We start from the raw sequence: 72,089 nt of genomic DNA, 5'->3' as shown, positions 1-72,089 counted from the left end.
TTTTTCTCCAAAATCCTCATCGGATCCGTTAAGAGTTGTCACACACTCAGGAGGAGACAAATCCCGGCGTGTAGCAAAGCATGATGCATCTCGTGTTCTGATTTTTGAGCTGCGAGATTCCCAATGGAGCAAATCACATGTTGGGTTTTGAGCATGGTGCGAAAAAACCTGAACATGTGGCTGGACGTGGCCCCCAACAGAAGCGAAACCAGTTGGTTCTCCAGATTGAGATTTACCTCCACTCGGGAGCTGTTCAATTCCTTCATAATTGGATGACCTCCTGCATCTTCAGCGGTATGTGTGGCGCATTGTGAGACGTTTAACTGTTGCAACAAAAAAAAAAGAGAGATTTTAAAAACAAAACAGCAAGTTACGGGTGCAGGTTTCTTTTTATGGACCAAGAAGGCGAAAAGACACCTTTGCAAATTGCAATAGTTTATTTTGCATTTCCAATAAACTGAAGATGCAGTAAATGGGATCCACTTTGCTTGATTTCTTTTGTACAGGATGATGGGAGCCTTCCCCGCTAATAATGTGCAGCCATTTTTTTTTTTTTAAGCATTCAAAGATGTATTTTATTGTCTTGTTATATCTCAGCATAAGTTTACATTTCCAAACAGTGTCTTGCATTGTTTATATTATTTACCTGAATATGCAGATATATTTACAGCAATGCCTCGATTCATTTTTAATAACCCCTTAAAACTGATCTGTATGTGTGTGGGCAACATTCTTTGCAACGAACTAGATACCTGAAGTTAATCTAGTTGGACTCAATTTTTTTTTTTTTTTTAAAAAGACTGTTCAGTGCTGCTTTAAACTTCTCTAAACCATAAATCAAAATTCTGAACTGCAGCTTCCGATGATGTACGTTGAATTTCAGGCAGGTACTGTGTGTGTTCACCTGAAGTGGTGTGTTTAAGGACAGTAGTCTTGTCTCACTGCGGTTGTGAGCGCAGACAGACTTTCCTTTTTGAAACTAGTTCTTTACTTGAGATTGATTCCAGGAAATGATGTTGGGTTTCATTCGGATAACGTGTTTTTTTGGGGGGGGAGGGAGGAACCGGACGATTTGTGTTGACTCTGGATAGCTGCAGGAAGGTCATCTGAGTGACGAGTTTCTTAGTGAGGGTCTCCTAACTGGTGCTAAATTAGTTTGCGCAAGTGAAATGGCTAGTTAATGGATTTCCTTTTTGGGGTGGGGGGGGGGGGTGGGGGGGTTGCAGTGTACCCATTGCATTGACCAGGAGGGTTAACATAGCAAATTACCTCATGTAAATCCTCTTCAAATTTGATGAACTGCTGCCTGAGAGTTGGCTTTAGCCAAAGGGGGCTCCTCCGTGTTGGAAACACTTGCAATGTATCGCTTATGCTAAGTGGTTAATATTATAAAAGTCCTTGGACTCATTGCTTTACCAGTATTGAAACAGCTTAATCTATTACTTCTTAACCTTTTTGACAACCATAGAGACAAAGCTACCTTGGCACAATAGGCACTTCCAGTTTTCTGAATGCTTGAGAGAGTGAGATGTTTCCCTAATAGTTTTTATTTCCCCAGTAAAAGAACAAACTTCACCCAATCATGTATTTCCAATGTCCCAAAATATGTCTTGTGATACGAATTATGTTTGAGTAGTTGTTGTATTGCAGTTCACTTTTTTTTTCCTCCGGCACACCAGTTGTATGGAAGAAATTTGATTGTAGTCACACTATGAAGTTGGTATCCCCACTTTATTTTTAGTCGAGCACGCCATTTTTTAACATTATTTGTATTTTTGTAAAATAAAATGGAAAACAAAGTATTTGTGAGGCATCTTCCGAGAACAAATTGCCCCATGCCTGATTCCCAGTGAAATCTCTGGCTGGTTTTGACACTTATTCTTTAACGTGGAACCAATATTCTTGTAATTTATCTGCAAGTCACTGTGACAATAATTATGAATTTAAGTGTCTGCAAATCCTTAAATCTGCTTTTTCAGTGTCAAGCTGGATATATGGAAATAATTATGCTCCTGTTGCTCATGCACTACTGGCATATTTCCTGTGTGTTACAGGAGAAGTTGATTGTTCTAAAGGTAGCCCTGCTTTAGAGCAATCGGAATAGTCAAAAATCCTCTGTCTTGGATCTGAAACCTGCCTTGTGTGCAGTTGGTACACAAGTAGCTTGAAATACTGATTCATTATGTGACGAGTATGCTTAAATGCTGTTTTGACAGTGTAACTTTTAAGATTGGGTAAAAGGAACTATTCATAGGCACATCTAATTCCAGCTTTTTTTTTTCTCTTTTTGTTTGTTTTATGAAGTGAGGCATTTGGAAACCCGGAAGTTTCAGTACAGCCCACTGCTCTCTTTAAGCTCTGCTTTTTAGTTCGTGAATAAACATTAAGGGCAAAGCTAGGCATCTGTCGAAACCTCCAAGGGCAGGTTTGAATAGGGACTTGTGTAGCTGCACCTATACATTGGCAGTGATCGTGTATGAAAACATTGGACTGAATGTGAAAATCTAGCCTGTGCTCGATCAGCAAAATTGCTGAACTGACTTGTCCCCCGTTTCCGTTAGGAAGTGTTGTTCAGTTTGGGCAGGGCCGTTAACATAATGGACTTGGTTATCCGCTCCACGTGGTTCAAAGTTTTGAGTAGCAAATCACCACCGGCTACAATTTTCCCCTCCTAGTATGAAGTCATCAGGTATTGAAATGCAACCATTTAGTTTCAAAGGCTGCGAAATGTAAACTCTCCTCCCCCTTCTGCCATATGCCGGGTTCTATCAAAATATATGGTTGGGACCAGTTAGTTTATTGGCTTGCAGTGGCACAAAGGTGATCTTTGGATACGGTTGTGGTGGATTTTGGGTTTAGTTTGCTGGATATGTCTGTATAATTGTTGTGGTTGACAGTGGATTTGTGATGCAGTAGGAGCCAGGTCATGAGGGTCTGGTGGAATGCATATACTTGAAAGGAACTTAAATCTCCCAGGTACAAGCATTGAAGTTGTTTTTCTTGTATTCTGTTTACAGATCAAAAACATTCCATATGTGTATCTGCTTTCATGACCTCTGATTATCCCAGAGCAGTCAAATGAAGGATGTTTAAATTGTGTTCGCAGATGTAAACAGTCGTGACCACAAATTACTGAAAAAATGTTGTTATTTGAGGGATAAAGGCTGATCAGAGAAACTCCCCTGCTATAGTGCCCAGGGGATTTCATTTTACATGCACCTCTGGGGAAGAGGTGGGTGGGTGGGGTGGTCAACAGCACATCCGACAGTGCAGCTTTTCCTCAGTAATGTGCTGACGTGTTGGCCAAAGTCTTTGGTATGGGATTTGAGCAGTTGACCATCTGAAGTGAGTGTGACGCCTGGAGCTGTGGCTGGCACCTTGGGTAGGAATAATTATTTTGTGGCACTAGGTTATTCGCATCAGTGAAGGATGTATTTCATTCGCTTCATCGGAAAGAAATCTAGAAGTATTGTTTGTGAGGCCATTTTTTGGGAGTGCAGAAAGAATTAATGGCTGGACTCTGCGCAATCATTTTTTAAAAATTGGATGACCAATTTTATTCATTGGATATTTTACGACAAAGAAAAGCATTACTGGTTCAATTCCTTTCAACAGGCTGTAAGACTGGTACAGTTCCTGAAAAATACCTAAACATAGATGTCTGGAAGTTCTTAGATGCAGGGCAGTAATTGATATTGTGCAATGTAACTTTTGGCATGTAATATAGCTCCCCCCTCGTCTGATTTCACATGATGGCCTGGTTTTGTCTATAAGCAATGGGAATAAATTGAGTTAATTGCACCAATCCGGAGTTGAAAGTAAAAAGCCTTCCATCCACCACTGAAACTAGCTATAAATCAACATAGTAATGCTTTTGCACCAAATGATTGGAATTCAATCCGTGACTGTTTTGTGCTATGAGGGGTAGATTTGTAGCCTGTGGTTTAGGTGGGTTATTTGCCATTTGTGTGTAGGCCGCGTTCAGGTGGGGAGTGAATGTCTAAACCATTGCATGAGTCACCTGGCCGAAACCAGAAGGAATCCTCTAATGAAAGTGAGGACTATTGCGTTCCGCGGATCTACGTAAAGAGGACCATTCGCCTCATGTCCAATGTCTCCTTGTGTGGTCACTGCCAATGTATGGGTGTAGCTGCATATGTTTGTTTTTTCAACTTGCTCTGCGCTTTTGACACATTTCCAACTTTGCCAATGATGTTTGTTTTATTAACTCGCGGTGATGTGTGTGAAAGGTTGAAAAACCACTGAGAAGCTGTGCATCTTTAATTTTTATGTTTTCCCCTAGTGTAGAAGTGATGGCAGCCCAGCATTAAAGGTACTCTAACAAAGCAGGTGATCCAAGGGGAGTTGTACTGCACTCAACGCTAACTCTCTCCACAGATCTTGTCGGGCCTTCTGAGGTTCACCTGCACTTCCTGTTTTTTAGATCTGGTGAAGGCCTATAACTTCTGAGCCTGTTGTTGACCCTTTAAGATATCTGGCAGGTATCACCAAGACTCGGTCCGCTTACTTTGCACTGTCCGCATTTGTTGCTAACTGTTCGCTATCGACGTGAAAAAGCCAGACCGTTTTCACATGACATCCCGGCTCTCTAGTATGAGTTGATGGAGCCGCATACTCATTAATTTTGTCATGTGCAGCATGTAATCTGAAGTAATGTAACTTGTGACAGTGACAGCGAAATGTGACCAGCTAAGACCCAGTGTAAAGTAATATGGCATTTAATGTGATGTTGCTGTGGAGAAGCTGTAGCGGGGAGAAAAAAGTGGCATTGGCTTCCTTCTAGTATAAAGCAGTCGGTGATCTAGTGTAAGTGTCAATTTTGATGTATTGGTGATGTAGTAAAAATCCTGTTTCTAAATGTACATCAAATTGTCATGGCAAAGGGAGCATGACGGTATTGTGACAGTATTTATTTACACTCGGGCTTCTGAAACTTTAATGTTGTTCCATTCTAGCAGTGCCTCACTGTAAGAGCCTGGGGTTCAGCGAGGGAAGTTATCCATCTGAAACTTTACTATGCCACGTGTTTGGTGCAAAAGGAAAAGCAAATATCCTGTGAACAGTCCTAAAGCGATCTCATTTTTAGAACTTGCCTATGTTGCTGGCTCACCAAATGCGTTTGTGTTTTTTAATGCTGTAAACAATTGGACCTGCTGCAAGTGGTTTCCGCTACCCCCGCGACATGTTCCAACTACCCGTGGCTACCAAAGCCTCTCTGCCATGCTAATCCTGTTTACTCCCCTTCGGTAAAGAATGTTGCCTTTAACACACACCAGTTTGAGTTCTGTTGGTTTTAACTGTAATGTATTGGAAAATTTGTTTGCATTCCTGTTGAAACCTAGAATTCGTTGACTGAACCGCCATTCTTTGGACGTTGTTTTTTTTTTTTTAAACAATTTTATATTGTATTTGGCTTTAACAGCTTTCAGATGCTGTTTTTCTGTACTTTTATTTTTGTTAACTTTCTTTTAACATCAATATATTTTCAACGCTTCCCAGAGGTGAATTCAAACATAATCTTTTGGCAGTTAGCTGTCGAGCACTAACGCGACTGAATACTTATAGCACCGTTTTTACCAGGTGTTGACTGTGGTGTAGACTTGCTGTTTCTGAATCGAGCAAGGTGTGTAAATATAATTCGATGCAAACATGTCAACTGTATTTGGATTTAAATTATTTTAACAAAATTAAATTTTATTTAATGAAACCTAACTTGTTTTTGTGCCTTCGTGATAAACAATTCTCCAAGAATGTGAGCCTTGGTGTTGAGCCCCCACCTTGACCTGCTGCGGTGTGTGGGGTGTAGTTACGCAGTGCGATTAGAACATACAGTGCAGAAGGAGCCCATCGAGTCTGCACCAACCCACTTAAGCCCTCACTTCCACCCTTTCCCCGTAACCCAATAACCCCTCCTAACCTTTTTGGAGACTAAGGGCAATTTAGCATGGCCAATCCACCTAACCTGCACATCTTTGGACTGTGGGAGAAAACTGGGGCACCCGGAGGAAACCCACGCAGACACGGGGAGAATGTGCAGACTCCGCGCAGACAGTGACCCAGCAGGGAATCGAACCTGGGACCCTGGCGCTGTGAAGCCACAGTGCTATCCACTTGTGCTACCGTGCTGCTGATTCGGGAGGGAGTTCCAGGATTTTTATCCAGCAGCGAAGGAACACTAATTATATTTCCACGCCCAAATGAAGTGTGACCTAGCAAGAATTTGGACTTGGTTTTGTTCCTATCGATCTGCTGCCCTTTTGAGGCTGCAGGTTTGGAATGTGCTGTCAAAGAAACGGTGTGTACCGTTTGCAGTGTGTTGGAGGGAGTGAACGTTTGTGGCGGTAGGTAGGATGCTCATCAAGCAGGCTGCTTTGACTGGATGGTGTTGGAGCAGCACTCATCCAGTCCAGTGGAGTGAATTGCAACACACACTGCTCACATGTGCCTTGTAGATGGCGGAAAGTCAGCAGATGGGTCACCCACTGCAGAATACTGCACTTCTGATCTGCTCTTGTAGTCACTGTATTTCTGATTATGCGGCTGGTCTTGTGATGAAGATAGCCAGGCAGTTCCAAAGATTTAAGCCGTTATTGGTCACAAATGCAACTCCAGCAACTCTATTCAATTGCCAAGATTCTTTGATGTCTATTTGATAAAGCTTTGCTGATAGCGGCTGAAATAAACATGCGTTTGGATGGAGCGTGATGTCGTTTTTCATGGGAGGTTCAATGATTTTTTGCTCTCAATCCCTTGAATATTGCTTATTTAAAATTCTCATGGTCCCAAGTAATCTGGGCCAGAATTTTCCGGTTGTTGGGATTCACCTTTCCCGCTGGCATTGCACCCCCACCTGTGGATTTCCCGGTGACGTGGATTGGCTTCAATGGGAAAAGGGAATCCCTCCGCCAGCGAAAGGCATGCCACAAGAAACAGGTGGCTGGGGCACCGGAGAATCCAGCCCTGCTAAAATTGGGCTATTTTTGTGTCGACATTTCAAGGTGGCAAATTGCTGCTGAATTAGTTGAAGGAATATTCTTTTTAAAAGATTACGCGCTTATTATGAGGCATCCGGTGCGGACCTCCTTGGGATTGTGAACATTTTAACCTGAGCCTGCATGTGAAACGACAACAACCACAAGATCGCATGCTGTAAACAGCCGCACTTGTTCGACGACGAGACAAATAAGTGGGCAGAAGGGGGGGGGACGACACACCGATTGTTGCTCCAGCACCAAGATACTGCGCTGCTTCCAGATAGTGATACGCAGAGCCCAGCTCCCCTGAAGTCCTGTGAAACTTCCCTCAATATCAAAATGAGTGTCGGATGTTTTTTGTCAGAGGGAGAGACAATGGGAAGATGTGATGAAAGAACGCAAAAGGCAGTGTAATCTTGTCAGATGAACTTTGAACAGACGTTCCAGCAAACCTATCCTTTTGCAAGAATACACGGTCAAATGCATTTAGAACATAGAAATGGGAGTAGGAGTAGGCCATTTGGCCCCTTGAACCTGTTCTGCGATTCAAAACGATCACGGTTGATATTATTATGGCCTCCATTCCGGTTTTCTGCCTACCCTCCCTTGTCAATCAAAAACTCTTCTAATTTGGCCTTTCGGCATGCATTCAATGGCCGTTTGGGGAGAGAATTCCAAGATTAACAACTCCCGGAGTGAGAAATTCCTCCTCACCTCCATCTTAAATGCCCACTGTTTCTTCGTCATCTATTTTTCAGCATTTGCTCAATGTTCTGACGTTCCGCTATTGGATGTTTTTATTTGGCTGTTAAACCTTCTGTACATTTTTACTCTTAAGAGAAATCATTTTGGTCCCAGTTCACTCTGTTGTATTTCAACATTTTTTGGGGACCTAACCTGGCAGCTCATCCATCATCTTCCAAATAGGAATTGTATCTATCCACTTCCTGCTAGATTAATTTCCCTTTTGAATGTTTCACTCGACTTGAGATTAGTTGCTGCTGTCAATAATGGTATGTTCCCAAAACTGACCCAGCATTGAATTTTCCCTGTGACCCTAACTTCAAAATGGTTTGCAAAAGTATTGTAAAACTTGTTCTAAAATTTAATATACTCCACATGGACCTCAGTTTAGTTTTCTCTATAAGATAAACATGTTGTGGAGGAATTGAAAATTGTTTGTGGCTTTGTTTAATTGGCTCAACTAATTTACTGTTCCATTTCTGTGAAAAGGAGGGTTATGCCCCAATTCTGCGATTATGTTTTAAAATTACTTTAAAATGCATTTAATGTTTCTCACAATCTGGAAAAGAGGCATTTTTTTCCTTTATTTGCTGTCTTTAAAAACCCGATACCCTGAAGTATATCATGTTTATTGTTTAGCGTGGCGCAGTGGTTAGCACCGCTGTCTCAAGTCGCTGAGGACCCAGGTTCGATCCTGGCCCCGGGTCACTGTCCGTGTGGAGTTTGCACATTCTCCCCGTGGCTGCGTGGGTTCCACCCCCCTACACACACACACACAGAATCAAAAAAGATGTGCGGGGCAGTTGGATTGGCCATGCTAAAGTTGCCCCTTATTTGGAAAATTACGAAATTATTGTTTTGCATCGCTAAATGCAATGGTTACCCTCCCATAGGCAAGATAAAGTCGCCATTGTCCCAGATGACCATAGGCTGCTTTTGCCCTTTTGAGGGGGAGAGTTGACTGGTGATGATTTAACTTGAGGGTCGCCACACCTCGGTTGAGGGGCAAGGTTGAGAAGTCGAGCCGTCATGAATAACCTCAAAGCAATGTCATCTCTAACCTTTTGCAGGTCTCTTCTGGTCTCCTGCAATCCCCAATTGTCTTCATCCCCTCGGGCACTAACTTCTGGGAATTCCCTCCCTTAAACCTCTCCAACCCTCTACTCCCTCTCTCGCTATTCCTTTAAGAGGCATCTTTATGACGTGCCTCCCTAATATCTCCTCGAGTGGTTCAGTGTCAGATTTTGTTTGAACGCACTCCTGTGAAGCACCTTGGGGTGCTCCTGCCATGAACGTGGATTGCTGTTTTGTATTTTTGATGTGGTAAATGGTCTTCTGATTTATATACACCATCCTAACCTGCAAGAAAATTCCAAGTGCCTGCTTAGATGCCTCAATGTGGTAGTTTGAAAAGATTGTTGAAACCGGCCACTGTTTTGTAACATTGCTGTTATTGGTAACACGTACCTGGTGATATCTTCCTGACATTTATAAATATGCAGCCACTGAATTGGAAATATGCAATCAACTTTCAAATTAATTGAAGCAAGCTGCGAACACCTATTTTAAAGTGAATTATATCTCGAGCTATTTTGGTGGACCGTGCAGATCCGTGACATGCATTTTCTAACCTAAACCATTTCAAAAACTTGGAGAATCAGAATGGACAGTATGGCGCAAAAGTTAGCCATTCGGCCCATTATGCCTTTTGCTAGCTCTTGGGTAGAGCAATCCAATTAGCCATAATCCTTTGCCGCCCACCCACGCCAAGCCCTCTGCAGGTTTTTCCAATTCGTGCAAGCAAGGAAGCCATGCTATACGTTTGATAACCTCAGCCAGAGAACTGCATTCAATTTGGTTAGCACTGCTGCGTCACAGCTCCAGGGACCCGGGTTCAATTCCAACCTCGGGTGACTGGAGTTTGCACTTCCTGTGCCTGCGTGGGTTTCCTCCAGGTGCTACAGTTTCCTCCCACAGGTGTGCAGGTTAGGTGGATTGGCTGTGCTAAAGTGCCCCTTAGTGTCCAAAAGGTTAGATGGGGATGAGGTGGCGGCGTGGCTTAAGTAGGGTGCTCTTTCAAAGGGCCGGTGCAGACTCGGGCTGAATGTGCTCCTTCTGCACTGTAGGGATTCTATGATTATGGTTGGCAAGTACTCCAGTGGTCTGCTGTTGCCACCTACAGTGTGAACGACCAGGGAATTATCTAGCTGTTACTATCTGCCATCTAGGCATATTGGGATGATCTTATAGATCATAGAATTTACAGTGCAGAAGGAGGCCATTGGCTGAATCTCAACCTGTGTGGCCACATTAGGAACACACTTTCTGTGGCCATCCAAGTTCTGAAGTGGGACTTCAGGCCCAGAGACAGGAACGCAATCACCCATGCACCTTCGGGAATCATTACACCGTATTAGATGCAATTCAGTGGTTTTGATTAACTGAAAATCAGGTCCCCTTCATAAAGTGAGATGGTACGTACTCTCTTCAGAGACACAACATTTTAACTAGGACAATCTCAATGCCCCAGAGCCACTGGAGTACTTTTTGAAGTGTAGTCACTGTTGTACCATAAGGAAAGGCAGCAACCAATTTGAAATGAAATAAATGACTAGATCACTTGTAAAGCAGTTAAGGGCAAAATATAAGGGCGGGACGGTGACGCTCCGGGTCACTGTCCGTGTGGAGTTTGCACATTCTCCCCGTGTTTGCGTGGGTTTCGACCCCACAACCCAAAGATGTGCAGGGTAGGTGGCTTAGCCACGCTAAATTGCCCCTTAATTGGAAAAAATGAATTGGGTACTCTAAAAAAATTTTTTTTTTAAAGGGAGAAATATAGACACTGGACAGAACTTCGCCAGCTCCTCTTCAAAATAGGCGGCGGAGAAAAAGCCAACAGAATTGAACTGGCAGGCTTGTTTATATGTTTCATCTGGAAAACGGCATTCTTAACAATTCAGCACTTCCTGAATACTGCACTGGGAGTGCCAGCTGAGATTTATACATCTCTGAAATGAGATATTTGGAAAGGTTCCCAAAATCTGGGTCAAAATATGTAGGTAACAGTGACCTAGAGGTGGAAAAGTTTAGCAAGGGAATTGCAGAAAATGGTGGGTGTACAGAATTGGGAATGATGTGCTCTTGGAGGAATGGAGGATACTGTAGATTGGGATGGGCAAGGCTATGGAGGCGGGTGTCAGTGAAAATGAAGGTGATGGTAGAACAGGACTCTTGAGTATTGCAGGAGCTCCGGTTTACCGAGGCTGCCATGTGGGAGGCCAAACTGACGAGCATGGCAATAGTCAAGTCTAGAAGTAAGGGGGCAGCGCAGTGGTTAGCACTTCTGCCTCACGGAGCCGTGGACCGGGTTCAATCCCGGCCCCGGGTCACTGTCCGTGTGGAGTTTGCACATTCTCCCCGTGTATTTCTCCCTAAAGCTTTCAGTTCGATCGTTGATCACTCCACTTTGGGAAAAGTATAAAATCAATTTGCACAAAACTTGTCTCATTCATGGGAGTGATTCTGAAACTTTTTACAAGTGGCTTTCGCTCGTATCTTCAAGATGATTGCGCTTTGTAGTGATGCCAGCTCTTGTATTCGGGAGACTGGCTGAACATATCGAGTAACTCGCTGGATTAATGAAGCATTTCATGGGAATCACTGAAACTTTGCCACAATTTTAACAAGTTGAATATTTGTAAATAATTGTTCGAAATCAATTGGATTTTTTGTTCTGGGTACCCCAGTTATTAAGTGCAGAGGTGTGAGACGCAGTATAATGAATTACGCTGGAGAGGATTCGATGATATTCCAGTCAATATAATAATTGCACATGAGACGATTTACATTGTGGCAGGTAACAGTACTGGAAATGTAATAGCAATCTGACTAACCACACCCGGAGTTCAGCACTGTAGTTCAAACACTTTTGATTGTAGTTGTGAAATTTGATTACTGTGGACGTAGAATTGTTGCTCTGTCCTGTAAAAACTCTGTCCCGATGAATGAAACATTACTGCAAATTCCTGTGTAACCTCGACATTTGTCAGCCTGTGCTTTAGGTTAGACCTTGGAAACCAAATGAACATAGAACCATAGATGTTTCCAGCAGGGAAACAGGCCCTTCGGGCCCAGCTTGTCCATGCCGCCCAGTTTCTATCACTAAGCTAGTCCCAATTGCCTGCACTTGGCTCATATCCCTCTACACCCACCCTGCCCATGTAACTGTCTAACTTTTCTTTTTAATGTTTTTATTCAAGATTTTTCCATAATATTTTTCAAAACGCTACAATAGAAAATATACTGCAAAGAAGGCAAAAAAACATTGTGCCAACAAAACAACTTAACCCCCTAACCAACTAAGAATTTAATAAACAAAAACAAAGCAAAGTAGGGCATCCGCCCCTTACAAATAAAATGAAATCCCCCCTCCCCCCGGGTTGCTGCTGCTGCTGACCTCCATCTACGTTCCGCGAGAAAGTCAAGGAACGGTTGCCACCACCTGGAGAAGACCTGCAAGGACCCTCGCAAGGCAAATTTTATCTTCTCCAACCTGAGAAACCCCGCTGTCCCGCCATGTCACTGACCCAAGCCTCTACCCTTGAGAGCTTCGTGTCCTTCCACGTTAACAAGAGCCTTCTCCGGGCTACCAAGGAGGCAAAGGCCAGGACTCCGGCCCCTTAAGAGTTCTGCACTCCCGGATCGTCCGATACCCAAATATCACTATCCCCCAGCTCGCTTTCACCCGAGTGTCCAAGACCTTGGACATAGCCTTTGCAAAGCCCTTCCAAAATTCCGTAAGCACCGGGATTTCCCGGAGGTGTTGGGCCCGCTGTTGTTGAGAACTTTTAACGAGACTAAGGAAAAGGGAATCCTTCCCCCGACGATGTTGCAGGCTCTGATCTCGCTTATCCTGAAGCGTGATAAGGACCCGCTGCAATGCGGCTCCTATAGGCCGATTTCATTCCTTAATGTGGATGCCAAGATCTTGGCCACTAGGATTGAGGATTGTGTCCCGGAAGTGATTCATGAGGATCAGATGGGGTTTGTGAAGGGCAGGCAGCTGAATACGAATGCGCAGGGGCTCCTGAATGTGATCATGATGCCCTCGGAGGGGGTGGAGACGCAGAAGTGGTAGTAGCAATGGACGCGGAGAAAGCCTTTGATCGGGTGGAGTGAGAGTGTGCAAACCCAGGGCCGGGATCAAACCCGTGTCTTCGGTGCTGCAGGCAGCAGTGCCAACCACTGCGCCACCGTGCTGCCCCAGCTCTTTTCCCCCACACCCCAACATGATCTTTGAATCAGAACGCTGAGTTCAAGCCCCATGCTGCACACCTCCAGTCAGGAACAAGACTTTTCATAATAGCCTTCTGGTCGTGCAGAACTCGAGTATTGCTGAAAAAGAGTGCTGGTTAGTTGGCAAGTGAACTCAGGTAACGGCTTTGCCATGGGGAATGCACTCAACCTGCACAAACACCCTCTTGATAGTGGTACTGTGCCTCACCTCAGCATTATCAACATGCTTGAAAAGGAACGCTGGGACTCCACTTTGTACACTCTTCCTAGGCGATCTAAACTATTGCCGCCTTTTAGAATTGGTATTCTTGAGAACCTGTACTGGATGAGTGCAAAAACGAAAGCTTCAAAGCACGTCTGCGTTTTTTTTCCAGCATTGCTTTTTATAAATAACATTTAAATTACTCAACGGGTCAGTCAGAGAGAGAAACAAGTGTTGATGTTTCATGTTTGTGATTTTCATCAGAACTCGGATGTAAGGTCTTCAAGGGGCTGGTTTAGAGCAGTGGGCTAAACAGCTGGCTTGTACTGCAGAACAAGACCAGCGCGGGTTCAATTCCCGTACCGGCCTCCCCGAACAGGTGCCGGAATGTGGCGACTAGGGGCTTTTCACAGTAACTTCATTGAAGCCTACTTGTGACAAGCGATTATTATTAGCCTGAAATGCCAACTTGGTTTCTGTCTCCATAGGTGTTGCCTGTGGCACTCGAGTGTTTCCAGAATTTTCTACTTTACTCCTGAAACCCAGCATCTGCAGTATTTTGCTCCTGCAAAGGGAATTATAACTGTGGCTTCGAAGATATTTCTTGTTTTTCACGCTCAAACCCACAAATGCCTCACTGACTTCTTTATGCAGCCCAGCAATACTTTTTTTTTTTTTTAAAACATGCACTTTTGACAGCACCGCTGTACAACTACTCCAGTTCTTCTGAAGTGTGATTACCCTTGTAATGATGCTTGTACTTTCAAACGATCACAGGGTAATGGCCAGAAGATCCATAGAATCCCACAGTGCAGGAGGAGGCCATTCAACCCATCAAGTCTGCACCAACCCACCCAAAAGTGCTCTCTACCTCGGCCCACTCCCCTAAACCGTAAACCCCCTGCATTGATGATGGCCAATCCAACCAACTGTGGGAGGAAACTGGAGGACCCAGAGGAATCCCACCCCAACACTTGGAGAACATACAAACTCCACACAGTCACCCGTGGCTGAAATTATAATAATCTTTATTAGTGTTACAAGTAGGCTTACATTAACACTGCAATGAAATTACTATGAAAATCCCCGAGTCACCACACTCTGGCGCATGTTCGGGTACAGAGGGAGAATTCAGAATGTCCAATTCACCTAACGAGCACGTCTATCGGGACTTGTGGGAGGAAACCCACGCAGACACTGGGTGAACCTGCAAACTCCGCACAGACGGTGACCCAAGCCGGGAATCTAACTGCTGCTGTGAAGCAACAGTGCGAACCACTGCTACCGTGCCACCCATATGGGACCTGGGTTCCCACCGCTGCGAGGCAGCAGTGTTAAGATTGGTAGTTGATGTACTAATGTTAGCCAGGGACCCCAGAGAGAGCTTCCTTTCTCTTCAAATTAGCACCATGGGAACCTCTCACATCACCCTCTAGGGCAGTCAGGATCTCAGTTTCGTGCCTTATGCAAAAGACAGCTGTCCTGCCCCCACTCCACACTGCACTGGGAATTGTCGTTCTGTGCACAAATCACCGGAGTGGAACTTCAGTCCACCACCTGGGATTCGGATGTGTGGGTGCCATCCCTTTAAGCCAAAATAAAATACCAAACCTTGAAAGCAAGTGCAGGTAAACTGCTGCTCAGCCCTCTCCACGACCTGAACCAAAGGAATGACAGCACCTTGCCCAGATGTCTGCTGCTCCCAGAAGATGATGGTGATTAAGAGCAGTAACCTCTCCAAACAAATAAATGCATTAGTGGCGAGCCACTGCAGTCTTAAGGCACCTGATTTAAGAGTTGTCGGAATATTCCAAAGATGAAAGTGGGAAACAAATTTTTGTTCTTTGTCCCTCTTGCCCACTATCGAATGCTTTCTGTTTCTCTTTGAATATTCTCTCTAACTCGAAATTGTACATCCAATCATGGGCGAGTGAAGTGTATCAAGTGTACAGTAACCTGGGGCAGCACGGTGGTGCAGTGGTTAGCACTGCTGCCTCGTGGCGCCGAGGTCACTGTCCGTGTGGAGTTTGCACATTCTCCCTGTGTTTGTGTGCGTTTCACCCCCACAACCCAAAGATGGTCAGGCTAGGTGGATTGGCCACGCTAAATTGCCCCTTAATTGGAAAAAATTAATTGGAGACTAAATTTTTTTTTAAGTGATCTTGTTCTGTAAGTGATGAAGATATGAGCCATTTTTTTAAAAATTCATCTTGTTAACTTAAACTGAGTTTGCTTATGTTACCCCGTGAGATGCATTGTTGCCGTTAAATACGTGATTGAATCCCAGAGAAGTCTTCCTTCATATGTGGGATTAATGCACTACTTCTGAGGAGTTTTGGTTTGTGTAAATAAGGACACACAGTAGCAGCAGGTCCCAGTGACCAGCGGAGGACGATTTAAGGTATTGGGCAAAAGAACTGGATCTGACCCGTAACCAGCGAGCAGAAATTGAATAAATACTTGGAAATTAGAAACTGAGTTGGAAATGAGAAACTGAGTTAAGAACCAGTCTGGGGCTCACTGGTCGGCACAACATCGAGGGCCGAAGGGCCTGTACTGCGCTGTAATGTTCTATGTTCTAATTCTAGAAAGGAGCTTGTTATCAGGTGAGTCTCGTACCATGAGCTTTGACCCGACTTTCTCTGCACCTCATTGATATGAATGAAATGAAATGAAATGAAAAGAAAATGAAATGAAATGAAAATTGCTTATTGTCACAAGTAGGCTTCAAATGAAGTTACTGTGAAAAGCCCCTAGTCGCCACATTCCCGTGCCTGTTCGGGGAGGCTGGTACGGGAATCGAACCGTGCTGTTGGCCTGCCTTAACAAATGTGATGGAGTAGTGCACCTTTCGGCTTTCTATTAATAAATGATAAATTATATTCCAGGTGTGCAATTGGCATATCATTACAGAGATAAAACCTGACTTTATATAGCATTTAGGACTTCCCAAAGCATTTCCAAACACATAGAAACATGCCATTACACTTAAAACAGCATTGTGAATGTTGGAACGATCCAGTTCGGGACTAGTAGTATTTTGTTTAAAGTGGACAAAATTTGAAATCCCAGTTACTTGGAGAATAAAGCCACAACATTCCACAACACAATTTTAAGCAGAAAATAAATAAAACTTACTAAGCCAAGTAAAAAGGCTCCGCGATCTACGAATGCACTGCAATGCACATTAAACACAGATGTGACCAAGAACGAGCTCACTGATTTCTCAGCAAACCCCCCCAGACATCAGTTACCAACGAGTCAAAAAATCTCGTTACAATTCTGTCTCCCTCTCGAGGGATTTTAACGCTTCATTTTCTCAGATCTAGCCTCTGAATTCCCTCAAAAGCTGCTCCCATTCAGATTGCCACAACATCTGCATTCCTCCCAGTGGCTCTCTTCTCTTGGGATTGTTCCACGGGATTCACAAAGCTGCACTCCCACATCTGCAGGCACAATTCCAACTCTTTCATAAAACTTTAGCTGGAATTGTCCCTGTGTTTCTGAACTCCAGGCTCCCTGCTGGACTGGGCTATAAATGGCTCCCAGGACTTTGCCTGAGCCCTAACTGTCTCCAGCACAGAACCAGTGACCACTTGCCTCCTCAGGACTTCTAGGAGTCCCAAATGCCTGAAACTTGCTAACAGCAGCAGCCTTTCAGTATACAGCCTCCTCCACTGCTGCAGAACACTCCAATAAATTAAAAGCACAGAACCTTTGTAAACTGCACATACCTCCATGATAACATAACCTGCTCTAGTCTATCCTCAAACTGACCTCCAAGCCAATTATCCCTCCTTTACCATTTCTCCAGCTTGGAAAGCCCATCTGCTGTTTTATGGATCTTGCCTTTCTAGCTATTAACCCCTCAAGTCAACATGGCTCCAGTGTAATAGACTCCAAGCTGTTTTAGTTGCATTTGTCTCATTTTCTACAGTTAAACTTCCCAGAACAAAATATTACCTCTAAGATATTAATATGAACCCTAAATTGGATATATTTAAGATGCAAATTTTTAATGTCTGTATTTTGCATGTTCATTTACGATGAGCTGCAAGTAATCGCCCCGAGCAACATGTGCAATTTCTGCAGGTGAAGCATCCACAAAGTATCTCTGATCAAACTACTTGCTGTAAGAGCACAAGCTCTCGCTTTTGTCTTCATTATTGCTGCTTGTGTCGGCTTGTCTTCACCATTGATGTCTGTGCCCTCGGTAGCCGACTAATAATTTGAATTTTCCTCCCTAAATCTCTACCTCACTTTCTTTCCTGCTTCCAGGCGATCTTTAAAATCTTCTACTTTAACCAAGCTTTTCATCAGCTGTCCTCCCATCTCCTCTGGTGACTCGGTATAAAATTCTGTATGGTAGCACTCCTATTTTTAAAAAATAATCTTTATTGTCACAAGTAGGCTTACATTAGCACTGCAATGAAGTTACTGTGAAAAGCCCCTAGTCGACACATTCCGACACAGAGGGAAAATTCAGAATGTCCAATTCATCTAACAAAATTGCCCTTAGTGTTGGGTGGAGGTGTTGACTTTGGGTAGGGTGCTCTTTCCGAGAGCCGGGGCAGACTCAATGGGCCGAATGGCCTCCTGCACTGTAAATTCAATGATAATCTATGATTAATCTAGGACAAAGGTTCGGCACAACATCATGGGCCGAAGGGCCTGTTCTGTGCTGTATTTGTCTATGTTCTAGCACATCTTTCGGGACTTGTGGGAGGAAACCGGAGCACCCGGAGGAAACCCACGCAGGCACGGGGACAACGTGCAGACTCCACACAGACAGTGACCCAAGCCGGGAGTTGAACCTGGGACCCTGGCGCTGTGAAACAACAGTGCTAACCACTGTGCTACCGTGCCGCCCATTCGGTGGCTGTGAGGAAATCCATTTTTTATCCATGCTTTTATTATTTTCAGCCTGGATTGTTTCAATACCCCCCTGGCTTCCTTGCACCCAACATAGACCTAAACCTCAGGCAAACCTATGCTGCAGTATATCCTAACTAACTCCACTCTTCCCCTCCACCCTCCCCCGCAAATGCTCGGTGAACAACATCGACTCCCGGTTCAGCAATGTCTCAAAGCCGAGGCCATTGACCTGAAGCAAAGCTGCCCCTGCCCCTATCTTGAGGAAGGTGCTTGATCTGGGGCTGAGGGCAGGTCTGAGAGCTCCAGTTCCACGGCACGCTTTTGGAAATTATTGGGTATCAGGCATGCAGAGGTAGAGCGCGTACACACAATTGTGTCCAACAGAAAGGGGGACTTGACATGTTCCAACAACAGGAAGCATGCCAGCGTGAAAACGCCGACCGAGAGAGCAGACGGACGGTTTTGAAAATATTGCCTTTTTATTTTAAATATAGCAGTTGGAAAACTGGCTTTGGGAAATGACAAAAATTCAGGTCACACAAACCCCAAATGAGAATTATACGGGAAGAGGCTATTTTATTGCTGCCAATGGATTTGGCACTTTAAATACTTTTTTTTTTCTTTAAAGAGCATAATCCAGAGTGGGTGAAGAGTGAGGAGACCAGTCCATTAATAGATAAACTAACAGCATCCATAATAAAGGGTTTCAATAATTCCAGCAAATCAAAAATATTACTCTACTTAATAACATTCAAAATGGGCAACAGTAAAATCCGAGGTAAGTGTGTGTTTAGTGAAGAAGTTACAGGATCTGCAGGGTATACACATTCTTCACATACCATTTCTCTGTTATGCCCTTAAAAGCAAATCCTATGCACAGTGATTTCAGTCTGCCTGCTGGCAAATATTTCTGCATTGAGTCACCATGTCAGGACTCATCCTCTGTTTAGGTTGCACATGGTATAAAACTTGGATTTGGCTGCAGAAATCGGGATAAACGTTTTTGTCTTTCGCATTGTTGGGAGCTTCCAGCGTCCAGGGATTTGGGCACAGGTAGGAAATTCTCACATTTCTATGGGGCCTTACACGGCCTTCGGGCTCTCCAAGCACTCTGCGCTTTGAGCAATACGTTTTGAAGTACAGTCGTGTTGCAGGAAATGCAACAAAATGCACAGCAAGCTCCCATGGACAGCAACATTGTAACGGCTGGATCATCTGCTTTTTCTAGTCCTGATTGAGTGATCAACATTGGAGAGGGTGTAGCTCGACGGGGGACCAGTCCATATCGAGCTTGGGGCAAGGCAAGGAGGCAGGCCTCCCCAAACTATTGCAGTAGGGACAGGGATTGAACCCACAAGGAAACCAGGGATAAAGCTCTCCTTGAAAATAGTGTCATGGGAGCTTCAGCTAAGGGGCAGGTTGTGATTTGTTTCACCGTCTTGGCTGAAAGACAAACAAAAACATATCTGACTGAATTTGGATCTGGTTCAGTTTTCAGACGGACCTCCTGCTCGTTCAATTTCCTTGGGTTCAGAGAATCGTCAAAGGAGGCCATTAGGCCCATCAAATCTGCACCGGCCCTTGGAAACAGCACCCTAATTAAGCCCACGCCTCCACCCTATCCCAGTAACCCCACCTCACCTTTTTAAAAAATATATTTTTATTCAAATTTTTACATATTTTCAGCAACCCCCCCCCCCCCACTTACAGAAAAAAGAATAACAAAGAACACATAAATAAACATCTTACAACTACATCACAAATTCCCCCAATGTACAAACCCCCCATTGAAACACAGTAGTAAACACAAAGTACATCCTCTCTCCCCCCCCCCCCCCCCGGGTTGCTGCTGCTGCTGACCACCTCCTAACGCTCCGCTAGAAAGTCTAGCAATGGTTGCCACTGCCTGCAGAACCCTTGCACAGACCCTCTCAAGGCAAATTTTACCCTCTCCAATTTAATAAATTCTGCCATGTCGCTGACCCAGGCTTCCACGCTTGGGGGGGCCTCGCATCTTTCCACTAGCAGAATCCTCCGCCGGGCTACCAGGGACGCAAAGGCCAGAATACCGGCCTCTTTCGCCTCCTGCACTCCCGGCTCGGCCGATACCCCAAATAGTGCTAACCCCCAGCTCGGCTTAACCCGGATGTTCACCACCTTAGACACCGTCCTCGCAATGCCCCTCCAGAACCCACCCCACCTCGCCTTTCGGACACTAAGGGACAATTTATCGTGGCCAATCCACCTAACCTGCACATCTTTGGGCTGTTGGGGGAAACCGGAGCACCCGGAGGAAGCACACGGAAACAAAATGCAAACTCCACATAGACAGTCACCCAAGGCCAGAATTGAACCCGGGATGGTGGAGCTGTGGTGCTAACCACCGTGCCACTGTTACCTTGTGGAGCTGTGCCCCAGCAAAGGATTCAACTTTTATAACCAGTTCCTACTTTCGGAGATGTTAACCTCCCATGCGGTCTTGCCCTGGTTGCTGATTGTAAAAAAACAAAAACCTGAAAATGTTGTCTCGGAAAGATTCATCGTTCTGCTGTTAATCTATGGTATTTAAGAGTCTCTCACTTTTTGCAACATGCCATTCAGATTCCGATCCTCACAGCTCAATTTTAATTTAGTTGGTGTCTGAAAGTTCCCTTCATTTTGAGCAGACTAATTAAATGTAGATGTAACTTGATTGCAGTGTTAATGTAGGCCTTCTTGTGACAATAAAGAGTATTATTAAAAATGCGCTCGGTGAATTCTTCAGCTACAAATACTGACTTGAATATTGCTGGAAAGGGAGAGAGAGACTTGCCTTCACCTTACACTTATCAGGACAAACACAAGAATGCCAAACTTCAAACTATCACAACAATTTATATTACAGGAGAAAAAGGGTGCTGATTGGTTGGTGAGTCGACTCTGATTGGATGTGGGGTTGTCATGGAGAAAGCACCAAGAAACTACGGGCTCCCAAGCTCGCGAGTAATTAAAAAACAGCACAATGTTTGAACCTCGGTACTGACCTGCTTCCAGCATTTGATTCTCTGCCTTGCAACATAAAAGTTTTTAATTGACTGCCAAGAGATTTATTTTTATCCCTCCATCGAGATCTACGTTTTACTTTGGATTTTTTATTTCTGATATTCAAAGAGTTTTGAATAGCTTTTGTGTATTTGCTTTGTTTGATGTGGAGATGCAGGCGTTGGACTGGGGTGGGCACAGTAAGACGTCTTACAACACCAGGTCAAAGTCTAACAGGTTTGTTTCGAATCACGAGCTTTCAGAGCGCAGCTCCTTCATCAGGTGAGTCCTGAGGAAGGAGCAGTGCTCCGAAAGCTAGTGATTCCAAACAAACCTGTTGGACTTTAACCTGGTGTTCTTGCGTTGCTTTGTTTGGCCCTTGTTCCACACTGTAACCGATCACTATTTGTCGATTTTTGTCTACTATGTATGTTCCCTCGGCCGCAGAAATATACTTTTCACTGTACTTCGGTACATGTGACAATAAATCAATCAATCAAATAACTTTAGATTTCAAGTTCTATAGACTTGAGTTTCAGACAATCGCTATCAATCTAAATCAGATTATTAAAGTCTCCCCAATGTCTATACTGTTATAATAATCGTGAGAGTGGTTTGGAGACAGCAGGATATATTTCTTTATATGGACATTTTGGAGGAAGCTTCTTCACCCAGAGAGTGGTGGATACCTGGAACTTGCTACCACGGGGAGTTGTTGAAGTGAATGGTAATTTAGGAGGAAGGTTTATGAACACATGATGGGATGAGATGAAATATGGAAGGAGGAGGCTTGTGTGGAGCATAAACATAAAGCAGAAGGGCCAAATGGCCTGTTACTGTGTCCTAACCTGTATGTAATTCAATGTGGACTGTGGTCATCAGCTGGGACACGTTTGGAGATCTAGATGGTAAACTTGTTCAGAAATGGGTTATGTGCTGCAGTTGGAAGGTGGCAAAAATCCAACAGGCCTAAAAGAAGAACATAAGAACTAGGAGCAGGAGTAGGCCATCTGGCCCCTCGAGCCTGCTCCGCCATTCAATGAGATCATGGCTGATCTTTTGTGGACTCAGCTCCACTTTCCGGCCTGAACACCATAACCCTTAATCCCTTTATTCTTCATGTCTCAGTGATTTTAAACCATAACACCAATTTACATTGGTATGGCTCATTTTAGTACACCTTTAACACCTAGTAGGGCAGAACCTGAGTATTTCTGGAAAAAAGAGATATGCTGTCAAAGCTTTTCAGCTTGCACTCACCAGGACAGGCGCGTGAATGCTAAATTTCAACGGGAGAAACAATAGATGGTGCAGGAGAAAAGGGTGCTGATTGATTGGCAAATTTACTCTGATTAGTCAAGTACTGACTGCATTCAACTCGCCCTTGCCTGAAAATCTATGGGCACGATCTACCAGCCATACTCGCCTGCATGGGGGCGCGACATGGCCTGCAGATGGCAGGAGAAGCTTCCCCCGGGCTTCCCGGCAGCTGGTATGCCTCACAAGATCTGGTTGTGGGCCCTAGTCACGCGTGGCTAATCCACTTAACCATGCTGATGCCAGATTTAACCAGCTCCTGGCACCTAACGGTCGGGCACTTTAGTGCTGGTCCATGCAAACATATACGAGGCAGAATGGCACCTGGGGTGTTTCCAGGCTATTGGAGGCTTCTGGGTGGTCAGGGCCAGGACAGAGCGGTACTCTGTCTCTTCCCTTGGCACATGGGCACCAAGGAAGCAGTGCCCAGGTGCCAGGATGGCACTGCCACGGGTCAGGACCTGAGGGGGGCATGCCCATGAAAGGAGGAGAGGGTATGAAGGGGCCTCAGAAGGATGGGGGATTGAAGGGTGGTGGTCCTGGAATGGGGCATTGGAAGCCTGAAAAGGGAGGAAATCAGTGGCCCCATAGCGGGTGTCCTCACTTGGAGGTGTGTGGGGTAATGCCCATGGGTGACATTGTCCATGGGTGGGGCACCCTTTCAAAATGGTGGCCCGATCTGGATTCAGCTCGCCAGTGATGAAATAAATCTTAAGGGTGGCACGCTGAGGCAGTGGTTAGCACTGCTGCCTCATGGCGATGTGGACCGGGTTTGATCCCAGCCCCAGGACACTGTCCATGTGAAGTTTGCACATTCTCCCTGTGTTTGTGTTGGTCTCACCTCCACAACCCAAAGATGTGCAGGATAGGTGAATTGGCCACGCTAAATTGGCCCTTAATTGGAAAAAAAATCGGATACTTTAAAATAATTTGTTTTTTTCCCTAAATAAATTTAACGTGTGAGCTAGCTCGGAACGATACTCCCCAGGGTCCAAAACTGTAACTAAATGTAGTTAGATAACGGTGCGGAACTTGCCAACAGAGCCGGGGTTAAACTCCCAGTCAAACCCACTGGAAATGAAACTGATTGCGCCCATAATGTTTCACATTAGATATGATTCTGTGTTTGGGCAGCACTTGTTGAACAACCACAAGTGTGCTAGGAATTACACTAACAACCAATTTAAGGTTGTCAACGGGCTTGCAATGTTCACTTATGCTTGCCAAAAGCTACATACATTCATTCTCCAAAAACTTGGTCAAAGAGGTAGGTTTTAAGGAATCTCTTAAAGGGCGAGGTTTTGGGAGGGAATGCCAGAGCTCAAGACCTAGGCAATTGTAGATGCAGCCGCCAGTGGTGAAGTGATTAAAATTGGGATGCAGGTGTCATAGACTTGCCTAGCAAAGGTAGAAATCTGCAAGATAACAGCAGTAACATGAATGTAACAAGGCATGATGAAGTGTGATCTCTCTCTCGCAACAGGTGTCATGGGTCTGCTCAGCAACAAGTAGAAATGACAGCAGCAGCCAGCATTCAAAAGGCATAATGAGATGAGATTTTAAAAGTAATGAGACGCAGGTCTCTAGCAAATTATATAAAGTCGCCAGCACCCTCCGAAGTAGAGAGGCAGTTTACATCTAACAGCCAGAGAGGCGAGTTTGAAATCTAATGGCCAGAAGGCTAGGCTAGCTTTTAAGTCTTTGAGCCAATGTCATGCAGAAACTTTCATAAAGGCAGTCTAAATATCTTTGCTGGGCCAGGTAAAGACGTTTCCCAGATTTGGCTATCAGCCCTGTATTGTGGTAACTATAATATGGATTTGACTTTACAGATTTGGACGTTATTTGGGAAAAAGGAAAGAGTTCAGGGATTGTAGATGTAGTTTGGAACACAGGAGGTGCCAGAATTGGAGGAATGCAAAGATGTTGCAGGGTTGGAGAAAGTTAGAGATGAGGAGGGACAAGAAGGTCAGAGAAGGATTGGTACATCCGTAGAAATTTCAGCTGATTTTTTTGTCTATAAAATCACAGAATTCTTAAATTTGAGTAAATGAATTGAGATGATGGTTTGGTTTGAACCGCCAGGATTTTAAAAATAATGCTTCCAAATGACTACAGATAACAGTTCTGTAAAAGGGTCATTTAGATCCGAAACGTCAGCTCTGTTTCTCTCTACACAGATGCTGCCAGACCTGATGAGTTTATCCAGCATTCTCTGTTTTTATTTCAGATTTCCAGCATCCGCAGTATTTTGTTCTTATTTGATTACAGGTAACTGTTTACACCCTGTGTGAAGTGGCTGTAAAGTTCACATTACAGACACTAATAAAACATATATGTTACAAATTTACTCAATTTGTTACACTTGTGTGGTACATGTAAATTTAAGCGTGCCTAGTTCATGGTGGATGTTTATAGGTTTTCTATTTTAGCCTCACCAGAATCATCGGACGATTTGTTCATGTTGACTTCGCACAGAACATCTGCATCAGCCAGCAGTTCCCTGGCCTGTGTTGTATTGAATGGATCTCACAACCTGTACGTGAGATAGGATTGCCAACGCTGGCTAACTGTATTCCTGAGGTTTCCCCATGTGGCCTCTACCTACGACTTGCTCAACCAGCCATTATGTCCCCTTCTTCTGTGTAACTAATAAAAGAAACTGTTAGACATAAACACTTAGTTTTCCAATGGTCCTGTGATTTTCTTTTTTCTTCTGAGTTTGCACATACCAGTTGCCAGGAAATTCATCTTCAATTGGAAACTCCAAGGCAATTCTGGAGGGTTGGCAACCTGATGGTGAGATGTCAAGAATAGATTTTCCAATCAATTGGTGTACATCAATGGGTCAGACATGCCCCACTGACAGAACAGAATTTCAAAATTTGCAGATGACCTGAAACTTGGAAGTGTATTAAATAATAATGGTGGTAGACGTCAAGGGAGCAAAGGAATGTGTAGACTCATGGCAGATGAAATTCAGTGCATAAAATGAGGAATGATAGATCTTAGAAGGGAAGATGATAAAAGATACAATTATAATAGGGGGTCTGAGCACTGAGGGTTGTTTATGCACAAACCTTTGAAGGAGATAGGACGGATTTAACAATATAATATTTGGGATACTGGGCTTTATGAATAGAGGTAAAACCTATAATAGGCAGGAGGTTGCACTCATCCTAATTAAAACACTTAGTCGACCCCAGCAGGAGTATTATGCCAATTCTTTTTTTAATACATAAATTTAGAGTCCCCAATTATTTTTTTCCAATTAAGGGGCAATTTAGTGTGGCCAATCCACCTAACCTGCACATCTTTTGGGCTGTGGGGCAAAACCCACGCAAACACGGGGAGAATTTGCAAACTCCACGCGGACAGTGGCCCAGAGCCGGGATCGAACCTGGGCCCTCGGCGCCGTGAGGCTGTAGTGCTGCCCCGTATTGTGCCAATTCTGACCGACTGTCCCAATTTCAGAAGGGCGTGAAGACTTTGCAGAGAGTTATCAGACGAGATTTACTGGAATGGTTCCAAAAATGAGCGATTTCAGCTACAAGTATAGACGGGCCAATCTGGGGTTGTTCTTCGCAGAACAGGGAAGACCAAGAGGAGATTGGATACAGGTGTTCAAAATCATGTCGGGTTTAGACAGAGTAAATATGAAGGAACTGTTTGGAATGCCAGAAAAGGTCAAAATCCAAGAGGCGCAGATTTAGTTTCATTGGGAAAAGAACGAGAGGTGAGATCCAGGCGGCGAATGGTTAAGATTTGGAATGCCGTGCATGATAGAGTTTTGGATACTGACTCAATTCTAGATTTCAATAGGGATTGGGTAAAATCCTTGGAGAAGGAAAGGTGCAGAGGTCATAGATCATAGAATTTACAGTGCAGAAGGAGGCCATTCGGCCCATCGAGTTTGCACCGGTTCTTGGAAAGAGCACCCTACCCAAGGTCAACACCTCCACCCTATCCCCATAACCCAGTAACCCCACCCAACATTAACGGCAATTCTGGACACTAAGGGCAATTTATCATGGCCAATCCACCTAACCTGCACATCTTTGGAAAGTATGGGGAAAGAGCTGGGGAGGGGAATAGGGCTGACTGCATTGCTCTTCAAAAGGGCTGACGTGAACTCGACAGGCTAATTGGTCTTCTCAGATTCTAAGATGGACAAACACTATTATTTCTTCCAACTGTTTCCGCATCAAGTACGTCCTGTGCTGTTGACAAGTATGCCTGAGACACGGTGGGTGAGACACGGGGCGGCGGAAAGTGTTCAATCTGACTTACCATCCGGTACTGAGAGAAGGGAAAGTTATTGAGCTGGCCAGGACGGAGTAGCAACAGGAGACAATCATTCCTGACACATATTACATTGTCCTATTGGACTATTGTGCTATTGACACAGCTCAGTGAGCTGGTGAAGTGCCAGCTGTGTTAGTAATTGGTCACCAATGTGACATTTACTTACAATTACCTCTTAATAGACAAACTGGGAGAATATAGAGAACTGTGAACAGTTCTAGTTTATATTCTGAAAAGGTCATAAAGGTACCAAGCAAGATGGGCCAAGGGGAATTTACTTTTCCCAGAGGATCATCGTTAACCTTTGGAATTCTCTGCCCCAGAAAGCAGTGGGGCTGGGGTCATTGAGTATATCCAAGGTTGAATTGGACAGATTTGTGATCAAAAAAGGGGTCAGGGTTTATGGGGAGCTGAGGACAATCACATCAGCCATGATCACATTGAGTGGTGGAGCAGGCTCAAGGCGCCACAGTAGCACAGTGGTTAGCACTGTTGCTTCACAGTGCCAGGGTCCCAGGTTCGATCCCCGGCTTGGGTCACTGTGTGGAGTCTGCACGTTCTCCCCGTGTGTGCATGGGTTTCCTCCGGGTGCTCCGGTTTCCTCCCTCAAGCCCCGAAAGAAGTGCTGTTAGATGAATTGGACATTCTGAATTCTCCCTCTGTGTACCCGAACAGGTGCCGGAATGTGGCGACTAGGGGCTTTTCACAGGAACTTCATTGCAGTGTTCATGTAAGCCTACTTGTGACAATACTTAAGATTGTTATTATTAAAACGGGCCAAATAGCCTGCTCCTAATTCTCGTGCTCTTGTTCAAAAAAGATTTACAATTATTCTACCAGAAGTGAGAGGTTTTACACGACAGGTACGATTCGGCTTCCTCCAGCGATGAGAAGATTGAATTCTTTACCCAGGTAATAGTTGAGGTGAATAATGTTGATGCATTTAAGCGGAAGTTGGATAAGCACAGGTGGGAGAAAGGGACAGAAGGATAGGGTGGGATCCATTAAATCTCCTCTTAACCCTCCTCGGCTCCAAGAACAATCCCAGCTTCTCTGATGTTTCCACGTAAACTGAAGTCCCTCATCCCTGGTGCCATTACCGTAAATCTCCTTTGCGCTTCTCTGAGACCTTGACCATCTTCCTAAAGTGTTGTGTAGGTGTATACGTGTTTCATCAATTATATCGGCTATACTGACTGCAGGCACTGAGTCACCACCAACCCGATTGCCTGTACTTCTTTTATTATTATTTCAAGCAATTAATCACTTCCTCCTGGTCCACCTCTCAGCCAGCACTCTAAATAAACTTCAGTTCATCAAAAACACTGCTGCCGCTGTCTTAACTCACACCACGATCCATTCATCCGTCACCTCTGCTCTCACTGATCTACATTCGCTTCTGATCCAGCAAAGTCTCGATTTGAAAATTCTCATCCTTCTTTCCAAATATCCAATTCCTCGCCCTTCCCCGACCCTGTGACCTCCTCCAGCCCCCACAATCCTCTGAGACCTCTGCGTTCCTCCAATCCTGGCCTCCCCCCAGGGCCCTTCTATTTTGGTCGATCCGTGGGTTCAGCTTGTGAACATCCTAAGCTCTGTAATTTCTTCCCTGAGCATTTTCACCACTCTACTCTCTCCATGTTTAAGATCCACTTTTTTTTTGTAAAATAAATTTAAAGTACCCAATTCTTTATTTTCCAATTTAGGGCAATTTAGCGTGGCCAATTGACCAACTCTGAACACCTTTGGGTTGTGGGGGTGAGACCCACGCAGACATGGGGAGAATGTGCAAACTCCACACGGACAGTGAGCCAGGGCTGGGGTCGAACCCAGGTCCTCAGAGCCACGAGGCAGCCGTGCTAACCACTGCGCCACCGTGTCACCCTCCTTTAAGACCCTCTTTGGCCAAACTATTTTCACCTGCCCTATCATCGGGAGCACAGTGGTTATCATTGTTGCTTCACAGCTCCAGGGTCCCAGATTCGATTCCCGGATTGGGTCACTGTCTGTGTGGAGGCTGCACGTTCTCCCCGTGTCTGCGTGGGTTTCCTCCGGGTGCTCCAGTTTCCTCCCACAAGTCCCGAAAGACGTGCTGTTAGGTGAATTGGACATTCTGAATTCTCCCTCTGTGTACTCGAACAGGCGCCAGAGTGTGGCGACTAGGGGCTTTTCACAGTAACTTCATTGCAGTGTTAATGTAAGTCCTCTAGTGACACTAAAGATTATTAAGATTAAGATCTTACGGGCTTCCATGTCAAACTTTGTCTGAGGACGTCCCTGTGTAGCACTTTGCGGAACAGACCAGAATTAGAGACAGAAATCACAAGAGGTTTTTTCCTTGGAGCTTGAGGAGGTTACAAAGATAGGGAAAGAATGAGGCTATGGAGGGATTCACAAACTGAGTGAGAATTTTAAATATAAGGTTTCGTCAGCCAATGTAGGCCAGCGAGCACAGGGGGCGATGATTGAAGGGAACTTGGTTCAACTCAGGATGTAATAACACATTGTGAAAGCACAAATTCGGCCTGTGCCCCCTATGAAGTGCATTCTGTCTGGTAACAACAGCTGGAGGCTCCATCCTGACATGTAGATTGTGGAGTAAGAGAATAATGTGCCAACTGCTGCTCGATAGAGGTTGTGCTAACTGAAGTTGGTAAGTCAGCTTTCAAAGCAGTCTGTCCTTCAATTGTTACTCACAAAGAACTGAGGAAACAGTTTGCCAGAGTATCTCTGACTTAAACAAACCTGAGTAAGTAGTGGATTATGTATTCAGAATTCAAATATCTTTGCAAAGCAGAGTTAACCCCAGGTTTGGGACTTATCTTTTGGAGTTAATAATTTTAAGTTCACACATTGATGCTCTCAGGACACTGGAGTACTGGGGACGCCTGTCTCTATCCCCAAGGATACAGTGAGATGGACGTGCAGGAGGCGGAAATCGACCAGTCCGGGCCACACCAGTAACTCCACAGTTTGGGACTTTGAGGTAAGAGATGAAAGGTCTGTGACAGTTTTCTCAGGATGAAGTCAAACAATTCCATTTGCCCCAAAATAATGGAGTTGAGAAGTTAGAGGCCTGGAAAAAAGAGTATGTTGCAGAATGACCTGGTAGACGTCTTTAAGATAATAAAAGTGCTCCGTACAGTATATGAAATAAAGTGTTTCCTCCTGCGGAGAAATCCAAAACTAGAAGCCACGAATGTAAATTTTTTTTTGAATTCATTCATGGGATGTGAGCATCACTGACCAACCCCTAATTGCCCTTGAGTGCTCAGCCATCGCCTTGAACCGCTGGGGTCCATATGGCATGGGAACACAATCAGCGCTGTTGCAAGTTCCAGGATTTTGACCCAGTGACAGTGAAGGAACGGCGATACATTTCCAAGTCAGGGTGGTGAGTGGCTTGGAGGGGAACTTGCAGATGGTGGTGTCTGTTGCCCTTGTTCTTCTAGGTGGTAGAGGTCACAGGCTTGGAAGTTGGTGTCTGAGGTGCCTTGACAAGTTGCTATAATAATAATCTTTATCACAAGTAGGCTTACATTAAGACTGCAATGAGGTTACTGTGAAAAGCCCCTCATCGCCACATTCCGGCACCTGTTCGGATCACTGATGGGGAATTCAGAATATCCAATTCACCTAACAAGCACCTCTTTCCGGAGGAAAGTGGGAGTGGGAGGAAATCGGAGCACCCGGAGGAAACCCACGCAGACACGGGGAGAACATGCCGACTCTGCACAGACAGTGACCCAAGCCGCGAATCGAACCTGGGACCCTGGTGCTGTGAAACAACAGGGCTAACCACTGTGCCACAGTGCCGCCCTAATGCTGTGAGTGGAGGATAGCTGCACAAGTAAAGTTAATCACTTACAGAAATACAATCTCTCGGGATGACTGATTGGGAAATTTTCCCAATCATCTCCATTTTGTCCCGAACTTGTGTTATCAGTATATACAACCCGGTTTTAACTCTTTTCACTCTAACGTCCCATCTCAGGGTGACACTGGCTCATGCTTTGGTAGTTTCATGGATATCTGGTACTTCAGCCACTAAATAGCCATTTTTTCAGAGTTAAGACTAAGCATTGATGTCACCTTATTGAACAGGTCAGGGAGCTAGAACGAAATCCTGCTCAAGTACAAAACTCAGCCAACATCTACACCCTTTCTGCACGAATCACCCGAATTACAACCTTGATAATCTCCTCACCTTGACCCACCTTCCCTTCGCACAAGTATACCAAGACAAGCAGAGACTGTCACTGCCATCACCTGTTGAAATAAGGAGATAGTGTGTCCCATCTACAAGACGCATGGGAGAAACTCACCAACCCTTCCTCCTGTTATACCATCAATTCACTGTGAGACCGTGAGAGTGAGTGAACATTAGGCTTTATTAACCATGAACTCACCTGCCAGAGTTGGCTGTACAAATGAGTGCCACCCACAGGAGGCCGGCCTATATATGGCCCTGGTGAGGGCGGAGCCAGAGGCGGAGCCCACCAGGGTTCCAGTACAGTAGCTGGAGGTAGCTCGTATCACCACTTCCAGGTCATAGATCACAATAGGTCACATCATTATACTGGCAGCTCATGCATTAGGTGAATACATTCACCACACCTCCAAACCTGCGACCTCTACCTCCTAGAGGAACAAAGGCAGCAGGCACATGGAACCCAACCAGCTGCAAGTTCCCCTCCAAGCCGCCCACCATCCTGACTCTGAAATATATCGGCTGTTCATTCCCTGTCGCTGCATCAAAATCCTGGAGCTCCCTCCCGAACAGCACTGAGGGTGTACCTACCCCACATGGACAGCAGCGGTTCATAGAACATAGAACTGTACAGCACAGTACAGGCCCTTCGGCCCATGATGTTGTGCCAAACTAGTCTGAAACTAAGATCAAATCAACCTACTCCCAATCATTCTAGTGCACTCTATATGCCTATCCAATAACCGCTTGAAAGTTCCTAAAGTGTCCGACTCCACTACCATAGCTGGGAGTGCGTTCCACGCCCCAACCACTCTCTGAGTAAAGAACCTACCTCTGACATCCCTCCTATATCTTCCACCATGAACCTTATAGTTATGCCCCCTTGTAAAAGCTACATCCGGCGAGGAAAAAGTTGCTGAACATCCACTCTATCCCTCTCATCATCTTATACACCTCAATTAAATCACCTCTTATCCTCCTTCGCTCCAATGAGAAAAGCCCTAGCTCCCTCAACCTTTCCTCAAAAGACCTACCCTCCAATCCAGGCAGCATCCTGGTAAATCGCCTTTGCACCTTTTCCAATGCTTCCCCATCCTTCCCATAATGAGGTGACCAGTTCTGCACACAATATTCCAAATGTGGTCTAACCAAGGTCTTGTAAAGTTGCAGCATAACCTCATGGCTCTTAAACTCAATCCCCCTGTTAATAAACGCTAACACACTATAGGCTTTCTTCACGGCGCTATCCACTTGGGTGGCAACTTTCAGAGATCTGTGGACAAATTGGGAAGGATCGAGGATGCTGAGCTTGGCCCAGGCTACTCACATCCCGAGAAACAGTAAAAACAAAGCTGAGTCACTGGCTAAACAACTATAAGGAACGGGCAAATAACAACTTGTATTCAGAGAGAGGGACGGGTAAAGCCAGGGAGGGATTTGAATACAAAGGTGAAGGGTTTAAATTCAAGGTGCTGTTTGACTGGGAGCCAATGTAAGTCAGCGATTGTGCGGGGTGGGGGGGGGGGGGGGGGGGGGGGATGTTTGAGTGGGACTTGGTGCATGCTAGGATATGGGACAGTGGGCTCTGGATGAACGGGAGTTCACAGAGGGGGGGGGGGGGAGAGGGACAGCAAACCTTTAAAATATGGATGTGTTGAAAGTTGAAAAATGAAACACAAAGAGAATGATCCAGTTGAAACTTGATACCGTATACTTTTGATTGAATTGAAGAATGCTCCTGAGGGTAACTCACTGAGGCATCATAGATGAGTCTTGAAGGGAAGGGAAGAATTGGGAATATAGAGAAGTGGCTGGGGGAGCAGGGAGGCGAGCGAGTGGTGAAGATCAAGGAGAAATGGGAAGCGGAGTTGGGAATGGAGATCAATTGGGGAGTATGGAGAGAGGCACTGCGAAGGGTAAATGGGACCTCCTCTTGTGCCAGGGTGAGCCTGATACAGTTTAAGGTTGTGCACAGGGTGCATATGACTCGGGCGAGAATGAGTGGGTTCTTTCAGGGGGTAGCAGATGAGCGTGAGAGGTGTGGACGGGGGCCAGCGAATCACGCACATGTTTTGGGGTTGCGAAAAATTGGGAAGATTCTGGGGGGTCTTAGCCAGGATAGTGGAGGAGGGAGTGAACCCGGACCCTTTGGTGGCGATATTTGGGGTTTCAGAGAAGCCGGAGCTCCTGGAGAGGAGGAAGGCCGATGTCTTGGCCTTCGCCTCTCTGATTGCACGCCGACAAATTTTGCTGGAGTGGCGGTCGGCATCGCCACTGGGGGGTAGCAGCATGGTTGGGTGACCTGTACGACTTCCTGCAGCTAGAGAAGATAAAGTATGAGGTAAGGGCTCAGCAGGAGAGTTCGAGAAAAAGTGGGGGATGTTTGTGACCCTGTTCGTCGTGGGGGGGTGGGGGCGGGGGGGGGGGGGGGGGTGATGGGGAGGGGGGGGGGGGTGAAAAAGGAGGAAAATCTGTACAAACTGTATAGTTGATTGTTGGGAAGAATGTTTCCCGGGGTGTTTATTTGCTGTAACCTCCTCTGAGACAAGTTTGAATAAAATGCGTTTTTTTAAAAATCGTAGATGAGTCTTATTGAACTCTTGTAAAGAAGGATCACTCATCGGGCTTCTCAGGAAAGCATAACAGACAAAGCAGCGAAAGGGTTTGTAAATGCAGCAAAGTCCTTGGGTGGAATTCTCCGACCCCCCGCCGGGCTGTTGAATCGTCGGGGGCCGGCGTGAATCCCGCCCCACCACCCTGACGCCAGCTGCCGAATTCTCCGGAGCCGGATTTTTGGCGGGGCAAGAATCGCGTCGTGCCGGTCGTGGGCCGTCGGCAGCAGCCCCCACCGGCGAATCTCTGCTCCGCGATGGGCCGAGCGGCCACCCGTTTTCGGCCAGTCCCGCCGGTGTAAATTACGCAAGTTTCTTACCGGCGGGACCTGGCTCTGTGGGCGGCCTGTGGAGTCCTCGAGGGGACGCGGGGGGGGGGGGGATCTGGCCCTGGGGGGGGAGGGCCCCACGGTGGCCTGGCCCGCGATCAGGGCCCACCGATCTGCGGGCGGGCCTGGACCGTGGGGGCATTCTTTCCCTCCACGCCGGCCGCTGTAAAGCTCCGCCATTGCCGCTGCGGAGAAGAAACCCATTGCGCACATGTAGGAATCACGGCAGCGGTTCTGGGATCATGCTGGCACTCCTGCGCATGCGCCAACTCACGCCGGCCGGCGGAGGCCCTTCAGCGCCGGTTGGCACGGCGCCAATCACTCCAGCGCCGGTCTAGCCTCCGAAGGTGCGGAGGATTCCGCACCTTCCGGGCGGCCCGACGCCGGAGTGGTTCACGCCGCTCCTCGGCACCAATACGGCCCGCCCGCCGGATACCAGAGAATCCCGCCACTTATCACCATCAGAAACAGTGGACAGCTCAGAACATGTGACCAGGAAGACTGAGGGGCAAATATATGATCAGGATCCACCTTTTCAGGAAAACACTCAGCTCACAGCCTTGGGGAAAGAAAATAATTTCCAATTATTTGCTCACTTTCATATCTTTAAAAGGAAAATCACAGCTGCAGCAAAGTGTTTGGCAGTTCCATTCATCTTCTTTATCTTCTTCGGCGGTCACTCGCTAACGAGTGTAATTGTCCACCTATTAAACTCTGTGTTACTGATCACGGGTTCTGTGGGGCTTTGTGTGGCTGTTGAGCCTGATCCCAGGCCGCATCTTCGACCGTACACTTGGCAGGGGTTTCCGGGATGTGGGATCCTTCCTTGGATTCTAGATCGTGGATATTCCTCAGGTTCCTTTTCTGCGCCTTCTCTTGCCATCGAGTGTTCTCGAAGAATTGTGTCCCTTCAAGCAGGAAGTTCCTCCAAGTAGGTCTCTTCTGAGCAAGGGGCTCCCAGGGATTGACGCCGATGGTGCATTTCTTGACGTAAGCCTTCACGGTGCCCTTGAAGCACTTCCTTTGTCCTCCTCTTGTTCGGGAGCCTTCTTTGAGCTGTGGTACTGAAAACAGGCTGAGAAGATAGGCCAGGAACAGAAACTTCCACACGAGGCCCCGGCTGAATTGATGCTGGCCGTCTCCAAGAGCACTCCCCTGAACACATAAACTAATTTGTGATGCCCTACTCACATCTGCACAAAAGAACAACACCATGCTTTGAACAAATTTCCAGACACAGGTGATCAACTTTGCAGCAGGACGAAGGACAGACAAAAGAAGCCACCAGACCCCTTAATGAGCTGATGACTGGTCAGACGAGGGTGTTTCAGAGGACAATGGGTCTTTATTGAATCATCCTGGAGAAACAGGAGTACCCTGTCTTTCCCATTACTGAGTTGGGGTCTGGATGGCGTCATAATATGCACCCATGCACATCATGAGGTAAAAGCAGGCAGTGACAGACACCCAGGTGAGCCAATCAACATACAGAACAGAACACGACCAATCACCAGACAGACCAACCACTGTGCCACAGTGCCACCCCCATCCACATACAGGACCTATATCAGTGCCGTTGTCTTCTTGGATTTCATCCAGTTGAAGTTGAAATATTTTCAATCCATCTTGGAGATGATGTTCACTCCACTGGGAAGCTTGCTGTTGACAAGGTGAGGGATGATGCCGATGAAATGGAGAAAAGGGACTTACCTCAAAGGTTTCTGTCTTATTTCCATCGGTAAGGACTGTCACCAAAATCTTGCCGTGGAGGTGTCGGAGGATGCTGATGAATATCTCAAGACTTTAAAGGGCACGTCCCGATTGACTGAATCAAAAGCTTTGGTCAGATCGATAAAGGTCTTGTCGGGTGGTTGATGTTGCTTCTAGCATTTCTCTTGACATTGTTGAGCATTGAAAATCTTGTTCGCTGTTCCATAGTTTGGTCGGAAGCCACATTGGCTTTCTGGAAGAATTTCTTCAAAGACTGGGGGTAGGCAGCTAGCTTGGTTGTCGGTGATGACTTTCCTGGCAATGGCGAGTAGGGAAATTCCTCGGTAGTTCACACTGTCCGCTTTGTCTCCTTTCTTGAAGACGGCAGCGATGACAGCATCCCTGAGTTCGGCTGGAATTTCTTCTCTGTCCCAGATTTTCAGGAGCAACCGATGGATATGACAGGTGATCCCTTCTCCAAGTTTGAAAATTCAGCTGGATTCCTGTCCATTCCTGAAGCTTTCCCATTCTTCCCGTGGTTAATGGCTGCTTCGACTTCATCCATACTTGGTTGGAATTCAAGGTAATCTTTGATGGGGCGTTGAGGTAATCTTTGATGGGGAGTTGAGGTAATCTTTGATGGGGCGTTGAGGTAATCTTTGATGGGGCGTTGAGGTAATCTTTGATGGGGAGTTGAGGTAATCTTTGATGGGGCGTTGAGGTAATCTTTGATGGGAAGTTAAATGATTCCCTCAAACACGTTCTCACCTATGATTGTATCGCGGTTTAGGAGTTCTTTGAAGTGTTCTCTTCATCGTAGGTTGATGTTTCTCCATCTCTCAAGAGGGTTCCGTCCTTACTCAACACCAGTTTGAGGCCTAGGGTGTTGGCTCCATATACTGCCTTGATGACACTGAAGAAACCCCAAGTGTTGTGCTTGTCGGCGAGGAATTGCAGCTCCTTAGCTTTCTCAGTCCACCATTGGTTCTTGATTTTCGTATGTCCGCATTTGCTGATTGATGAGCTCTCCTCTGTGTCTTGCTGGTGATGTGGTTTTGCCAGCCGCAGAAAGCTTTCCTCTTCTTATCGATGAGGTCTTGTATGGTGTGGTCATTCTCGTCGAACCAGACTTAGTGTTTTCTGGTCTTGTAGCCAATGGTATCTGCACAGCTTTAGATGATCACTGTCGTCAGCTCTTTCCAGCTTTCCTCCACTTCATTAGAATGAGCACTTTGGAGAGTTTGGAAAAGATATTGTTTGAAGTTTGCGAGCACCCCCCACAGCCTCCACCACTCCACCCCTCATCCCATCACCGCCTCCCCACCCCCCACACCCTCACACCCTCTACCCCCCACCCCTCATCCCATCACCGCCTCCCCACCCCCCACACCCTCCATCCCTCATCCCATCACCGCCTCCCCACCCCCCACACCCTCCATCCCTCATCCCATCACCGCCTCCCCACCCCCCACACCCTCCACCCCTCATCCCATCACCGCCTCCCCACCCCCCACACCCTCCACCCCTCATCCAATCACCGCCTCCCCACCCCCCACACCCTCCATCCCTCATCCCATCACCGCCTCCCCACCCCCCACACCCTCCACCCCTCATCCCATCACCGCCTCCCCACCCCCCACACCCTCCACCCCTCATCCCATCACCGCCTCCTCACCCCCCACACCCTCACACCCTCCATTTCATAGAATTTCATAGAATTTACAGTGCAGAAGGAGGCCATTCGGCCCATCGGGTCTGCACCGGCTCTTGGAAAGAGCACCCTACCCAAGGTCAACACCTCCACCCTATCCCCATAACCCAGTAACCCCACCCAACACTAAGGGCAATTTTGGACACTAAGGGCAATTTATCATGGCCAATCCACCTAACCTGCACATCTTTGGACTGTGGGAGGAAACCGGAGCACCCGGAGGAAACCCACGCACACACGGGGAGGATGTGCAGACTCCGCACAGACAGTGACCCAAGCCGGAATCGAACCTGGGACCCTGGAGCTGTGAAGCAATTGTACTATCCACAAGGCTACCGTGCTGCCCCAATTTCTCACAATCTCATTCACCTCGCTCGCTCAGAGTTTTCCAGGTGGATTGCCACGCTCGTCATGGCTGGCTCACCCTCACCTCAGGGCACCATTGCGCACCTGTTGCTTCACAGTGGGCGGCACGGTAGCACAGTGGTTAATGCTGTTGCTTCACAGCTCCAGGGTCCCAGGTTCGATTCCCTGGCTTGGGTCACTGTCTGTGCGGAGTCTGCACGTTCTCCCCGTGTCTGCGTGGGTTTCCTCCGGGTGCTCCGGTTTCCTCCCACAGTCCAAAGATGTGCAGGTTAGGTGGATTGGCTATGATAAATTGCCCCTTAGTGTCCAAAAAGGTTAGGTGGGGTTACGGGGATAGGGTGGGATGCTCTTTCCAAGGGCCGGTGCAGATTCGATGGGCTGAATGGCCTCCTCCTGCACTGTAAATTCTATGATAATCTATGATAATCTAAGCATGGTGTGTTTCATTGTAAACTTGCCTCTGAACTTTACTGTGGTGCTCAAACCCTCCAATCTCGTTATAGAGGTAACCAGTCACCATCTGAGGTCACGCACAATGGATAGCTACCCAAAAAAGCAGCCTGAGCCCCAGGGAACGATATCCCAACATCGATCCGCACTTTGAGGAAAGAAGAAGTGGGTTAAGTAATAATGTACAAAGGTTGTTTGCCTTTCACACCTCAGACTGATGGTTCCCAAACTGAGACGGTCCAGGAAATTGTCTGGAGAGTAAGAGAGGGAGACTTGAGGAGGAGAGGCCTGTTCAAAATAACTGATACCGGACTGATATTGGGACATTGTTCTCTTGGGATTAGTCACGTCTTCGTTTAGTCACAGATTGCCACAGAGTTCAGCCTGTCAGCAATCCTCAGAGCTGACACTAAGATACAGCAAACAGTTGTGATCAAAATAGAGCTCATTATCTTTTTTAAATCACGCTCCAAGTTACCCTCAGGAATATAAATGTGATTCCAATCTTTCTGGGCTGATATGCAGCAGCTGATAGCTCATTCTGTTTACTGCTCTATAGCCTGAAAGTTTATTTCTGCTTTATGCAGGTTTTTGCAGCTACCATCTGTAACATTACATTGGAGAGCTCAGAGCATGTAAGGTAATAAATGATGACAGTTTGTGCCAAGGCACCAGTTCAATTAATAATAACTTATTGTCACAAGTAGGCTTCAATGAAGTTACTGTGAAAAGCTCCTAGACGCCACATTCCGGCGCCTGTTCAGGGAGACCGGGAATTGAACCTGTGCTGCTTGCTCTGTATTACAAGCCAGCTGTTTAGACCACTGTGCTAAACCAGCCCCTTAGTTCCTTTGTGTACTTTCGACGATGCAATGGGCTGCAAGTGATTTCGAGAAAGAATGTGCATTCATCCAGCCCCTTGCACACCCTTGGGGTGTTCCGAAATCATTTCATAGCCAATGAAGTGCCTTTGAATTGTAATGGCCTGTTGCGATATCGGAAATGGATTAGCCAATAGACACACAGCAAGCTCGCACGAACAACAATGTGACAATGAACTGACTTATCAGTTCTCGATAGTGACATTTAAGGGGCATCTTGACAAATATATGAATAGGATGGGAATAGAGGGATACGGACCCAGGAAGTGTAGAAGATTGTAGTTTAGTCGGGCAGCATGGTCGGCACGGGCTTGGAGGGCCGAAGGGCCTGTTCCTGTGCTGTACATTTCTTTGTTCTTTGTTTGTTTGTTCTTCAATGAAGATGGTTGTAGGATAAATATTGGCCTGGCCAGCAGGGAGAATTCCTCTGGCTCACTTCGAACTAGCGCCATAGCATCTGCTGGGTCCTCCTGAGAGGGCCTGACTTTAAAATCGCCAGCTGAAAGCTGGCGCCTTTGACAGTTTAGCACTGCCTCTGTACAGCACTGGGAATGCCCGTCGAGATTTTGTTTTCGAGTCTCTGTACCGGGAGTCGATCCCACAACATCCTGACTGAGCGACGAACTGAGGCACAGCTGGCATCAGCTGATGTTTATGAGCATTGGCAGAACCCCCAGGTGAATCTCCTGCCTTAAATTTGCTGAAAGATATTTGTAGTTCTTTACTAAGATATTGTGTGCTCGGAATGTGATGCAGGAGATTGATCTCTGCCGAGGTAGGTGTGACAGTTTTTTTAAAAGCAGCTGACGTGATTGGGCATGAAATGACTGGTGCTGCATAATCATGTTTTTTTTGTACAAGGTAATAATGCGGACCTCCTACCCGTCAGCCGTGATGTGTCAATTTCACAATCAAAACCAATGTAGCTGATCATTATCGCATTGCTGTTTGTGGGAGCTTGCTGTGCACAAATTGGCTTCCGTGTTTCGTACAATATGATAGTGACTGCACTTTTTAATTACCCCACGGGACGTGGGCGTCGTTGGCTGGCCCAGCATTTATTGCCCATTCCCTGGGGGCATTTAAGAGTCAACCACATTGCTGTGGGTCAGGAGACACTTGTAAGGTCGGCAGATTTCCTTCCCTAAAGGACGTTCATGAACCAGATGGGTTTTCATGATAATCAAAGATGGTTCCATCGTCACCATTACCGAGGCTCATTTTCAATTCCGGATTTTATTCGTTTGAATTTCAGTTCCACCAGCTGCCGTGGTGGGATTTGAACCCTGTCCCCAGAACATTAACTAGTCCAGTGACATTGCAGCTACACCACCATCTCCCCTCATAGAATCATAGAATTTACAGTGCAGAAGGAGGCCATTCGGCCCATCGAGTCTGCACCGGCTCTTGGAAAGGTCCAAGGTCCACACCTCCACCCTATCCCCATAACCCAGTAACCCCACCCAACACTAAGGGCAATTTTGGACACTATGGGCAATTTAGCATGGCCAATCCACCTAACCTGCACATCTTTGGACTGTGGGAGGAAACCGGAGCACCCGGAGGAAACCCACGCACACACGGGGAGGATGTGCAGACTCCGCACAGACAGTGACCCAAGCCGGAATCGAACCTGGGACCCTGGAGCTGTGAAGCATTTGTGCTATCCACAATGCTACCGCGCTGCCCACGGAGATCAGCCATGGTCTAATTGAGTGAAGGAGCAGGTCAAGGAGCTGAGTGGCCTATTTCTACGCTAGTGTTTCTATCAAGCAGCATTAACCGTCCACTTGCATCCCGGACATGCAGAACATCAAAGCCACTGGGAATGGGATTCCTCCCTCGGACAATAGGCCAGATTCATTAACCCGGAAATGTCTCTGGAGTTGCCCTTGGAAGGGAACCTTACTAGTGGAGCATACATCTGTCCGTGTAGTTCCTGATATATCTGCATGTGTACTGGGTCCGTGCCGCCCCCCCCCCCCCCCCCCCCCCCCCCCCCGCCCTCCCTTTGGCAGCTGCTGTTGCACATGCTTGAGTTGAGGGAAGGCGTTTGCTCTGAGATGTGTTAGCTGGCAAGCTTGGGTTGCCAACTTCATTTGAATGTATTCCTGGAGGTTTCATCAGATGACCAACTGCCTCCAATTATCCCGCACCAATGCCTCCCCCCACCTCTTTCCCATGCTCCTGCCATTAGTCATTGTAATAAGCGCGTGGGAGTCCAAACCGAGTAAAGATAAGAACAAAGTTTTATTTACAAACAGTATATTTACATTCCCCGGTAGACCCCTACCAGGTACTCCTCTGGTCGATGGCCTTACTAGCCGACCTTGTATACTCTAGATAATTGAGGTACCCCGCCCCTAGCGGGGAAGCCCGTACTCTGCAAGGAGCACGGGGAAGACAAGCATTCACACCCCGTGGGTCCCATGAGGCATATTACAGTCACCAACTTCTCTGTCCTCACAGGGCCCTGCCTTCCCTCGGCCAATCAGAAAGTGAGTAGGCTCTCCTTCGTACAATTGGATGATCCTTGTCCGTCAATCTGCCACAACTCCAATATTTTTTTTTAAAGTGTTTTTATTGGGTTTTCACATCTTAGATTTCATAATTCATAAAGTTACATATTACAAAACAGCAACCAAAAGGAAAATTAAAAACAGGATGGTGCAGTGGTTAGCACTGCTGCCTCACGGCACTGAGGACATGGGTTCGATCCCGGCCCCGGGTCACTGTCCGTGTGGAGTTTGCACATTCTCCCCGTGTCTGCGTGGGTCTCACCCCCACAACCCACATAGATGTGCAGGGTCAGTGGATTGGCCGCGCTAAATTGCCCCTTAATTGGAAAAAAATTTTAAAAAGTAAATTAAAAAGAAGACAAACAGAAATTAGCACATAGATTTACAGGCAAATGTGTTCCTTCCCGCTGTCTCCGTGACTCCCCTTTAGACGGCATACGTGTGTTACAATCCCCAGTATGGGCCAGAGCATGTATTTACAGGTGTCTATTTACAGTTTAGTACTCCAATATATTTATAACCAGTAAACAGATGTGTTAGGAGAAAACAAAAGAACCACAATTTTTAAAAAACACTTGGTGCTTTCTCTCTCGGAGGTCGCCCACAGCCGTGTCCCGGAGATTGATTTTTAATACCTCGAGAATCCAGCCCAATTCTGGAAGGCCGTGGGGCAGATTCTTTCCGGGAGGTGTTAGCACAGTGATGGTGATACTGGGCCTGTAATCCACACTCTGCTGATGTCAGTTTGAGATCCCACCATGAATTTAGATTCAACAAATCTGGAAGAAAACGCTAGTCTCATTGATAACGCCAGGGAAACCGTCAGACTGTTGTGCAAATCCATCTGGATCGGCCAGGTGCTTCAGGTGAGGAAATCTGCTGTCTTTACCTTGTCTGGCCGACACGTGACTCTCGACCATATCAGCCATGACTCTGAAATGGACCCAAGCCAGCAGGCTGTATCAAACTGCGAACAGGTGATGCACTGCACCAGACAGACTGCAATGGTTTAGGGAGGCAGCTCAAGGGTAGTTAGGGATAGATATTAATGTCGGCCTTGCCAGCCACACTCACATCCCAAGAATGGATAAGAAAGGAATTTTTCTGGTTTCAGTAAAACGCGTGTTTTCCCGGCAATGTGCATCATGAGAGAGAAAATATTTGATGGGTCATCCACTGAAACTTGCATCCAGATTCAAAGGCCTCTTTTAGACTGGACATGGTGGAGGGTACCACCATTCGCACATTAACGGATGATATAAAACATCTTCGGTTTGGAAACTGCTCTGTTTCCATGGCGCTGATTTGATATGCCCTCCCATTGACCTGCCTCAGTGAAAGGGTATTGAGCGATAATAGCAGTTTCTTTTTCGTTAGCTGTGTTTTTCCTATTTGGGGTCAGACCAGCTGAATTGGGAGCCACTTGAAGGTTCAATCCAGCTCCAACTGTGCGAGGGAGCTCTTCATTTATTTTTTTCCTGGCTCGTGTGGGTGTCACTGGCAAGGCCAGCATTCGTTGCCCATCCCTAATTGCCCTTGATCCAAGTGGCTTTCTGATGGCCATTTCAGAGGTCAGTTCAGAGTCAACCCACATTGCTGTTGGGTCTGGAGTCACATGTAGGCCAGACCGGTTAAGGACGGTAGATTTCCTTTCCCTCAAGGACATTAGTGACAGAGGTGGGTTTTTACAACAATCGCTGATAGTTTCATGGTCACCATTACTGAGACAGGTTTATGTTCCAGATTTAAGAATTGAATTTAAATTCCACCACCCGCCGTGATGGGATTTGAACCATGTCCCTGGGCCCTCTGGATAACTACGTCGAGTGACATTATTACTTCGCCACTGGCTTCCTGGAGGATAAGGGTTAATACAATTTTGAGGAATCTCGACATGAAAGTGTTGGTGTTATCATGCTGAAAATTCAATGGTTAAAGGTTCCTGAATCTAGGGATGTTTCTTGTTGTCAAACAAGCAATGTTTGGAAAACAGGAAGCAGATATTTTCAGTTGATAATGAAGCAAGAGTAGATTTTGAAAGCATTTGAATCTTCAGAGTGATATTTTATTACCTTTGTGCCCCCTGGTTCGAAAACAGCATTCAACAAGACTGGATGTTAAGCCTCACTTCCTTCTATTGTAAGTTGTGTGAGGTTAATCAAGACCTGAAGCAGAATATTCCATGCGGGGTTAAAGTAGGAAACCTTCCCTTTAACTCTTCCCTTGCCATTAGCTTTACTAGTATGTCAGACTGTCACTGAACATGGCAAAATGCTACTGTCACTGGTGTTTTGGAGAAGTGTTTATGAGAGAAGGAGTATTGCAAGAAGCTCTGGGCACCACATCTAAAGGGGAATGTGCTGACATTGTTGGGAGTGCAGGGTACATTTACTGGAATGATACCTGGACCCCCAAGGGGCTTTGAGGAAATATTCAACAAACTAAGGTGATATTCCTTGGAATTTTGCAAGTTAATTCCAAGATGCTAAGAACAACAGGCAATGCTGATTGAGAATATTATTTGCCCTGGTTGAGGAGTCTAGATCTAGGGCCAGAGTCTAAAAATTAGATCTTTCAGAAGTGAAACTAATTAGGGCCAGATTTTCATCGTGATGGGGAGCGAAAATCTCGGAAATGGCCAGCAATCCTAAGTCTTGCTCCCAAAGGTAGCATTTCCCCTATTCACAGGGACGGGACAGATGTCGGAGCAGGGTTCACACATGCGGTGATTCACGGAGGCCGCTGGTCACTTAAATCACCAGCTGGCTGTACTGAAATGGGATTTTGGAAGAACGGGAGTGTGAAGTCAGGAGTGTGAAGATTAGAACAGGTAACAGGTAGTCTGAACTTGGTGGCTTTATTTGGGTAGCCAGGAGAGGCAAGGTACCCATTTGGATAGGGTTTCGGGATCCATTTGGGAGTGATAAGGCAGCCTTTGCGATTGTTAAAAGTGGACACGATTATGCACTTTCTATATATAATCTCCTTGGAATTGTCAAACTAGAAAAGATGTGCCCAGCTGTCCAGGAACCATCCAGTTGTCCAGGAACAATCCAGCTGTCCAGGAACCATCCAGCTGTCCAGGAACCATCCAGCTGTCCAAGAACTGTCCAGCCGTTAAGAAAATGTCCAGCTGTCAAAAAAATGTTAAGGATCTGTCCAGCTGTCAAATACATCAAAGCTATCCAGGAAGTGTGAAACCTGTAATAGCTACCCAGGAATAGTCAAAACTGTTAAGGAACTGTCCATAGATACTAGGTGAGTTAGCATGGAGGGGGCATGGGCAAAGGGTGATGGGGACATGAGTTGGCATGAAATTGACATGGGATATGGGGCAATGGAGGTGGGTAGAGGGGTGTTAAGTTGGCAGAGGGATGTGAAGGGCCATGGTGTAGCCACCTGGGTTGGCCAACTCCCGACGAAAAATGGAGAACAGCAAAGGCTGCAGGGAAATTCAGCCAACACAGGCAGAAACTAGCAGGTGCAAGTTACTGTGTATTAAACTCTGCAAAAGCCCAGACAGCATCGATACCAGCAGCCATCTGCATAATAATGTAGCAGCCAGCTACATACTAATGAGCGATCCCCGGGAACAATCGAAACATTTGGGATAAACAAAGCCAAGCCAGACTCCTCGGCACCAGCAGGAGCCAACACAAAAGAGGTTAACGGACACCTCAAGACCGCCCATCGATCAGGGAACCGCTCCAGTATTGGAGAAATCGAACCAAGTATTTGGAACGAAGTCCAATCACTTGGAACCAGGTACGGGGTCCGCCCTGAAAGGCGGGAAGCTCCTGGGGACTATAAAGTTAAGCCCCCAAGTTCAAATCGTTCTTCTTGACCGGGTCACTCAGCAACGCGAACCAACCCTTGACAGTGACCGGTTCAGCTGCCACCAAGATCCAGTAAGTCTTAAGTCAACGCTCGCTACAAGATAGGCGCTCCTAGCTACCAATCCGTACCAACTTTGAATCCCGCAGACTCAGAACCCGAACGAAAGGCCATTTGTTTCCCTGACCTGGTGGGCCAGTCCGAAGCTAAGTATAGGCCTGTTAGTTGTAGAAGTAACTTAGAAGTAGAATTTATGCATGAGTAGCGATTACTGTGTGTAATAAATGTGCTTTGATTTGAATCTTACTAATTGGTGTATTGAGTTATTGATCATTACTTGAACTTGAACCTCGTGGCGGTATCATAAAGATACCTGGCGACTCGACAGCAAAGGTTATAAAACAGAGCCAATTGAACCAACCAAAAGTTAGCAACAATGGGGGGTTGAGGGGGGCATAAGTTGGCATAGGTTGGCATGGATGAGGCTTGGGAATGTGAGAGGGGCATAAGGGGTGAGGACTGGAGGGAATTTTTTGTTTTATTATTTTTTTATTTAAACACAGCGCATTGAGGCCCAGCCCGATGCCCAACCCGCTTCCACACCCAACAGATTGATTCTAGGATCGCCCCTCCTGACTCCTGTTCCAGCCCACCTCGCCCCGCCGACAAAAATCCAGGTGGGCATTTTAAAAGTTGGGGTTCACCCAGCGGGGGAATCTCACGACTCTGCAAACCTGACCCGGGGGAAAGAATCTGGGCCTGGTAAACACATCTTCACTCCATGGGGGCAAGAAGGTTTAATCTTTCATCTGCAAAGGGCAATTGATACCAGATAAATTGTCAATTTTAGAACTGAGATTGATAGATTCTTTTTGTTAGTGGAAATCCGCGGGTGTGAGTGCGCTGCCAGCAAAGCGGAGGATCCCGCCGAATGAACATCCAGCCCAATGACTCTGGAAGTTATTCTGTACCTTGAATAAGATTATTTCCAGGACAGCAAAGTCTCAGATTCTTCCTCAGCTCAGTGTCCCAGCTTTACCCATTTATAGGAGCACCAATAACAATCACTTGCTCATTAATGCAACTGCTTGAACAATCTAATTGCATTCCCCAAAGTGATTGCCATGGGACCTGAACAATGCAATTAGTAAGATATTGACATTGATTTGAGCAGAAGGCCCCTCGCTGGCCTCGCCACGAATTGTGGTTCGGTGGGTCTTCCCAAAAAGAGGCAGCCTGGTTCTCTCGCCAGCTCTCCAGCCAGCAGGCAAGACCCCAAACCCCTTGATAAGCTATCGCGTGTTAATTAACTCATTTCCTGGATGAGGAATCCGTCATTTAGGATTGAGATGAGTAGGAATTTCAGCACTCAGAGAGTTGAGAATCTTCCTCTTCCCAAGATTGCTCTGGACGCCCATTAATTGAGTAAATTTAAGACTCAGATGGATAGAATTTGGGGCACTATGGCAGTACGGTGGCGCAGTGGTTAGCCCTGCCCTGGGTCACTGTCCGTGTGGAGTTTGCACCTTCTCCCCGTGCCTGCGTGGGTTTCACCCCCACAACCCAAAGATGTGCAGGTTAGGTGGATTGGCCATGCTAAATTTCCCCTTAATTGGAAAAAAATAATAATTGGGTACTCTAAATTTATTTTTAAAAATAGAATTTGAGGCACGAGGAATATGGGTATAGGTGGGATTGAGGTGGACAAACAGCCATGACCTTATTGAATGTAGGAGTAAGCTCAAGGGGTCTTGTGGACAATCCAGCTCCTATTTCTATCTTCTTATGATCTACCTTTCAAACCAATGCCTATCTTGACAGCGGGTAACTTTACAAGGCGGGAGTTGATTGCTTTATTCTCTATACGGTATCCCATTACGATATCTGCTCATAAAATATCATAAATTCTCAGGAAACTAACATTTATATGACAATAGGGAATTATCAGGTAACATCCACAATACTTGGTGATGTCTGGGAATAATTGCCATCAATGGAAAAGCATCAAAGGTCAGACCATCTTGTCTCGACAGGAAAGGTACTGGAGAATTATCATAGAATTTTTTTTAATCATAGAACTTACAGTGCAGAAGGAGGCCATTCGGCCCATCGAGTCTGAACCGGCTCTTGGAAAGAGCACCCTACCCAAGGTCAACACCTCCACCCTACCCCCATAACCCAGTAACCCCACCCAACACTAAGGGCAATTTTGGACACTAAGGGCAATTTATCATGGCCAATCCACCTAACCTGCACATCTTTGGACTGTGGGAGGAAACCGGAGAACGCCCGGAGGAAACCCACGCACAGACGGGGAGAACGTGCCGACTCCGCACAGACAGCGACCCAAGCCAGGAATCGAACCTGGGACCCTGGAGCTGTGAAGCAATTGTGCTATCCACAATGCTACCGTGCAGAAGAGGGTCAAACACTGGCTTGTCACTATTTGGGCATTGCATTTGAACCCCCTCTGTGCAGACGTGGTAAGTTATCACCCAATCAAAAAACTGGCCTTGGGCCATTGCCTTTCACCTCCATTCCAGCAAATGCCCTGGCAAAGTATGACCCATTTGCCAGGTGTTGAACTTAAGTGGGACGGAAATAAGTTGTCCCCCGCGGGCCGAGCTGAAAGGCATCTTTGGTCCGACAGCCGCCGACCTTCCAGACCCGTCCTCAAGCCTTCGGACATCTCCAGGACGCTGCCGCGAGCAGAATCTGGGAGAGAAATCGCAGGGAGGTGAAAGGTTTGTAAAATCAAAGGCAGAAAACGCTGGAGGAAAAGGTGGAGGGAGAGACTTTACCCATCCCGCCCGCCAGGATGCCCAACCCCGGCACGACTGGAAAAGCCTGCCCAACATTTCAGATCTATGACCTTTCACCAGAACTGGGAAAAGTTAGAGATGTAAGCTGTTTTGATCAAGGGGCGTTGCCATATCCCGCACGGGACGTACGGGGGGGGGTGAATGATTCTCTTCCCCGTGGTCCTCGTGGTGTACGAGCTCCCCCGCTGAGGGCCGGGGCTGGCGAGATCTCTACTCAGCTATGTATAAAAGGTCAGCCAGTGAAGCACTGGCCATGAAGAGGCCTGGTCGGGATCTATCGGGAGTTCTGTGTCACGTAACCGTAATTAAACCAAAGTTCTTTATTCTTACTCGGTGTGGAACACCCCCCCCCCCCCCTCCCCGGGTCCTTATTAAAAGGTGGGGGGGGGGGGTAGGATGAGGACAAAAAGGAAGCTCTGATGCAAGAGTTAGTCCTCTGGGGAAGTGAGATTTTTCCAGCATTTTCTGATTTTATTTCAGATTTCCAACATCCGCGGTATTCTGCTTTTTGTTCAAATGTTTCCCCTATCTTACTGCTATCGTCCAATTGGTCAATGAAGTGTGTTCGGATATTATCGGATGGTTTAAATGGTCAAGCATCCATCACTTTAGCCAGAGGAAGAATGTGAGGGGGGGTGGGGGAGGCAGGCAGTAGAGGGAGAGCAGTGAAGGAGGGAGGCAGTGGAGTTAAAGGGAATGAATGGGTAGATGGGAGGCAGTAGAGGGAAATCAGTGAAGGAGGGAGTCGCTGGCGTTACAGGGAAAGCGGGGGTGGGAGGGAGATAGATGCTGGTATTAGGGAAAGCTTTTTTTTCTCTGTATGAACAAAGCAGTCTGAGCCATGAGAATCAGGCACTGAGATAAGGTGCGCAGTTGCTAAGACAACAACATACGATAGAAACCGATAGAATTAGAGTGCTGTTACAGCGATCAGAGCCATGGAGGCCTTGCAGACTATATAAGACTGGCTGATGCATCACAGGGGAGCAAAGCTTGTGGGAAAGATTCAGGGGCTGAAGAGATTAAGACATTGCCAAAGCACCTGTGCTGTCAGCTTGGCGGGAGATTGTTTTAATTTTTTAAATATAAATTTAGAGTACCCAATTCATTTTTTTTTTCAATTAAGGGGCAATTTAGCGTGGCCAATCCACCAAGCTTGCACATCTTTGGGTTGTGGGAGCAAAATCCACGCAAACACGGGGAGAATGTGCAAACTCCACACGGACAGCGACCTAGAGCTGGGATCGAACCTGGGACCTCGGCGCCGTGAGGCAGCAATGTTAACCACTGCGCCACCGTGCGGAGATTGTTTTAATAATAATCATCTTTATTATTGTCATAAGTAGGCTTACATTAACACTGCAGTGAAGTTGCTGTGAATATCCCCTAGTCGCCACATTCCGGCGCCTGTTCGGGTACACTGAGGGAGAATTCAGAATGTCCAATTCACCTAACAGCTCGTCTTTCGGGACTTGTGGGAGGAAACCGGAGCACCCGGAGGAAACCCACGCAGACACGGGGAGAACATGCAGACTCCGCACAGACAGTGACCCAAGCCCGAAATCGAACCCGGGTCCCTGGCGTGTGAAGCAACAGTGCTAACCAGTGTGTCACTGTGCCGCCCATTGAGTATGTGCAGCTGAAGGTAACCGAAATGGACAAGGGTAGACATGTTCCCTCCAAAAGGTTGAGAGTTCTTTTGGACATGGGAAGCCTTTTAACCGTAATACTGACCCAAGAAGGTTGCAAGTCTGAACATCTCAGACTTGGGGCAGAAATCAGATTGTATTAATTGTTTTTCAAGCAATTGGATAATGAGGAAATTTGGGATATTTCAAAGTGTTTAAATCACCATGTATCCCAGCGTGCTTTGATGTGGAACCTTGTATAAAAACAATACTTTCGTTAATCAAACTTTGTCCAAGGACTCAGGCCTGAGCCACACGGGGTTATTATTGCTGGACCAACAACAACCCTCCCTTAACGTCATTAAGCAAGTCTTTCACTTTCCAATTTTCAGGTGAAGACGATTCTCTACCGCCACTGGGGGGAATTCCCGATGCCGCGGTTCACTTGTGCTTTTAAAAATCGAGAAACTGGCGCCGTGGCTGATGAAGGAGAGAGAGGAGGTAGGACACGGGGAGGCGCGACCGTCGGCTGCTGGTCTTTTGGTGGACATGGTCGGTGGCCAATGGTGAGCGTGTGGGGGCAGGGCAGCTGGGCGTTGGGAGTCAAACGCCCAAACATCCAGGACTATGTCCTCAGCAGAGTTGTGACCCTATTTTCACCTCAGTGTAACAAGGCGCTGCTGACTGTAACACAGCAATCCCAGAGGCCACACTGCAATTTCCTCTAACCACGGGTCTCTTGGAGGGCAACCAAATTGGCTTGTGACCCAATGGCGATCTTTGTGTAACCGTCAAAACACGGATCCTAAAGTCATGAATGATCCCCTTTTTCCCCTGGGTTGATGTTTGAACGGTAGAATCCAGGAGGTGCTTTCCTTTATTACTCCGATAGTTTCCTCATACCTATTAATAAATAACTTTGCCTTGACAGGAAAGTTGATGCCTTTGGTATGAACCTGGCACAAGTTACTGGCCAGAAACGGTTTACGTGAGGCAGTCACGTGTGGGGAAAGGAATTGTAGTTGTGTTTACATTAACTAAATTCTATAATTGTTACCAGACATACTTGGTCCTCGTATGAATGGTGAATTTAACTGCAATAAAAGCCTTTAAATCTTTTGGATAAGCAAATGATGTGGGTTTTAGCACTGAATTTGAGGAGCTCTTTCAATTCTGGCCCCCCCATTTTTGGTTGGTGGGTTGCTTTGGACCAGGTGGTTCCATTGCTATCAGGTAAATAACCATAGTTAACACAAGACTAGATTTGAATCTTCTCCATCGGGTGCTCAAACAAGATTGCTCTCTTTCTAATCTCACTGTGATCAGAATAACATTTGGAACGTTCTTTTTCCCCCGATCTGGATAGCGAGAGAAGAAACAGCTGTTTGACAATCTTTTGGAATGAGCTAAAATAAGAAGGAAGGAAAAAATAAAAACTGCAAACGCTGATAACCTGAGAACAAATACAGAAAATACTGATCCTGTAGAGTGGGAAAACTCAGGATTTGTAGGGAGAAGAGACACTGGGCGGGATTCTCCGTCGGGTGAGGCGATTGGGCGGGGAACATAGAACATAGAACATAGAACATTACAGCGCAGTACAGGCCCTTCGGCCCTCGATGTTGCGCCGACCTGTGAAACCACTCTAAAGCCCATCTACACTATTCCCTTAACGTCCATATGTCTATCCAATGACCATTTGAATGCCCTTGGTGTTGGCGAGTCCACTACTGTTGCAGACAGGGCATTCCACGCCCTTACTACTCTCCGAGTAAAGAACCTACCTCTGACATCTGTCCTATATCTATCTCCCCTCAATTTAAAGCTATGTCCCCTCGTGCTAGACATCACCATCCGAGGAAAAAGGCTCTCACTGTCCACCCTATCCAATCCTCTGATCATCTTGTATGCCTCAATTAAATCACCTCTTAACCTTCTTCTCTCTAACGCAAACAGCCTCAAGTCCCTCAGCCTTTCCTCATAAGATCTTCCCTCCATACCAGGCAACATTCTGGTAAATCTCCTCTGCACCCTTTCCAATGCTTCCACATCCTTCCTGTAATGCGGCGACCAGAATTGCACGCAATCCTCCAAATGCGGCCACACCAGAGTTTTGTACAGCTGCAACATGACTTCATGACTCCGAAACTCAATCCCTCTACCAATAAAAGCTAACACACCATACGCCTTCTTAACAACCCTCTCAACCTGGGTGGCAACTTTCAGGGATCTATGTACATGGACACCGAGATCTCTCTGCTCATCCACACTGCCAAGAATCTTACCATTAGCCCAGTACTAGGTCTTCCTGTTATTCCTTACAACTTGAATCACCTCACACTTTTCTGCATTAAACTCCATTTGCCACCTCTCAGCCCAGCGCTGCAGCTTATCTATGTCCCTCTGTAACTTGTAACATCCGTCCGCACTGTCCACAACTCACCGACTTTAGTGTCATCTGCAAATTTACTCACCCATCCTTCTACGCCCTCCTCCATGTCATTTAAAAAAATGGCAAACAGCAGTGGCCCCAAAACAGATCCTTGTGGTACACCACTAGTAACTGGACTCCAGTCTGAACATTTCCCATCAACCACCACCCTTTGTCTTCTTCCAGCTAGCCAATTTCTGATCCAAACTGCTAAATCACCCTGAATACCATGCCTCCGTATTTTCTGCAGTAGCCTACCATGGAGAACCTTATCAAACGCTTTACTGAAATCTATATACACCACATCAATTGCTTTACCCTCATCCACCTGTTTGGTCGCCTTCTCAAAGAACTCAATAAGGTTTGTGAGGCACGACCTACCCTTCACAAAACCGTGTTGACTATCTCGAATCAAATTATTCCTTTCCAGATGATTATACATCCTATCTCTTATAAACCTTTCCAAGACTTTGCCCACAACAGAAGTAAGGCTCACTGGTCTATAGTTACCGGGGTTGTCTCTACTTCCCTTCTTGAACAAGGGGACAACATTTGCTGTCCTCCAGTCTTCTGGCACTATTCCTGTAGACAAAGATGACTATGAGAATCGGTTCTGACGCTGGAATCGTGGTGGGCGTCGGGTTCACGGCAAATCGCAATTCTCCGGTGCCTCGACAGTGGGGTCAATGCGTTCCACTCCACACGTACAGTAAACGCCGATTGCGTATCGTCAGCGGACACGACACAAAATTCCCCGGAGCCTCCGTGATTCTCTACCGCCACTGGGGGGAATTCCCGATGCCGCGGTTCACTTGTGCGTTTAAAAATCGAGAAACCGCCGCCGTGGCTGATGAAGGAGAGAGAGCAGGTGGGACACGGGGAGGCGTGACCGTGGGTTGCTGGTCTTGACACTGACCGGGTTGGCTGGGGTGGGGTGGAGTAGGATGGGGGCCCTACTAAAGCCGGGGCGGGGGTGCGGTAATGGGGTGCCGGACCATGGGGCCAGGGTGAGCCTCCACGGGACTGGGGCGGTGTCCAGGCACGGGCGCCAATGTGCAGCCTGCAAGTCAGCCATCTTGCTGCACACCCCAGTGACCACCCATCTTGGCCCCTGGTTCTGCAGAGTGACACCGGCCGTATGGGTGCCGGTGAAGATGGAGAGCTGGCCACCCTGCAGGCCGAGGAGGAGGAGGAGGTGCAAAGGAGGTACCACATGAGGCCTCGTGTGTACCGGCACCGCCTGTCATACAAGAACCTGCTGGGCCACTCATGCCGTCGAAAACTCCGGCTGAGCAGGGAGACAGTGCAACATATCTGCCAGACCATGGCATGCCTGGCACGCGGAGGACATCCGCTCCAGGTGGCCGTCAAGGTGACGGTCGCCCTGAACCTTTATGCCATGGAGTCCTTCCAAGTGGGGACCTGTCCTCGGTGCACAGTTGCCTCTGCCTTCACGGAGGCATCTGTATGCCCACCTGCCCAGGATCAAGCCCACCAGGGTGCCCAGGCAGCGGGGTTCGCCGCCATCACCAAAATGCCCTAGGTCCAGGGGGTGATTGACTGGATGCATATCCCCTAAGAGTACCGGCTGATAACAGGCCGGTCTTCACAAACCGAAAAAGCGTCCACCCGACGAATGCGCAGCTGGTGTGTGACCATCAGATGTGCATCATGCACGTCTGCACCCGATAAATGGGCAGTGTGCACGACGCCTTCACCCTGGCACACTCGACGGTTCCTGGGCTCTTTGAGGCGTCCCCCCCTTGCTGGGGTTGGCTCCTGGACGACAGGGGTTATCCGCTGTAGTCGTGGCTGATGACGCCTATCCGGAGGCCGCAGACCGATGCAGAGACCCGCTACAACGACGCCCATGCTGCAACCAGGGCCGTGATCAAGCGGTGCTTTGACATCCTGAAGATGTGCCTGGACCACTCTGGAGAGGCCCTCCACTATAGAACTGGGAGGGTCTCCCGCATCAGGGCGGCCTGCGGCGCCCTCCACAACATCGCACAGCAGAGGGGTAATGTGCTAGAGGAGGAGGATGAACTCCTGTCCTCGTCCAACAAGGAAGATGCGGGGGAGGGCGAGGATGGGGAGGACATGGGATCCAGGCAGGCACTTGAGGCCGCACGACATGTGCGCCAGGACCAATGTGCACATGACGCTCTGATCACCTCCAGGTTCAGCGACTAGGGAGTGGGGGACTGGCCAGGGGCATGGACACTGTTTCCCACTCTCACTTAACCCCCCGCCATCCCACCCCCGGGCACCTCCCACCTGCAACCCTTCCATGATACATACCTGCCGCACTATGGGGTGTGGGCCCTGGGTCTGCTCCATGGGATAGAGGATGATGACAACTCGCTCTGCGATGAGCTCTGGTGCTCCACATCGTACGATAACGTCTGACTCCTGCCCGTGGTAGTACCGTCCGCCTGGGCAATCCCCGCATGCGAGCAGCCATCCCATCACACGGTGCCATCAAATCCCTGGGGTGGTGGAGGCGGGGACGTTGGGGCAGGGGGGTGATGTTGGGAGACCAGAACGGCGAGCGCTGGCTGAACTGCAGTCCCTGGCAAGCCCACCCCAACGTCCACCCATCCCCCCCCTCCCCGCCCCCCACCCGCCACCCACCCACCCTCTGCGGCCAGCCGCACCAGCCCCTCCCTCACACCCTTCTGACAGAGCACTGAGGCAGGTTGTTACATTGTGAACAGGTGTTTAATGTGAAAACACATACACAGATTCGTGCCCTAGCCCCTATCACTATACTGTGCCCTGCACCCATGCCAACTTAACTAGTGTCTCATTTTATGGTCTTACAGGCCCTAACGCTATGTGTAGGTGGATCCACAGATGGTACAGCAGGAGTGCAGGCGGCCTGCTGCGATTCCAGCCCTGCGGCCTGGGTCCCCTGTGGCAGCCATCTGAACAAAGAACAAAGAACAAAGAAATGTACAGCACAGGAACAGGCCCTTCGGCCCTCCAAGCCTGTGCCGACCATGCTGCCCGTCTAAACTAAAATCTTCTACACTTCCTGGGTCCGTATCCCTCTATTCCCATCCTATTCATGTATTTGTCAAGATGCCCCTTAAATGTCACTATCGTCCCTGCTTCCACCACCTCCTCCGGCAGCGAGATCCAGGCATCCACTGCCCTCTGTGTAAAAAACTTGCCTCGTACATCTCCTCTAAACCTTGCCCCTCGCACCTTAAACCTATGCCCCCTTGTAATTGACCCCTCTACCCTGGGGAAAAGTCTCTGACTATCCACTCTGTCTATGCCCCTCATAATTTTGTAGACCTCTATCAGGTCGCCCCTCAACCTCCGTCGTTCCAGTGAGAACAAAACGAGTTTATTCAACCGCTCCTCATAGCTAATGCCCTCCATACCAGGCAACATCCTGGTAAATCTCTTCTGCACCCTCTCTAAAGCCTCCATATCCTTCTGGTAGTGTGGTGACCAGAATTGAACACTATACTCCAAGTGTGGCCTAACAAAGGTTCTATACAGCTGCAACATGACTTGCCAATTCTTATACTCAATGCCCCGGCCAATGAAGGCAAGAATGCCGTATGCCTTCTTGACTACTTTCTCCACCTGTGTTGCCCCTTTCAGTGACCCGTGGACGTGTACACCTAGATCTCTTTGACTTTCAATACTCTTGAGGGTTCTACCATTCACTGTATATTCCCTACCTGCATTAGACCTTCCAAAATCCATTACCTCACATTTGTCCGGATTAAACTCCATCTGCCATCTCTCCACCCAAGTCTCCAAACAATCTAAATCCTGCTGTATCCTCTGACAGTCCTCATCGCTGTCCGCAATTCCACGAATCTTTGTGTCGTCTGCAAACTTACTAATCAGACCAGTTATATTTTCCCCCAAATCATTTATATATACTACGAACAGCAAAGGTGCCAGCACTGATCCCTGTGGAACACCACTAGTCACAGCCCTCCAATCAGAAAAGCATCCTTCCATTGCTACTCTCTGCCTTCTATGACCTAGCCAGTTCAATGGCTCCCATCCGTGTCGGTATTGTCCTCGTGTTTGGCACCTGAGGTTCTGGCTGTGGCTGGGATCGGGATTGGGGACACCAGTGATGCACAGTGTTAGTCTGGCGCATGCAGCCTAGGGGGTGGGTAGCAGGTGGCTTCAGTGGCCAGGACACCCGACCAAGGCGGCTGGTATGGATGCCGGCATGGGGTGCAGGGTGGGGATTCGGCTGCCCTCCAGGAGGGTGGGGTGGGGGGGGGGGGTTGGTTATGGGTGTGTGGGACGGGGGTTAGTGTCAGAGGCACAACCCTGCATCCTCACCCTGGCTGCCCTGAGGGGGTGGTGCAGTTTTTTCCGGCACTGCAGGCCGGTCCGGATGGTATTGCCCACGGCACTGACCACCTCTGCCACCTGCGCCCAGGCCTGGTGAACGGCGGCTGGCAGCCTCCTTCCCACCCCGGGGTACAGGGCCGCCCGCCCCTCCTCCGCGGTGTCCAGCAGGGTCTCCAGTTCCGTGAACCTCAGGGCCGCGTTTCTTGCTGCCATCTTGTTGCCTGGTTGGTGTGTGTGTGTGTGTGTGTGTGTGAGTGGGGGGAGGAGTGGATTTGCGGCAACAGCTTGTCAGCCTCCTGAGTGTCAATCACGGAGCTGGCGAATCCGGCACCGTTTCCCATTGGAATCAATTGTGTTCCACGTGATGCCGGTGCTAACCCCTCAGCAGTCGCTGAATCGGCCCTGGTACGGCACCAGTTTTGATGTCGTATAAGTCCACGAATTATGCGCCGGTGTCAACACTTAGGCCGGGATTCTCCGAACCCCCCGCCGTTGACAGCAGTCCCCCCGACGATTCACCGGGCCCCCCAGTTTTGGCCAGTCCCGCCGGGGTGAATTAATCACCTTACACACGGCGGGACTGGGCAGGTGAGTAAGCGGGGGCAGTCCTGGGGGGTGGGGGGCGGGGTCCGACCCCAGGGGCGAGGCCCCACGGTGACTGGCCGCCGATCGGGGCCTACCGATCCTCCGGGCAGGCTGTTTCCGTGGGGCCCATCTTTCCTTGGCCCCGGGACCCTGAGGGGCTCCGCCATATTGCGGAGGAGAGAACCCCTGCGCATGCGCGAGATCACGCCGGCCGTTCCACGCATGCCCAAACTCGTGCCGGCTGGAGAGGCGCCAACGACTCAGACGCCAACCTAGCCCGCTAGAAAGGTGAGAATTCCTCCAATTGACGTTGGAGTCGTTGCTGCCGGCTTTCCCGCCGGCGTGGGGACATAGCCCCATTTTCAGAGAATCCCGCCCTTAGTCTCCGGAACAGAGAATCCGGCCCAGTGCTTTTTGGTGTCCCCGGGACATAACCTTCATTCTAACAGGCTAATCCTAAACATCAAAACACATTTTGTCTCTTTACAGATCTGTTCTGCATTATGCAGTGAATTCAGCTGCAAACGCTGCTGAATTATGGTTATCTCAGTGGGCTGGATGGTTGGTTCGTGATGCGGAGAGACGCCAACAGCGTGGGTTGAATTCCCGTACCAGCTGAGACTCTCCAACCTTGTTGAGCCTTCGCAACCTCGCCCCTCGTCTGAGGGGTGGTGACCCTCAGGTTAAATCACCACCAGCCAGCTCTTTTAGCGTGGCCGATCCACCTGTACATCTTTGGGTTGTGAGGGTGAAACCCACCCAGACACGGGGAGAATGTGCAAACTCCACACGGACAGTGACCCAGAGCCGGGATCGAACCTGGGACCTCGGCGCCGTGAGGCAACAGGGCTAACCCACTGCGCCACCGCGCTGCCCTGTTGGAATCAATTCTGAGGGACTGGATGAACTGTCACTGGGTTAACCAAAAATATTCAGCATGAACGTGTTAAGGGAAGGTCGTGTCTGGCTAACGTGTCATGTCTGACTAACTTGATTGACTTTTTTGAGGAAGTAACAAGGAGGATTTATGAGGGTAGCGCAGTTGATGTGGTCTACATGGAAGCAAGGCTTTTGACAAAGTCCCACCTGGCAGACTGGTTAAAACAAAAATTAAATGTCCCTGGGATCCAGGGAACTGTAGCGAGCTGGATACACGATTGGCTAAGTGACAGGACACAGAAGGTATTTGCTAACGAGTGTTTTTGTGACTGGAAGGCTGTTTCGAGTGGGGTTCCACAGCAATCAGTACTCAGTCCCCTGCTTTTTGTGATACATATTAATAATTTGACATAAATGTAGGGGGTATGATCAAGAAGTCTGCAGATATCACAAAAAATTGGCCGCCCAGTACAGAGCGAGGAGGATAGCTGTAATCTGCAGGAAGAGATTAATGGATGGGTCAGATGGGCAGAAAAATGGTGAATGGAATTCAAGCTGGAGAAGTGTGAGGTGATGCATTGGGGAAGGTCAAACAAGGCAAATGATCACACAATTAATGAAAGACACTAAGAGATGTGGAGGAAGTGAGAACGTTTGGTGTGCATGTCCATAGATCCCTGAAGATAGCAGGACCGGTTGATAAGGTGGTTAAGAGGCAGAAGGAATCCTTTCATTATTTTCCTTTAGCCTGACTGGAAAAGTTGTTCCTCGGTTTAGCATCACGCAGCCTCCAATTCCATCCCTCTTGGTCTTGAACCAAAATAGTTGCCATCTATTGTGCGGAGGATACTGAGGGCGGGATTCTCCTTCCCGCCAGACCCGTTTTACATAAGAACATAAGAACATAAGAATTAGGAACAGGAGTCGGCCATCTGGCCCCTCGAGCCTGCTCCACCATTCAATGAGATCATGGCTGATCTTTTGTGGACTCAGCTCCACTTTCCGGCCCGAACACCATAACCCTTAATCCCTTTATTCTTCAAAAAACTATCTATCTTTATCTTAAAAACATTTAATGAAGGAGCCTCTACTGCTTCACTGGGCAAGGAATTCCATAGATTCACAACCCTTTGGGTGAAGAAGTTCCTCCTAAACTCAGTCCTAAATCTACTTCCCCTTATTTTGAGGCTATGCCCCCTAGTTCTGCTTTCACCTGCCAGTGGAAACAACCTGCCCGCATCTATCCTATCTATTCCCTTCATAATCTTATATGTTTCTATAAGATCCCCCCTCATCCTTCTAAATTCCAACGAGTACAGTCCCAGTCTACTCAACCTCTCCTCGTAATCCAACCCCTTCAGCTCTGGGATTAACCTAGTGAATCTCCTCTGCACACCCTCCAGCGCCAGTACGTCCTTTCTCAAGTAAGGAGACCAAAACTGAACACAATACTCCAGGTGTGGCCTCACTAACACCTTATACAATTGCAGCATAACCTCCCTAGTCTTAAACTCCATCCCTCTAGCAATGAAGGACAAAATTCCATTTGCCTTCTTAATCACCTGTTGCACCTGAAAACCAACTTTCTGCGACTCAAACCAACTTTCTGCGACTCAAACCAACTTTCTGCGACTCAAACCAACTTTCTGCGACTCAAAACCAACTTTCTGCGACTCAAACCAACTTTCTGCGACTCAAAACCAACTTTCTGCGACTCAGAAAGTTTTTGTGGCGCTGCGTGCCCCCGCCGGCAGCGGGATCCTCCACCCTGGCAGCCGGCCAATGTGGCTTTCCCATTGTGGGTACCCCCATGCCGTCGGAAAATCCGCGGCCGTGTGTGCGCAGCCGGAGAAACGGACCATCCCGCCGACGGAGAATCCAGCTCTGAGTCCATTAGTGTAAAAGTGGCAACTTTTCACCAATTGCAATAGTCTTTATGGTTAAACTCTGGTACCCTGAGGGCAAATGCCCGTAATATTGGGCTGCAGAAACTGCATCATTCACAACAGCCATGTCGTGTTTAGATTATTCTCTCACCACAGTCCTGTTCCGCATTTTGCCGCTATCGTATATCTTGGCCTCTATCGTAAGAAAGAAAAGCAACTCATCGGGCTGGATTCTCCCATTCTGAGACTGAGCTGACGCCGGTGTGGGAACAGTGGTGTTTTACGCCCAGAAAAACGGCGCAAAACCTCCACCGATGCTCCGTCTGGTGGGGGGCTAGCAGGCACGCAGCGTACAGCCACTAGGTCTAGCTGCGGATACGGGCAGAGAATTGCCGGATCCATGGCCGCGCATTCACACGGCGGCAGTCTGCAATGGCCGCGCCGTGCAACATGGGTGTCGGCCGCGCGTGGACCCGGCGTGCCAAATAGTGTCCCCACCTTTGGCCAGGCTCGTCACCCCCGGACCCCCCCCCCCCCCCCCCCCCCACCAGTGCCCCCAGTCCCCGCCAAAGCCCTGCCTGCCGGCCGAACGGCTCTCACCCGACTGTGGCGGAGCTGGACTCAGTCCGCAGCCGCCACGCCGTGTACGCGAAAATAAAAAGGACAAGTGTTCCACGCCGTCGGGAACTCGGCCCATTGTCAGCGGAGCATCGGGTGAAATCCTGAGGCCGTCCATACGCCGCGCGGCGTACTCTGCAAGTACGCCATTTTGGAGAGGGGCGGAGCATCGCAAAAGCAGCGCCGCCTCCCCCTGATTTCGGCTCCAGCGGGGATTCTCCGGCCGATCGATGAGCGCGGTTTCGGTGTCGGAGACCGGTGAGTCCCGCCCGTTATTTTTCGTGTCTGTTCAGATTTATCATTTTTTTTTAAAACCAATTCTAGGAGACTGACATCAATGAACTTGTTCCCAACATTTGCACTGCCGACCCCAGTTTCCTCAATCCAGTGACAGGTTAAGAGAAGTGTGAAAACAAAGTGTGTCCACATCCCCACCGCCAGGTTAAGGCATCAGGGGCGTCATTCTCCGACCCCCCGCCGGGTCGGAGAATGGCCGTTGGCCGCCGTGAATCCCGCCCCCGCCCCCGCCGAAGTCTCCGAAGGGAGAAAAGTCGGCGGGGCGTTAATGGCGCCGCTGCCGCGGAGAATGTCACGGGTCTGCGCAAGGCAGCCGATTTTCGGCCTGCCGATATTCTCCCTTCCGGATGGGCCGAAGTCCCGTCGACGTGATGACCGTTCACGTCGACGTCAATCAAACCTCCTTTTCATCGGCGTGACCCGGTGCTCCAGGCTCACGCCGACCAGCGAGGAGGTGAGTGACGGCCTGGGGGGTTGGCTCTGGGCAGGAAATGGCGTGGCCGCAGACTGATTGCGTGAGGAGAGGTGTGTCTCGGCTTGTGTGTGTGTGCGGCGGGGGGGGGGGGGGGGGGGGGGTGGTTAGAGTAGGCTGGGCTCCGGGGGAGTGCCGGGAGGGGGTCCGTGCCGGGGTGGAGGTTGGGGGTTGGGGGGGTCCGTGCCGGGGTGGAGGTTGGGGGGGGGGGTCCGTGCCGGGGTGGAGGTTGGGGGGGGGGGTCCGTGCTGGGGTGGAGGTTGGGGAGGGGGTCCGTGCCGGGGTGGAGGTTGGGGGTTGGGGAGGGTGTCCGTGCCGGGGTGGAGGTTGGGGAGGGGGTCCGTGTCGGGGTGGAGGTTGGGGAGGGGGTCCGTGCTGGGGTGGAGGTTGGGGGGGGGGTCCGTGCTGGGGTGGAGGTTGGGGAGGGGGTCCGTGCCGGGGTGGAGGTTGGGGGGGGGGTCCGTGCTGGGGTGGAGGTTGGGGAGGGGGTCCGTGCCGGGGTGGAGGTTGGGGAGGGGGTCCGTGCCGGGGTGGAGGTTGGGGGGGGGTCCGTGCTGGGGTGGAGGTTGGGGAGGGGGTCCGTGCCAGGGTGGAGGTTGGGGGTTGGGGAGGGGGTCCGTGCCGGGGTGGAGGTTGGGGAGGGGGTCCGTGTCGGGGTGGAGGTTGTGGGGGGGGTCCGTGCTGGGGTGGAGGTTGGGGAGGGGGTCCGTGCCAGGGTGGAGGTTGGGGGGGGGGGTCCGTGCTGGGGTGGAGGTTGGGGAGGGGGTCCGTGCCGGGGTGGAGGTTGGGGAGGGGGTCCGTGCCGGGGTGGAGGTTGGGGGGGGGTCCGTGCTGGGGTGGAGGTTGGGGGTTGGGGAGGGGGTCCGTGCCGGGGTGGAGGTTGGGGGAGCAAATGAGTTGGTCCACCTGGCCAGGTGCCAGCCTCCAACAGTTGGACCCATGCGGTCCATGCCACCTGGCTGGGGGGAGGAGGGGATATGGGCAATGATGACATGTCGTCGTTCCCGTCCCCCCCACCAGGCCGTCATGTTTTCAGACCATCCAGCGATGTTGGCCGCCGTGGTGGCAGCCGCTCATGTCTATGTTGCCCTGGATGAGGAGGAGGAGGAGGAGGAGGAGGAGGAGCGTGCCAGAGAGGCGGCGCAGGCTGCCGCAGAGGGGCAGGCGGCAGCTGCCCAGGCTGGAGGGACACCTGACCGACAGGACGAGGAGGGGGAGGAGGACGTCGTGGCCCCACGGCAACGGAGGCACCCGAGGGCGCCCCGTGTGTACCGGCCCCGGCAGTCATACCAGGACCTCACGGACCGGGAATGCAGGAGGAGACTCCGGATGAGCCGGGAAACCGTGGCACACATCTGCCACCTGCTGGCACACCTGTCACCGCGTGGCACTGGCGGGGGACACCCTCTCCCCGTGTCCGTCAAGGTTACGGTGGCCCTGAACTTTTATGCAACGGGGTCATTCCAGGCACCGAGTGGGGACCTGTCCGGCATATCGCAGACATCGGTGCATCGGTGCATCCGGGCAGTGACAGATGCCCTTTATGCCATGGCGCACCGCTACATCCGCTTCCCCGTGGACCGGGCCAGCCAAGATGCCCGGGCCGTGGGCTTCTCTGCCGTTGCCGGGTTCCCCATGGTCCAGGGCGCGATCGATGGGATGCACGTTGCCGTGCGGCCACCTGCAGAGAACAGGGCCGTGTTCACTAATAGGAAGGGGACCTATTCAATGAACGTACAGGTGGTCTGCGACCACCGCATGATGATCCTGCACGTCTGCGCCCGTCACCCAGGCAGTGTACACGACTCATTCGTGTTGTCGCGGTCATCCATCCCCGGCATGTACGAGGGACGCCATCCCCGGCTGAGGGGCTGGTTGCTGGGCGACAGGGGCTACCCATTGCGATCGTGGCTGATGACGTCTATACGGAGGCCACGCAATGAGGCGGAGAACCGCTACAATGATGCCCATGTAGCGACAAGGGGAGTGATCGAGAGGTGCTTTGGCGTGCTGAAGATGCGTTTCAGGTGCCTGGACCTCTCTGGGGGCGCCCTCCAGTATCGGTCAGATAGGGTCGGCCGCATCATTGTGGTGTGCTGCGTCCTGCACAACATAGCCCAGCAGAGGGGTGATGTGCCGCAGGCAGAGGAGGGCGGAGTGGAGGAGCAGCAGGAAGAGGCCCAGTCCTCCCCAGATGAGGGGGATGGGGGCAATGGTCAGGGAAGACGGGGTAGACACAGGCGGGTGGCTGTCCACCGTTACCGGCTGGCCCAGCGGGCACGGGACAGACTGATAGACGCCCGCTTCACTGACTAGATGGGCGTGGGAATCGGGTAGTTGGCCACAGACCGCACACCATGACAACAGCCGACCACCCACACCCCCCACCCATCCACCCACCCAGCACCCTCCCCCCCTCCCCAACCCCACACACCCCACCCGCATGCACACCACCCCCCCACCCCCAATTGCCGATCCACCGGCGGCACAACGGGCCGGGCTCACCCAGTTGCGGGTGGACGCGTGTCTATCGCAGGCCATGGAGAATGATGACAACCCGCCTCCGATGAGCTCCTGGCTCTACATCGTTGGACTATGTCTGACCCATGGCCACAGTACCACCATCCACCCGGACCATCCCTGCATGCGGCTGTGACACTGCAGCGCACGGTCCCGTCCTCTGCCCGGGGGATGTTGATGGCGGCCCAGGGGGAAGGGGGCAGACTCACCTGGGGCTGAGGTAAGACCACCCCTCACACACACACTTGCGCTCAACGTACATGACACCCCCGCACACTTTGGACAGAGCACAAAGGCAGCTTCGGTAGGTGTAACATTGACTTTAATAACCAAAGGAGTTCATGCACGTGCCCTAGCCCCTAAATCTCATCTGTGCCCTGCACCCGTGCCAACTTACTCAGTGTCTAATTGTTTGGCCTTACGGGCCCTTTGACTACGTCTACGTGGTTCCCCAGACGGTACAGCAGAACTGGAGGTGGACTCCTGTGATTCCTGCCCTCTGACACCGGATCCCTTTGGCGGCTGTTTCCTGAGGCGTCCTGGCCTAGATGGGCCAGGCTGCGGCCCGGGCGACTGGGATGGCGAGCTGCCAGCCTGTCCTGCCCGTTGCCCACCCGATGCACCTGGGACGGAAGGGGGGGAGTCCGAGGTGTCGCGGTGTACCGGGACCTCCCCTACAGAGGGAGCCGGGACGGACCACACCACCTCCTCCTCCCTCGGGGTGCCCGATGGCCCCCAGGCCTCTACATGGGTGGGGGATGCGAACGGACTAGCCAACGGACGCGCCCCCGACATCTGGCGCTGCCAGTCCTGGAGGCCCGTGCTGGTATCGACAGGGGTCTGCAGGTTTGCAGCCATGGAGCCCAGGGGGTTGTCGAACCCTGTCTGCGACAGTGCGACGCCAGCTCGCACATGGCCACTGGCGCCGATGCCCTCAGCGATGGCCTGCTGAGACTGGGCCATGGCCTGCAGAGACTGGGCCATGGCCTGCAGAGACTGGGCTATGGCCTGCTGAGACTGGGCCATGGCCTCCTGAGACTGGGCCATGGCCTGCTGAGACTGGGCTATGGCGTTGAGCGCCTCTGCCATCTGGCGCTGGCACTGGCTCATGGCCTCCTGTGAGAGGGCAGCCATTTCCTGGGCCACAGACGCCGCCTGCACGGAAGGCCCCAGGCCTCGCAAACCGTTCCCCATGTCTGACACCGTCGCACCCATTGCCTCCACCGCGGACGCCACCCGTGCGGTGTCAGCCTGGGTGGCACGCATGACCGGGACCACTCCCAGCTCCTGGACGCGGGTGGACTCCTCCACCTGCGACCGCAGCCGCCGCAAGCCACCCGTCACCCTATTCGCTCGTCTCCGTGTCGGTGGTTGCATCGGATCTATGTGTGGGTGTGGTAACTGCAGGAACCCGGGATCCATCTGGGCGGCAGATGTTCGCTTGGCCTGGGCTGCCCTCCGACCGCCCGGTCCCTCTGCTGCTCCTACCTCCACCTGCTGTACCGGGACGGCTGTGTTGTGCGCACCAGTGAGTGTACCAGACGCCTCATCACTAAAGTGCCCAACCGTGGTGAGTGTTTCTGCGATGGTGGAGGGTGTTGGTGACAGCAGTGGCGTTGTGTCGTGGTCTTCGTCCCACTCTGAGTCCATGGCACTTTGGGGTGGGGGTTCGTCTCCACCCATCCACTCTGAGTCACTGTCCGGTATTTCGTCTTCCCGGGTAGGGGTGTCCCGGGTAGTGCTGTCCCGGGTAGTGCTGTCCCGGGTAGTGCTGTCCCGGGTAGGGGTGTCCTGGGTAGTGGTGTCCCGGGTAGGGGTGTCCTGGATAGTGGTGGCCTGGGTAGTGGTGTCCTGGCTCGGATGTGACGGGGGCCTGTGGCTGCCCCCCTCATCGCTGGGTGGTCGCTCCCGCACGTGACGGGGGTGTCGTCTCCCTGTTGCTCCAGGTCTCTCCGTCTCCCGTGGTCTCCGAGGGGCATCCTGCGGGCGTCGCATGCTGGAGGGTGCGGGTCTCTCCGTCTCCCGTGGTCTCCGAGGGGCATCCTGCGGGCGTCGCATGCTGGAGGGTGCGGGTCTCTCCGTCTCCTGTGGTCTCCGAGGGGCATCCTGCGGGCGGTCTGCATCTGCAGGGATGGGTGCCTGGACGTTTGGTCCTGCGATACACAATGAAGCATGCATGGTTAGACATCAGGCAGCGATCAGGTGATACGGGGGAGGGGGATATCGGGGAGGGGGGATATGGGGACGGGCTGTTGGTGGCTCACTTGCTCGTGGGGCCCCGACCTCTGCATCAGCAACCTCCCGGTCCTCAGGTCCGCCAGCCAGTTCCAGGGCCCTTTCCTCGTGTACGGTCAGTGGCCTCTCATCAGCGGGCCCTCCTCCAGTCCTCACATGCTCCCTATTGTTGTGTGCGCGCTTCTCCTGTGGGGGGGGGGGGGTGGCAGGGGTAAAAGGCAACAGTGTTAGGCAGGTATATGAATGCACGCCATCGGTTGCGCGTGCATTGCAGAGGTTAAGGTTAGGGCTGGATTCACTTGGGGATATGGGGGATATGGGGGAGGGGGGATATGGGGGAGGGGGGGATATGGGGGAGGGGGGATATGGGGGAGGGGGGATATGGGGGAGAGGGGATATGGGGGAGGGGGATATGGGGGATGGGGGATATGGGGGAGGGGGGATATGGGGGAGTGGGGGATATGGGGGAGGGGGGATATGGGGGAGGGGGGATATGGGGGAGGGGGGATATGGGGAGGGGGGATATGGGGAGGGGGATATGGGGGAGGGGGGATATGGGGGATATGGGGGAGGGGGGATATGGGGGAGGGGGGATATGGGGGATATGGGGAGGGGGGATATGGGGAGGGGGATATGGGGGAGGGGGGTATGGTGGACGGGGGAATATGGGGATATGGGGAGCGGGGATATGGGGGAGGGGGATATGGGGAGGGGGGATATGGGGGAGGGGGGTATGGGGGAGGGGGGATATGGGGGAGGGGGATATGGGGGATATGGGGGAGGGGGATATGGGGGAGGGGGGATATGGGGGATATGGGGAGGGGGGATATGGGGGAGGGGGGAATATGGGGGAGGGGGGAATATGGGGGAGGGGGGATATGGGGGAGGGGGGATATGGGGATATGGGGGAGGGGGGATATGGGGGAGGGGGGATATGGGGGATATGGGGAGGGGGGATATGGGGGATTTGGGGGAGGGGGGATATGGGGGATTTGGGGGAGGGGGGATATGGGGGAGGGGGGGTTATGGGGAGGCTCACCCTGCCTGCTCTGACGAGGTCGTTCACCTTCTTGTGGCACTGGGTGCCTGTCCGTGGTGTTAGGGCCACAGCGGTGACGGCCTCTGCCACCTCCCTCCACAGACGCCGGCTGTGGCGTGGGGCAACTCTGCGGCCGTGCCCGGGATACAGGGCGTCCCTCCTCTGCTCCACCGCGTCCAGGAGCGCCTCCACATCGCGTGACTCGAACCTCGGGGCTGAGCGACGGCCAGCCATCAAGTTGGGTGTTGCGGTCGGGTGTTCCGGTCGGGTGGGGGGGAGCTGCGCGGCCTTATGAGCCGTCACGCCGTGCAGCGCGTATGACGCTGCACGGCGTGAACCACTGCGCAAGCGCGGATCCCGTTACGTCGCTGCTAGCCCATTTCGGGCCGCAGACTATCGGCCCATTTTTATGACGTGACGCAAGTGGGATTTGCGCCGTTTTTTGCGCCGATCGGCGGAGTTTCCGCCGATAACGGAGAATTTCGCCCCTTTTGTGAAAGGTTTGAGGCTTGTCAATGTAACTCTGTCTCTTGGTATCAAACTAAAATGGCATCTGTGTATAATTGGTTTAAATGCAGCGACACCAACCCTTCGATTTGATAAATCTAACATGGATTAATTAACATGCAAATTGCACAATCAAAAATAAGATGAAGGATTAAAGTGATTTATAGAAATTAATTGAATTGTGAGTCATGAATTTTCAGGATTCCATCTCTGACAATTAATCCTGATCTTTGTCACCAGTGCTGCAATCCCCAATTTGTACAGTATTAATTCTGTACAGTTATTAAATACAATTGTGTCACTGACTGTATAAGTGATGTACAGAGTCTCTAATCCTATAATTCTGTACTGAGACAGTACTGTCCTTCAAAGTGTAAGGGGCCAAATGGCCTCCTTCTGCACCATAACAATTCTGTGATTCTGTGACTACGATCTCGCCCTGAATATTATTCTAAAATGTGTATATAAAGGGCAACATGGTGGCACGATGGTTAGCACTGCTGCCTCACAGCGCCAGGGACCCGGGTTCAATTCTGGCCTCTGGTGACGGTGAGGAGTTTGCACGTTCTCCCCATGTCTTCGTGAGTTTCCTCCGGGTGCTCCAGTTTCCTCCCACTCTCCAAAGATGTGTGGGTTAGGTGGATTGGCCATGATCAATTGCCCCATAATGTCTAGGGATGTGCAAGTTAGGTTATGGGGATATGGCAATAGGGCAGGGTTGGCGGGTGGGTGGACATACATAGATACATAGAATTTACAGTGCAGAAGGAGGCCATTTGGTCCATCGAGCCTGCACTGGCCCTTGGAAAGAGCACCCCACTTAAGCCCACAGCTCCGCCCCATACCTGTAACCTCTTTGGACACGCAGGGAAATTTAGCATGGCCATTCCACCTAACCTGCACGTCTTTGGACTGTGGGAGGAAACCGGAGCACCCGGAGGCAACCCACGCAGACACGGGGAGAACATGCAGACTCCACACAGACAGTGACCCAAGCCGGGAATCGAACCTGGGATCCTGGAGCTGTGAAGCGACAATGCTAACCACTATGCTACCGTGCTGCCCTACATATATAGAGTGCTCTTTCAAAGGGTTGGTGCAGACTCAATGGGCTGAATGGTCTCCTTCTAAACTGTAGGGATTACATGATTCCATATAATATATAATATAATCATATCCTCTATGATGAACATATGTCTGTCTGTGAGCCCAGAACTAAAGAAGCCACTTTTTAGCACAGGGCTAAATCGCTGGCTTTGAAAGCAGACCGAGGCAGGCCAGCAGCACGGTTCGATTCCCGCAACAGCCTCCCCGAACAGGTGCCGGAATGTGTCGACTAGGGGCTTTTCACAGTAACTTCATTTGAAGCCTACTTATGACAATAAGCGAATTTCATTTCATTCAGTTTCGGGAAATCTCACACCTCGTTACCTCCGAGGAGCTACGAACGATCACCTGAGGACTGCACTCCTCAACTACAAAAAGAACCATACAAAGGCTATTTGCATTTGATGATCCAGCTTTGACAGTAGGTGACTGCCCCTTCCAACCTTCCTGTTGACTCATTCTGGCTGGAAAGTTTAGCAACCTGAGGCCAGCCAAATTCCAGATGGTGGAGACACATCCTGGTGGAAAGGTGAGGGTCATGTGACATGGCCTCTGGTTTGTTGAACAGTTTGTTGAAATGCCTTCCTCGATGGGCTTGATGGGCCAAATGGCCTCCTTCTGCACTGTAAATTCTATGATTCTATGATTCCTAAGCTGACGAGCAGGCCAAACTAACTCTGCCCAGGTTGGACGCGTGGTCCTATCTATCCTGCTTTCGTTGGTAGTTCTGTATTGCCTACAATACTGATCCCTTTCCGAGTGCTCATTTCATCGTGTGAAGTCAACACCACGGAAAAGTAAACAATACTACATCAGTTTTCAACCCGCCAACCTCTGTGAAGGAATACCTCATTGGACATTGATTCTGGACTCTGGAACCCACGTGAAACAATATTTATTTTATCTGTAGTCTCTGCGTTGTAAATCTCTTTTTTCCCTATCCCTTCCTTTACTGTCTGAATGTGGAGCTGACTTTGCAAACCTCCTTTCATGTTTTAAGTGTGTGCAATAAACTAACCCTTTGAGTTCATCTTATCTTGAGTTTGCTGTGAGGTTATTTCTTTAATCCCATCCTTAAAGTTACAAAGCCAGTGCGCAGAGTGGACAGGGCAAACCTTTAATCCGTCTCATTGCTTGCTCCAAAAACCAATTCAATTTCAAATTGAAGCCAATTCATGGTCTTCCCAAGAGAGACATACAAAATCCCAAGATGACAAGAAATTACTTTGCACCTCATCTTAGGCTTGATCTGACGCTTGATCTTAGCCAAAAGGCCGAGAAGTGATTTGCTGAGGGGTATTAATAGTAAATTGGATCCTACCAAAGCTGAAGGGTTGGGAAAACACCACTGATTATAAAGAGGGACACATGTCAAAAAATACCTTTCTGTTTATGGATGAGTGATGGGAGGAGAGATTAGTGGTGTTTAAATTAACACCCCTCTTGTCCATAATAAAAGTATCACAACGATGGGGACACAAACCCCTGGGGGGGCATGAGGTTTTCCAAGGGTACGGCAAAAATAACCTAGGGCAGCACGGTAGCACAGTGGCTAGCACTGTGGCTTCACAGCGCCAGGGTCCCAGGTTCGATTCCCCGCTGGGTCACTGTCTGTGCGGAGTCTGCACGTTCTCCCCGTGTGTGCATGGGTTTCCTCCGGGTGCTCCGGTTTCCCCCCACAGTCCAAAGATGTGCAGGTTAGGTGGATTGACCATGATAAATTGCACTTAGGGCCCAAAAAGGTGAGGCGGGGTTATTGGGTTACAGGGATAGGGTGGAAGTGAGGGCTTAAGTGGGTCGTTGCAGACTCGATGGGCCGAATGGCCTCCTTCTGCACTGTATGTATGTTCTATGAATGGGCAGACTGTGGGTTTTGCACAATCTGCCTACGCCACTCTCACAAATGAGTTTTGAATCATTAGACTCACAGGTGTGGGCAGCGCGGTGGCGCAATGGTTAGCACTGCTGCCTCACGCCGCCGAGGACCTGGTTCGATCCTGGCTTCGGGTCACTGTCCGTGTGGAGTTTGCACATTCTCCCCGTGTCTGCGTGGGTCTCACCCCCATCAACCCAAAATGATGTGCAGGGTAGGTGGAGTGGCCACGCTAAACTGCCCCTTAATTGGAAAAAAAATCATTGGGCGCTCTAAATTTATTTTATTTTTAATTTTAAAAGATTCACAGCTGTAATGCGTCATTTTATCTTCCCACGGCTAGTTTGGAAAAGCTGGGGTTGTTCTCGTTGGAATAAAGGAGATTATGGGGCGATTTGATGGAGGTGTACGAGATGATGGTAGGTGTAGATAAGGTGGAGAGGGGAAAACTCCCCATTAGTTGATGGTAGAAGGACCAAGGGACACAGTTTTACATTTTGCCCAAGAGATGCAGGAGGGGGGTTGTGAGGAAGAATCGTTATTTACACAGCAAGTGATAGTGATGTGAAACTCGCTGTCTGTCCACGAGGGTGGGGGAAGCAGAGACAATGAATGATGTCAAAAGGAAATTGGATGGGCACCGAGGGGAATAAACATGAGGAGATACAGGGATAGAGTGAGGGAAGTGGGACTGACTGGATTATTCTGCGCTAAACCAGCATGGGCTCAATGGGCCGAATGGTCCCCTTCTTTGATAGTCTGATACTCATGTTTCAGTTGGGTGCCCGGCACAAGTTTCTCATCAAGCAGGTAGCGCCCAAAATATTGACAAGTATTAATTGTGTGACTAATTTTTACACAGACAAATTACTTGTGTTGAGTTTGAGGCTTGGTGGGGGAGTAGGGGGTGGGGTGGGGGCCTGTGGGATTGGGGAATGGGGGGGCGGTTCTCTTCAGGAGCAAAAGCTTCGAGAACTCCTGCTGTACCTGGGCACTAACATTGATAGGCTGGATCTGTACAACGCATTACCACTAACTGCAAGATTGCACAGTTACTTAGCTGAACTTCAATTGAACTTAAATTTACTGAACTGTTTGATCTTGGGGCTGACCTGCAGATTACTGCTCAGATCACAGAAAAGATTAGGACACTGAGATTGACTGTTTCCTGTCATTGGAATGACTGCTTTTAAAAAGTGTAATTAAGGGATTCCGTCAGTATACAGGCAGAGATTATGTACTTTAAGACCGGAGGCACGGGCCTCCCTCGATGTAAGAGGCACATCTAGATTTTACTTCTCTGCGGTATTTTCAATGATCTGTGAGGTGGCATCCGTAATGGACAAGTCATTGGACTTTACATTCTCCCACGGGCGATATGAGGGTGGGAGGGCAACTAAAACCCATCAGGCCGTCTACCCACCACCACTACCCACCCCTGAGCCGACTGCAGCTTTTTGTTGTGGGCCCCTTAGCCCC

At 49.2% G+C, this 72,089-nt stretch overlaps 1 protein-coding gene and 1 long non-coding RNA gene across 4 annotated transcripts in view; both read left to right on the top strand.

The window, feature by feature from the left end:
• Positions 1–473, top strand: part of LOC140391529 (ras-related protein Rap-2a) — a 7,343-nt gene extending 6,870 nt beyond the window's left edge. For both annotated transcript variants that reach the window (XR_011935099.1, XM_072476103.1), the window contains one exon: positions 1–473. This exon is cut by the window's left edge. The gene's annotated coding sequence lies outside the window, so the exon portion shown is untranslated.
• A 15,562-nt stretch (positions 474–16,035) lies between these two features.
• Positions 16,036–69,772, top strand: LOC140391528 (uncharacterized). Of its 2 annotated transcripts, none has more exons than XR_011935097.1 (3): positions 16,036–19,164; positions 50,219–50,327; positions 69,036–69,772. It is a non-coding gene; the product is annotated as an uncharacterized lncRNA (long non-coding RNA). The 2 variants fall into 2 exon arrangements; XR_011935098.1 differs by lacking the exon at positions 16,036–19,164 and adding an exon at positions 29,624–29,740.
• The last annotated feature ends 2,317 nt before the right edge of the window (positions 69,773–72,089 follow it).

Source organism: Scyliorhinus torazame, chromosome 15 (genome assembly GCF_047496885.1).
Source record: "Scyliorhinus torazame isolate Kashiwa2021f chromosome 15, sScyTor2.1, whole genome shotgun sequence".
In the NCBI taxonomy this organism is placed as follows: domain Eukaryota; kingdom Metazoa; phylum Chordata; class Chondrichthyes; order Carcharhiniformes; family Scyliorhinidae; genus Scyliorhinus; species Scyliorhinus torazame.
The sequence above is the reverse complement of the archived record's forward strand: the minus strand, read 5'-3'. Positions and strand labels throughout refer to the sequence as shown.